Source organism: Melospiza georgiana, chromosome 19 (assembly GCF_028018845.1).
Source record: "Melospiza georgiana isolate bMelGeo1 chromosome 19, bMelGeo1.pri, whole genome shotgun sequence".
NCBI classification, from domain to species: Eukaryota; Metazoa; Chordata; class Aves; order Passeriformes; family Passerellidae; genus Melospiza; species Melospiza georgiana.
Genome location: NC_080448.1, coordinates 8,295,792 through 8,353,781, shown reverse-complemented (window position 1 = coordinate 8,353,781; position 57,990 = coordinate 8,295,792). Strand labels below are relative to the sequence as shown.

General features: G+C 45.7%; 3 protein-coding genes and 1 non-coding gene across 4 annotated transcripts; 2 read left to right on the top strand and 2 right to left on the bottom strand.

Annotated features, from left to right (window-relative positions):
- Positions 1-10,181: 10,181 nt before the first annotated feature.
- Positions 10,182-35,866, bottom strand: CRCP (CGRP receptor component). Its single transcript, XM_058037483.1, has 6 exons — positions 35,722-35,866; positions 32,726-32,762; positions 30,658-30,756; positions 28,392-28,486; positions 18,291-18,348; positions 10,182-11,198 (listed from the first exon to the last, which is right to left on the bottom strand). The coding sequence occupies exons 1-6, from the start codon at positions 35,727-35,729 to the stop codon at positions 11,055-11,057; spliced, it is 441 nt and encodes a 146-aa protein (XP_057893466.1). The 5' UTR covers positions 35,730-35,866; the 3' UTR covers positions 10,182-11,054.
- A 67-nt stretch (positions 35,867-35,933) lies between these two features.
- TRNAG-GCC (transfer RNA glycine (anticodon GCC)) lies at positions 35,934-36,004 on the bottom strand. Its single transcript has one exon. It is a non-coding gene; the product is annotated as a tRNA-Gly (tRNA).
- A 5,013-nt stretch (positions 36,005-41,017) lies between these two features.
- LOC131091413 (argininosuccinate lyase) lies at positions 41,018-48,644 on the top strand. The gene is made up of 17 exons (XM_058037482.1): positions 41,018-41,058; positions 41,481-41,543; positions 42,772-42,966; positions 43,517-43,600; positions 43,898-43,954; positions 44,190-44,287; positions 44,889-44,966; positions 45,154-45,231; positions 45,375-45,427; positions 45,744-45,806; positions 45,969-46,083; positions 46,711-46,795; positions 46,944-47,003; positions 47,252-47,335; positions 47,533-47,613; positions 47,953-48,059; positions 48,437-48,644. The coding sequence occupies exons 2-17, from the start codon at positions 41,532-41,534 to the stop codon at positions 48,585-48,587; spliced, it is 1,401 nt and encodes a 466-aa protein (XP_057893465.1). The 5' UTR covers positions 41,018-41,058; positions 41,481-41,531; the 3' UTR covers positions 48,588-48,644.
- A 2,150-nt stretch (positions 48,645-50,794) lies between these two features.
- LOC131091460 (argininosuccinate lyase-like) lies at positions 50,795-57,638 on the top strand. Its single transcript, XM_058037550.1, has 16 exons — positions 50,795-50,903; positions 51,961-52,155; positions 52,254-52,337; positions 52,639-52,695; positions 53,253-53,350; positions 53,983-54,060; positions 54,305-54,382; positions 54,767-54,819; positions 55,042-55,104; positions 55,273-55,387; positions 55,989-56,073; positions 56,223-56,282; positions 56,417-56,500; positions 56,734-56,814; positions 56,907-57,013; positions 57,428-57,638. Exons 1-16 carry the CDS (start codon positions 50,889-50,891, stop codon positions 57,576-57,578), a joined length of 1,404 nt encoding a protein of 467 aa, XP_057893533.1. The 5' UTR covers positions 50,795-50,888; the 3' UTR covers positions 57,579-57,638.
- Positions 57,639-57,990: the final 352 nt, after the last annotated feature.

The window sequence follows — 57,990 nt, the reverse complement described above, 5'->3', positions numbered from 1 at the left end:
TTTCCCTGGTTTTCCTTGCTTCCCCCAGTTTCTTTCCCTGTTTCCCCCTGGTTTTCCCATTTTTTCCTTGGTTTTCCCTGTTTCCCCCTGGTTTTCCCTGGTTTTCCTTGCTTCCCCCTGTTTCTTTCCCTGTTTCCCCCATTTTTTCCTTGGTTTTCCCTGTTTCCCCCTGGTTTTCCTTGCTTTCCTCTGTTTCTTTCCCTGTTTCCCCCTGGTTTTCTCATTTTTTCCTTGGTTTTCCCTGTTTCCCCCTGGTTTTCCTTGCTTCCCCCAGTTTCTTTCCCTGTTTCCCCCTGGTTTTCCCATTTTTTCCTTGGTTTTCCCTGTTTCCCCCTGGTTTTCCTTGCTTCCCCCTGTTTCTTTCCCCGTTTCCCCCTGGTTTTCCCATTTTTTCCTTGGTTTTCCCTGTTTCCCCCTGGTTTTCCCCTGTTTCCCCCCAGTTTCCCCCTATTTTTCCCTATTTTCCCCATCACTGCCACAGCTCCTGCCTGTTCCCATTCTCTCACCCCCAGCTGTGCCTGGGGTTCCTGCTGGCAGGAGGAGGAAGGAGGAGCATCCCTGAGTTCTGGTGCTATCCAGGAGCTCTAATTATGCTTTTTTTCTCCATCTCATCTCCAGATGTGACCCACGGCACCCACCAGACTTTTCCCCCACATGGCAGAGCCCAGCTGGGCACTGCAGGAGCCAGGCCAGCTCAGACTGTCCCAGCACCACAATTAGGGACACATTTTGCTGCCTGGGGAGCAGCATCTGCTGCCCTGACCTCTGCTAGCTGGGGTCTGGCTCATTCACAGCCCAAAATGAGGATTTTCCCCCTCCCTAGACTCCCAACCCAACACTCTTCCTGCCACCAACTCCACTCCAAAATTATTCCAGAATTCAAGTCCAATGTGAGATTTAACAGCTTGCTGCTCCAGATAGCCTGGCCCTCATCCAGGAGTATTTTATCTTAATTCCACCTCCCAATCCCAAGAATGCAAAGAATTTCCCCCCTGGCTCTGTCCAGCTCATTCCAGGAGCCCTGAGCAGGGTGAGCTGTTCTGACCAGAACTGTTAAATATGATTTTTTTTTCCCTCAAATCCCTCAGCAGCAGTGGCAGGACCCCATTCTGTGTCTCACACGAGAAGGATCTCTGAGCTCTCCTTCAGGGAGAAGCAGCTGGAGGAGGTTCAGTGCTTGTGGTTTTCATGTCTGAGGTCACTAAAGGGAGTTTGGAAAGGCAGGGAGGGGTGAGGGGCTCAAAAAAAAATCCCTGTTAGCTCTGTTGTAGAGGTTTGGAACTGAAGGAAGGGATTTGGAGGATGTGATAAAGCACACACAAAGGAGCAGGGGTGCATTTCAGCTTGTCCTGTGGAAATTAATTTGGTTTTGGGGTAAAGTTCCAAAATCCCAAGCCCTGTGTGCCCTGTGCTGGGCATCCTGCCCTGTCCCTTGGCTCAGGGATGTGCTGAGCCCACCCTGGGACCTGGGCATTTATGGATGGGAACAAAACCATGGGGAAATGATGGGATTGGCACTTTCCTGCCAAAGGGAACTGCCAATCACTCCACAGCAGAGCCCTCAGTGTGCCCTGGAGGATGCCAGGGCAGGATCCCTGCCCACAAGAGATGCCCCTGGGCTGGGGGGGATCCCAGAGCCCTGAAGCAGGGACAGGGAATGGGATTTACCCACAGCTGGCACCCAGCACCACAGATGGAGCCCAGCAGTGTCTGCAAGGGCACAAGCACTGAACAGAGCCAAAAAACCCAACCTGGACATTCAGGAATAACTTAAAATTCCCAAAGGAGGAGAAAACCCAAGAACTGTGTCCACAAGCCTTTGAGTTCAGGGAAAACCCACAAGACAGGAAGCCGATGACATTTTGCTGCGCCCCAGGAGAATGAGATGTTCCTGCACCCAGATCCTGCCTGGAGCCTCACCTGCCTGCCTTGAGATCATTTTAGGAGCAGAGCAGACCTGTCAGCCACACAGGCAGCCAGGACAGAGCTTAACTTGGAAGGATTTTGGTGTCTGGCTCAGCTTTCCCCAGAGGAACACTCATTTTTATTGCTTTTCCCTGCAGTGCCCTTGGCAGGACAAGGTTTGGCCAAAGCCACCCAAAGCAAGCCTGGGAACCCCTGGGGGAGCAGAAATTCCATTCCCAGGGTTTGCCAGCAAAACCCCTCAGCTGCCAGCACGGGGATCCCCCAAAACTGCAGATCTGCATCACCCCTGTGCAAACCTGAGTGCAGCTGCACCTCCAGATTTCCCTGGATTGCCTGGCAGGGATCCCTGGCTCCTGCAGGCTTTGGACTCATCCTGATCCAGCACCAAGCAGGGTTTTCCTGCTCCAGCACCATTTCAGGAGGATTTAAACAGGTTATCCAAGTCAGGAGAACACAGATTTCATTTTTACAACTTTTCACCTGCTCATGGCTCAGAGAGGATCAAGGTGATTTTTGCTCCAACCCCAAAAAACAGCTGAGCTATTTATTTTCTGATAAACAGCTCCATATTCCCCAGGTCTGCCTGATCCCTGCTGGTTTCTACATGGGACAGCTGTGAACTGACCTCGCCACACGTCTGGAGAAACAATTCTGGGGGCAGCAACATCTCCATGCTCCCTCATCACAGGATCATTTTAGGATCACAGAGATTTATTTCACAGGAAAACTTTTTCCCCCAGCTGCAGGAGCCCCTGGAGGTGCAGATCTTTGGGATTTTCCAGCTGCTAGGAAGCCCAATAAATACAGAAGGAGCTGTTTTTCCAGCCATAGGCATCTCCCCAGGCCTTGGCTTGCAGACAGCTGCTGATGTGGCACGAGGACGTGTGCGGGAGGAGAGCTCATCTCCGGCACGGGGACATCCCAGAATAACCCACTGCCTAATTCCTTCCCCTTCTTAGGCTTTCCTGAGGGAAAAAAAACCCTAAAAAAATCCCTAAATCAGTATTACAGAGCCTGGCTAGGCTGGAGTTTTTATAAAGTCTCTGCTGAAGGTTTTGTGTGATGTGTGATGCTCTCAGTTGACCCTTTAAGAGAAGAGAGATTTCTTATTTATTTTTCTTATTTATCTCTTATTTATTTTCTTATTTATTTCTTGTTTATTTCCTATTTATTTCCTATTTCTTATTTCTTGTCCCATGAGGTTTAAATGGCTGAAAATTCCTAATGTCAAGATCAAAACTGAGTTTGTAAAGCTTTAGCACACCGCCCTCCTCATGAGATAAATCTCCATCAGCTTGTTAATAAAGAGCTCAAAAGCAATGATCTCATCTGCACCTGGAAAATGGCACAAGGAAGTGAAAGCAGCTCACAAACCCCCCAAAAGTAAAATAAAAAACTCCACTGCCAAAGATACAAGATCAAAACTCTGAAGGTTGGTCACTAATGCTGCTGATGGGATGGTGCAGCCCTTTTCTGTGAGGTTCTTAGGAGGGAAATTCAAATTCTCACAGTTAAAGATGAGACAAGGCAGGATTTAAATCCCATCCCCACCGTGGTTCCTGGTTCCAGATGTGTTTTCACCATTCCCTGCCTCCTGCAGGGCTGAGCTTCATGCGCCAGCTGCAAGGAACTGAATTAAACCTGAATTCTTCAGTCAGAGACTCATCCTGTTTTGTCTAAAATGCATTTTTTAAATTAAAAATATCCACATGAAATGCTCTGGAAAAGGTTCCTCAGGGAAGGGAACCCAGAGTTCATGGGCATCTGGATTCTCCTGCTCACATGGTTCACTTGAGGGAGGAGTGAAGAGCAGGGAGTTGGACTCAATGATCTTTGGAGGTCCTTTTCAACTCAATCTACTCCAAGATTTTATAAACCATCTATAAACACTCACATAAATATAAACATAGTGATAAATCTAAATATAATTCTGCCCCAGCCTGTGGTTGGTGCCCACCCAGCCTCCCTCACTCCTCAACAGGACAGCAAGGAAGAGAAACTGAAAATAAAGTTCAAGGGTCAAGAGAAACTCAGGAACCACCCAGAGCCACCAAAGCTGCTGGAGGAGGAGGAGGCACAGCCTTTCCTCCAATTAAAACTCCAAAATTGTCCCAAAACTGCAACATTGTCCCAAAAGCACCTTTTGGAGCCTGGGCCAGGACACAGCTCCTGCAGGGACTGAGAAAATGGGATCAACCCTCATGAAAGCATTTGGGGAACCCTGCCAGTGCCTGCATCTGATTTTTTGCCTCAACTCCAGCCAGCTTTAATGCAACATCAGCTTGGAAGCTGTAAAACATCAGACAAACAATGTAAACCAATGCAAGCAGCAAGATTTAACAGGAAACAGGCTGTGCTCTTGGTTTGCTGGATGGGAGAGCAGCTGGCTGGGGCAGGGGTGATCCCATCCAAAACTCCTCACACCCATTTGCTCATTTGCAAGGAGAAAAAAGGGGGCTGAAGGCTGATTTCATGGGGGGGTTGGTGTAAATCATGTTTGTGGGTTCAATTGGGACAAAAGGCAGAAAAGTCACAAAAAGAGACAGATAAAAAAAATAAAATAATAGCAGCAGGAATGGGATGCCCGGAGATGTTGGGATTTCCTGCTTTTCGAAGGATTGGCAGTGGCATCGAGAGGAATAAATGTCTGTGCCCTGGAGCTGGAAATAGCTGCACTTAACACCTCTTTGGGGGATTTGAAGGCTGGCAGAAAGCTCCAGCAGGAATTTTCTCCTGCCAGCTGCGGCCAGGGCTGAGCTATCCAATGGCCCCGGATCCAATGAGGCTCCAAACAACACCAGGGACAGAGCCAAAAGCTGCTGGGAGGGCTGGGAGCCAAGGGATGGGACAGGCCCTGAGATGGTTAATGGGGTCAGCCCAGCTGATCTAATCCCTAAATCCACCACAATCCATTCCCATCCCTTTCCTCACCTCCCTGTTCCTGCTGCAAGGCCCTGGCAGGGGCTCCTGCTCCAGGGATACCCCACAGGGTAACACTGCTGAACCTCACTGCTCCCAAAATTCAGCCTCACCTGGGCTTCCACTTCCATGGATCCCACCCAGCTCCTGGAAAAGCATCCAAATCTCCCCCAAAATCTGACCCAAACTCACAGCACTGCAGGATTTCATCTTTTGATGCTCCACGAGGTGATTCCAGAAAGATCCAGCCCTTCTCACCACATCCATTGATCCCACAGATGCTGGAGAAGGGCTCAGCCTGATTTCCAGCAGCTCAGAATGATCTCTGCCCAAGCAAAGGCAGTTCAGGACACGCTTTGGGATTTTGGGGATCTCTTCCCACAAGCTGCTCCTTCCATGGATCCCACCCAGCTCCTGAAAGCGCATCAACATTTTCCCCAAAATCTGACCCAAACTCACAGCACTGCAGGATTTCATCTTTGGAGGCTCCACCAGGTGATTTCAGGCAGATCCAGCCCTTCCCACTGACCCTCAGGGATCAGCTGTGCTGGAGAAGGGCTCAGCCTGATTTCCAGCAGCTCAGGATGATCTCTGCCCAAGCAAAGGCAGCTCAGGACATGCTTTGGGATTTTGGGGATCTCTTCCCACCAGCTGCTTTTCCTTCCCCACCCGCTTTTATAGGAGCCTGCTGGCTCCCATTGGCTCAGGACACCCTTTTTACAGCAACCACTCTGCCCCATTTCAATTGCATTCAGTAATTCCTCAGCTCATTGTCCTGCAGAGATTAGTTACACATAAGCATATTTGAATGATTAACTCCTGGGCTCTGCTGAGGCCCCAGCAGAAAATGCTGAATCCAAAGGCTCCCTGTGACTCTCCCTGCCTCATCAAAATATTGTGGTTTTCCTTGGAGCCTTTGCTCCTGGCCTGCTCCAACCAGCTCAGCTGGCATTGGAGGGAAGATTTCAGCAGGGAAAAGGAAGGGAAAACTCAAAACCCAAAGAGGAAGAAGCAGTGTTTGAAGAGTCAGTCAAGAGTTTGGGGTTGAAAAGCTGCAGATCCCATCTCATCCCACTAAAGCTGGTGGCTTCCAAGGGTGACAAGAGGGCAGCACAGGGATGGGTGACCCATGGCAACCCTCCAGCAGGTTTTGGGGAGCATGAGGAGCATTTGGGGCCATTTCCAGTGGTCTGAGCTGCTTTTCCCTGTGCTGAGTCTCACCTGAGGTGGTGACACAGGCCAGAGGGTCCTGTCCCACTTGGAGCAGCCCATGGGGATGGGAAAGAAGCAAATTCCTGCTGAGCCCATAGCTGGAGGCAGGGTGCTGAAGAGGGAAAGGGACAAGGTTTAAATTGGCCTGGATTAGCCCATTTTCATCCCCCAGCCTGCTCACCCAGCTGGGCACAGGGAATCAGCAGCTTTTGGGGGGGTTTCTGGGTGATGAACACCAAACCTGCAGGGAGGAAGAGCTGGATCCCATTTGGAGGAGGTGATGAAGAGCAAACCTGCAGGGAGGAAGAGCTGGATCCCATTTGGAGGAGGTGATGAAGAGAAAACCTGCAGGAAGGAAGAGCTGGATCCCATCCTGAGGGGGTGATGAAGAGCACACGTGCAGGATGAGCTGGATCCCACCAGGTTCTGTGTGGGTGTTTCCAGTCCTTCCTTTTCCCTCCCTCCCTCACGGCTGCTGCACCCCTGAGCCAGGGCTTTGTGTCAGGAAATGCAGGAACCACACAGAAGGGAAAATGCAGATAATTTTGAAGGATATTAAAACCCAGCAGATGATGGAGGGGATGGAGATTGGACATTGCAGCTGGTGAGGCTGGAAGGGCTCCAGAGCTCAGCCAAGCCCAGGAAGGTGAATCCTGTCCCACCTTCCCCACAGGATAAGGGACACCAGTGCACCCAGATGGGGACTGGGATGGTGCAGAGCACCCAAGGTGCCTGTCCTGCACATTTCTCCAAATCTCACCTGCTTTTTGTCCACCCCAGACATTTCAGAGCTCAGCGTGTGTTGCTCATCCCTGTCCTGGTCTGGAGCACTCAGAAAACTGAAAACATCAAATTAATAAAAATCCAGGAATTTTTAGAACCCTCTCAGCCCTGTACAATGGCCCACACATTGCCATAAAAGCCCTCAGGTTACTCTCCCTCCTTCACAAACAACAAAAACTTTGGAGACTCTTTTAGACCTGGCAAAATCTCTCCAGTCCATGTTTAATGCCTTCACACATCCCCAGGAGTTAAATTCCACTCTGGTTAAGGGCAGCAATAAAAGAAAAAAATAGGAAAAGCCTGAAACTGGCCAGGCTGAGGTGCACAAAGCCTTTCCTGAGTCCCCTCTGCCAAAAGCCAAAGTGTGTCACAAGTTCAGCTCCCAGCTGAGGCTGCTGCTTCCAAAGGAAGTGGATGTGGTGCCAAGCAAGGCAGCAATCTCTGGGATGCAGAAGGTGCTGTCTGCACACTGCCCTGGCACAGCTGCCACCCCAGGGCAGGCAGAGGCAATGAAAAGTTTCATCAGAGAAAATGCAGCACGGAAAAATATCTCTGTGTGTGTGCATGGAAAGAGAAAAATATCTGTGTGTGTGTGCATGGAAAGAGAAAAATATCTGTGTGTGTGTGCATGGTTCAGGAGCAGGATCCAGAATAATCCCAGCTTGGGCTGGGGTGGATTGAGCTGGAGGGGCCCAGCACAGCCAGGGGAAGGGAATGGTTCTGGACAGGGTCAAATTTAAGGCAGTGGAGTAATTTTTGACCAAATGAAGAAAAATTCAAGAGAAAACTGTGGTTAAGATAATCCTGAAAGGATTTTAGATTTTCTGTGCTGACAGGCACTGACCCCCCAAGAGAAAACTGCATTTCACCTGAGGCTGTGGAGAAAAATTAAATTTAAACAAAATTAAATTCTAAAATTAAATGATAGAACTGGGATTATAAGTGTGTAGTTTGAATAGAAGTGTGTAATACCACATGGTAGAAAATTTAAAGGTTTAGAATATAGTAATATATATTTTACTATATATAACATATAGTAAAATATATATAATGTAATATAACATAAAGTTTGGTAAGATAGAAGTATCATATAATATATAGAAGCATAATATATATAATACATAATATATAGTGTAATATGTAATATATAGCATATAATATACAATATACAATATGTAATAGATATGATATAGAATATATAATACATTATACATTATATATGTTATATATTATATATTATATATGTTATATTATATATGTTATATGTTATATGTAATATACACAACACATATTATATAATATATAAAATAGAATATATACAATAGAAGTATTATATAAATATATAGTTTGATAAAATAGAAGTTTTAGGCCAGAGACTGGTCCTTCTTCTTTATGAGTTTAGGTAGTTTTGTGTAATTAGATGAAAAAATCTGCATTGCAGGCCATGAGTGGTTAGTTATTAAATTAGAAGTAAAAATAATTTAAATATAATTTCTTAATTAGACAGTTTATCCTTAAAAAGCCTTGTAAAGAGAAATACAGCTCCATTTTTAGTTTGTTAGAATGAAGTAGTGTAGAACTCACAGGCTGTAAGACTATAATACAGATAAGAACTAATAACATCTAAGTCAAACAAGAAATGCCATCTCACACACTTAATTCCCATCTTAACCAAAAAAAAAAAAAAAAAAAAAAAAAACCAAAAAATGTCCAGGCCCAGCCTCACACACAGCCCTGAGCCCCCCCAAAGCTCTCAGCTCTGCAGGAGGGATTTCCTGCACCTTCCTCAGCACCCCCTGAGCACATCTGGCTCCAGCAGATCCACTCCCCTTGCCCAGCTCCAGAGCACAGGCAGGAGCAGCAGCTCCTTCTCCTCCCATAAAATAAATCCTCTTCTCATAAAATCCTCCAGCAGGGACTGCCAAAGAATCCCCAAGAAGTGTGAATTGATGGGAGAGAAAGCCCAGGTGTTTTCAAGTATCAGATCAGGGATTCTGGCAGCTCATTCCACTTTCTCAGCCCTGAGCAGAGCCAAACACACACAACAGGGGAAAATAGTGAGGGAGAGATAAGAAATGAGAAAATTAAAAGTAATATCCACTTCTTAAATATTCAGGAAGTGCTGAGTTTCTTCTCAGAAAACACATTTACCTTTCTTGCAGCCCCAGAGCCACTCAGTGCCACCTTCTCTGCTCCAAGATTAGGAGGGTCCATCTCCTGTGGTTAATTAGGGGGATAATTAAGGGAATCAAAAGCAATGTGGGAGACTGGCAGATCTTCTGTGTGATATTCAGGACATTGGGAAATCACATCAGCAAGGTGATACCTGCATAAATCATTTCTGATCTGGGGGTTCTGACCCAGAAAAGATCAAACAACACAACTCAAACCTGTGCTCAGATCAAATCCTCACCTGAATTTACAGCTTTAAAACTCATTTCTTGATGCAGTGCACAAGCCACAAGCCCAGAGCCTTTCAAATGTTGTTCAGCATTGGATTTTTAGGGGAATTATTGTTTACAAGCCATGGATGGGTTCACAGAGGGCTACCAGCTGTTAACATCTGGAACTGATACACTGAAAGGTTCAGTGCAGCAGCAAGTGAGGAGTTCTGCATCCTGCACAGCACCCCACAAGCACCCAGCTGCTGGCAGAAACTCAGCCCAGCCACAAATCAATTCCCAAGATGGAACACCCAGCTTCAGGGATCTGCTGAGCTGTTCTTGTTGGCTGAAGATATTTACAGGCTGCTCCAGCTGCTTTTGATATGTTCAGAACAAATCTCAATAACTTCATTTTAGATCAAAATGTAAACACTTGCAGCCCAAGGCTGCAGCCTGTCAAACAAAATCAGGGGCTGCTGTGAATAAAAATGTTAATTTTAAAATTAATTGTGTGTCTTTCCATGCTATGATCCACTTATCTCTCGTTTTCTTTCCCTTTTGGAGAGAAAAATATACATTGAGGTATCACAAACCCATCAAAAACTTTGCCCCTCCAACACCAAACAAACCCAGTCCAAATGTACCTTGAGTCTCCAGCCTTGGAAGGCATTTAATGTATGATAAATGATCTTTTAAAAGGCAACAAATATATTTTTCCAATAATTTTCTTTCCTCTCCAAACATCAAAGAAGCTTAAATACCATGGAAACAAATATGACAAATCCCCCAGACAGTGGAATTTATCAGTCCCTTTCATACACTGCACAACTGAAGCTCAGAGAGCACAAATTCTCTGCATAAAAACACAAAATAAACCCATGACAGAGCTGAGGGGGGGGGAAAGCCAGATATTGTGATTTGATCTCGTCTGTAAGTCACAAAACTCCCAGGATGTACTTAAAATTTTATTTCTATTTCCAGTACATCATAATAATTATAAAAGAATGGTCTGCAGCCACAATTTAAACCAGTGGCTGGTGTGTGGATATTCACACACAGATGATTTATTATAATCACAAAGGCTTTCAACATGAAATACTTGATGCTGAAATCCTTCATCACACAAAAAAGCTCAGGAAATTCTGCTTCATCCAGGCCTGACTCTCATATTCCCAAACCAGATCAAGAGCTCAGTGTTGCCTCATTTATTCCTCCATCTCAGGAGTGCCTTGTGTGTGTGTGAATATTGCAATAAATGTTCAGAGGGCAGAGAGACACCCCAATATTCTGCTGGTTGGGCACTCCCAGCTTTGATTTCACAGCTTCAACCCCCCCCAGCTCCCTGGTTTCAGTGCAGTTTGCTGAATCTGGATCTCTTTTATTTAGAAGGGGCTCCCAGACATCCTTGAGTTGCCCTCCCACAGATCCTCTCAATTCCATGATGCCCAGATTTGGGAGCTCCTGCTGTGCAAACAGCCCCAAAATTGGTTTTGCACTGCTCTGGAAGCCACTTGGGCAGCTGCAAAGCTGAAAGGAATTCTCATTGCAGCACTGCTGTGCTGATTCTGTGGGGAAAGGAAAAATCCCCAAAGATGCAGAGCCCCAGCACTCCTGAGGCTGCTCCACTGCAAACCCTGGCACTGCCACCCCCTGTTCATGACAAAACCCCCAAACAATAGTGTCCTTTTCCCTGCTTCCTTGTGAACAATTGGTTCCCTCATCACCTCCAAATCATAAAAATCTGAATCTATTTTACAGTTATAATACAGGATTGAACTGGTATCAAAGCCAGAGTAAGAGCAGCTGGTTCTCTTCTGGAAGTGCTGCCTGCTATGCCTGGTCACCTTTGTGTTCTGCTGCCACTGCTGAGTCCCTGTGCTGCTCCTCTGGGTCCCCTGGCAGGATGTTGGTGACTGTCTGCAGGAGGGACTCGATCTGCTCCTCTGTCAGCCTCTCCTCGCTTTCCTCCACCATCTGCAGGTCAAAAAAAAACCCCAAAAAAACCCCATTGGCATCATCAAATCCACACTTCCTCCCTCAGGGAGAAGGACTCAGCTCAGCAGGGAAGACTTTGTCAAGACACAGCCTGAGCTCATCACAAAAGCATTTTACAAAGCAGAACTCTTGGAATATTTTGAAAAAAGAAAGAAAGAAAGAAAGAACTCCATTGTTCAGCACGACAATTGGCACTGTGTAATGAGATCCTGATTTCCTTACAGCAAGGCAAACACCACCCTGGGAACAGCCTGGCTTCCCCTAAAGCCTCCCTCAACCTCCACATCCTTGTCCTGAGCCAGGCTTTTCCTTTAGCTCAGATGCAGCCTCACTTTCCTGACCTTTCTCCCAAGTTTTTGTGTTTTCATGGGATATCCTGAGAGGAATTCCCTGGACCTTGGCATCTCATGCAGTACCTGCAGGAAATAATCAGCCCATCAAAGAAACCACCCCATCCTACAGCAGCTGTACCCCACTGGAATTTGCTTGGATTGGGAGACTCCTGGATATAAAGACATTTAAAAGCTCTGAGCAACATCAAAAACACTGTCATGACTCAACTCCATGATTCCAGGAGATTAATTAGGGACCTACTCCCACTGTGGAGCTGTGGCAGCTTTTCCATCACTGCTACCAGTAAAACAACTGCCCTAATTTATAGGCAGCTGTTAAAAGGGAAAAAAGCTTGTCAGAGGACTGGAAAAGCAAGTCAGAAGAACTCTTCAAACACAAATGAAACCAATTAGGATTGTGGGGTTTGAGTTGTCTTTTTTTTTACAGCAAGTCCTTGAGAATGGCCTTTGAAGAGGAGTGATTTATAGTAATGATGGTTCCAAGTCAATGCAGGTTTAATCAGCTCTAGCTGCAACTGCCAGCTCTTCAGATGCCTCCTGAAAAGCAGAGTGGGACTTCAACTCATTTTTGTGCAAAGAGGACTCTGAAGAAAAACAATCTGATCATCTTTCATCAGGATCATCCACAGATCTGCACACACACAGAGAATCCACTCCTCAGCAAAAGGCAGACACTGAATTTCCATTTGTTAATGACTTTCTGGGGACTATCCCCATCAAAGGATGAAATCCCTGTGGAGTGGCTTTCCAGGCTCAGCAACTACTGTAGGACTCAGGCTTGAACAGCAGCCCTGGCTCTGCTCCCCAGCAGCTGCTCCTCTGCATTCCCTGTGCTCACACACACTCACATCCTCCTGCCCTGGCTGGGAGAGCCCCTGCAGCTGATTCCTGCCAGCAATTTACAGGGAATCATCTCAGCTCACCTTGGAGCACCAGCACCACTCCAGGAATTGTGGAAGTAGAAGGTATTCCTGGAACTAAATGTTCTTTCAGGTCTCTCCCAGCCCAAACTATTCTGGGATTGGGATTCCATGATCAAATCTGCTCCAGCCCCTCCTTGGTGCCAGTGCTGCTGACAAATCCCTCCTCTGCAATGAGCTCTGCTGTTCAATCTCACAGAGGATGATCAGCCTGCCTTTCAGATTGGATTATGGGGTTATTCTTTTCTGGAATTGGGGTTAATAATTTCTGGATATGGGGTTAATAATTTCATTTCTGTTACACTCCATTCCAAGGTGGGGTAGGTGCTGTGGGAGCAGGAGCTGCACAAAGAACCAGCCCAGGAGCTTTGGGCACCTGGATCACTCCAGACTGAACCAATGTCTCCCAGATTTGTTACCATCCCTCAGAAAACAGCACTTGGCCTTGTTCAGATTTGATTTATTGTATCCATAAAGTCCAACTCTCTTCCCATTTTAATTTTATCCAAATCTGTATCTCCTCTCCCTTTTCCCCTCCACTCTCTCCTTTAGGTGCTTGCTCTGATGACATCAGAACTCAAACAAAAAGAGGGAACAGAGCTCCTAAATTCCCTTCTGCTGACACATCCAGAGGGAAGTGGGAATTCCTTCAATTCCTGCAGGGATTTCTGATCAGCTCCTACCAACTCCTGACTTTAAGCAGAACATGTGAATTCTAATCCTGTTTTCTTCCCTGCTCCCCAGTGACTCCAGATGAGTAATGCCCCAGTCCCAGCATGAACAAGCCCTGGGATGTGATTTTTGTGGCCCAGCACGAGGCTGACAGACTGCAGGGACAGACACAGCAGCTCTGGGGGTTGCTCTGCAGCCCCAGAAATCCCAGCTGAGCACGAAGCTGATGAAAGAAAACCATCTCTGCTGTTTCAGATGCTCTGGTGCTCTAAGTGATTTCATTAAAATGTTGTTTTAGAGATGTCAGATCCTGCACTGATGAGGGGATGGAGCTCCCAAATTCCCTTCTGCTGACACATCCAGAGGGAAGTGGGAATTCCTTCAATTCCTGCAGCAAAATTCACCTCTTGGTGCCTCTCCAGCAGCTCTCAGGAATCACCCACAGACACAAATCAACACAGAGCAGGATGGACAGACAGCTTCTTAGTCAAATTGATATTTCAGCCTTATTTTGTAGTGATATTATTTGAGATTTCAAAGGCTCAAAAGCACAAACTGTGAAAATAAATTAATAAATTTTTTTTCACTCTTTCAGGAAGTGAAAAAACCAGCCTGAGATGATTTATGACAACATAAGCAGTGAGGAAGCAGCAAAGCAACAAAAATTCAAAAATTAAGCCCAGACAGCATGTAGATAAAGAGGCAAATGAAACTGTCCTAAAGGAAAACAGATCTCAGGGGAACAGGAGGTCACTCATCCTACATTCAGCAGATGTTCTCAGCCCTCAGATTTACAGCTGCAAGACAAAATACCTCTGATGCTGAGAGCACCAAGAAATACGGTGCTGAGGAGAGAAATGAGATGTAAAAAGCAGCCCAAGAGGCAAAAAAACCCCCAAATGGATTCAGGTGCCTCCTTTTCCAGGAGCAATTCCACCAATCCTGGAGGAAATGTCCAGCCAAAAGCCCTGCACTGGCTGAAACTGCTCCAGAGCCAGACTGAGTCCATAAGCAGCCAGGAATGCAAAGTTTATAGTAAAGAAAACAAAAATGCAAATGTTTGGAGGGAGGGGATGAGCTCAGATGTTGATGTTGGCAGTGCCACCCAGCCCTAATGGGAACAGTTCCCCTCTCAGAGGATGCCATGGGAAAAGTCTGGGGTGTTTCTGAACCAAGTTGGGGTATTTCTGACAAAAGATTGGGGTATTTCTGAGCAAAATTTGGACTATTTCTGACCTGAATTTGGGGTATTTCTGACCAAAGATTGGGGTGTTTCTGAGCAAAGTTTGGGGTGTTTCTGACCAAAGATTGGGGTACTTCTCTCCCAAGTTTGGGGTATTTCTCACCCAAGTTTGGGGTACTTCTGACCCAAGTTTGGGGTACTTCTGACCCAAGTTTGGGGTATTTCTGACCCAAGTTTGGGGCATTTCTGACCAAAGTTTTGGGTGTTTCTGACCCAAGTTTGGGGCATTTCTGACCAAAGTTTTGGATGTTTCTGACCCAAGTTTGGGGTGTTTCTCACCCAAGTTTGAGGTGTTTCTCACCCAAGTTTGGGGTACTTCTGACCCAAGTTTGGGGTATTTCTGACCCAAACTGGGCTATTTCTGACCAAAGCTTGGGGCATTTCTGACCAAAATTTGAGGTGTTTCTGACCAAAGTCTGAGGTGTTTCTGACCGAAGTTTGGGGTATTTCTGACCAAATTTTGGGCTATTTCTGATCAAAGTTTGGGCTATTTCTGACCAAAGTGCTGCTGGCCTCAATATCTGCAGATTTGGGTGAGGAGCAGAAGTGGGGAGTGTGACAGAAATGTAATTTCTGCATTAAAAGAGAATTTGCTGCAGCACATCAATGTCATCCATCACCACACCCAGAGCGTGCTACCTGTGAAATAGGATTATTCACTCACCTCAGGACTCATCATCTCTATTTCACCCAAATTAGAGCAGTTTGATACTCAATTTCCATTGCAATATATTCATAAAATCAGCAATGCTCCCATTTAGTTTCCAAAATGCTCCACATCGAATCAAAGAGGAAAACTTTATAAATTAATTGGTGTAAAATTCTCCCAGCTCAAACAAAAAGCAGCACGTTCCCCCTGCAGCTCCAATTGAATTCTCAGAAATTCACAGGCAGCCCATGAAGATAATCCCAGGGATTAAAGTGTTTATTCATAAATTAAGGTGTAAATAAATGTCACAGGCAAATGGAAGCACAAAATCACTCAGGACTGTCTAAATTCCTTTTTTTTACTCAGTGAAACAAGGACAAACATCCCTAATTCAAACCATACCTATCTTTTGTGCTTACCCAAATAAAAACAGAATTTAAGAGACTTCATCCTCCTCCTTGTGCTGCTTTCAGTGCTAATGTTTATTTGGTTTAGTCTCCTGAGCCATAACAATAAATCAAGAATGAAGAATAAATAAAGCCACACTGAAGAACCCCAAAAAGTCCTGAAGGAACTGAGAAATTCTCTCAGCATTTGATCCACAAACCTCAGCATCAAAGAACAACCTGTGGGTTAAAAGCTATTGTTCATTGGAATAATAAGCTAAGAATTAGATTTTTAAATAATCAGTGAAGTGCAGCAATAAAGGAAATAGGGGCTCTGATCATTTCCAAAGCAATCAAGCACATAATTTACCTCCAGTGGGGGAGGGAGATGTTTGATGAGAAAATCACTGTGATTTCCTCCTTTGAGCAGTGATTTGAAACTGCTCAGCACCACATCAATAGCAAAAAACACATTAAAAAAAGAAATAAAGTAAAAGAATGAATGATTGAATTAATGTCCCTCAGAGATAATTAACCAAAGGCAAGGCAAAACACATGGTTGAGAAAATAAACTGTTTAAACCCCGTTAAGATCTTTCATTTTCCAAAATATTTTCCAGTATAAAAGACAATGTGCCAGCCTGTAAGTATAAAATTCTCCAAGGTGGAAATACATTTTTAAAAAGCACAAAATCAAAATCTGCTTTTCCATTCTGAGAGAATTTTATTTTATATGTTTATATATAATGATATGTTTAATATATTTCTTTAAATAGATATAAATATATATTTAAATATATATTTAATATAATATATTATAGCTAATATTTATATTTTAAAATCTATTATATAAATATGTAAATATTTATATAAAATAGTTTACGTTTAATATATTTCTTTAAATATATTTAAATATATATTTAAATATATATTTAAAATAATATTATAGTTAATATTTTATATTTTAAAATCTATTATATAAATATGTAAATATTTATATAAAATAGTTTACATTTAATATATTTCTTTAAATATATTTAAATATATATTTAAATATATATTTAAAATAATATATTATAGTTAATATTTTATATTTTAAAATCTATTATATAAACATATAAATATTTATATAAAATAGTTTATATTTAATATTTCTTTAAATATATAATATCTATTATATCTATTATATATTAATATATTATATCTATTATATTATACATACAATAATATATAATATATATTTAAATATATAAATATAAAAATATTTATATAAAATATTTTTATTTAATATATTTCTTTAAAAATATGTATCTATTATATATTATATATAATATATTAATATATTACATATTATATATTAATATTATATATATTATACACCTAATATTATATATTATTATATATAAATAGAATAAGTATTAAATATATTAAAAATATATATATATACTTAAATATATATATATATTTATATTATTTTTGTATCATATTTTCTGTGTAGGCAGGATAACAATGAAAGTAGGACAGAGGAGAAGAGACAGCCAAAGCCATGCAGTGACCTGTGAGCCCCAAAAGGTGACTGCATTTAAAGAAGGGAAGAAAAGGCTGCAGATGGCAATTACATAAATCTGTTTAAGCACATGAAGCCAACAAAGGTGTGAGAAAGGCTCTAATTGTGGTTTCTGACTGAATAAAGCTCCTGCTTGGGCTGCTGTGGACACTGATCTCCTCTGAGAGGCCTCCAGCTTTTCCACCTCTGCTCCTTGGTGACACAAGGAAAATGCTCCTCTGGTCCCTCTTTAGTCCTTCCCCTTTTCTTTCCAGTAAATCTGATCCTGTTCCTCCTCAGCTTGCTTCCAGGGCAAGATTGCAAACAGATGTTCTTAATGCAAGAGATCTTTATTGAAATAATATCCTGAGTGTAACAAGCTCTTTATTACCACAGGGGTTTGTAGTCCTGAGGAGATGTTTGAGAGAACAGCAGCATCTATTTCCATTTAGTTACAATTCCTCTGTGCAGCTGAATTATTCTTACACTGACAATGGCTACTTTATATCCACTTCTCATCCTGCATTATTGCTCATTTCTGTTTAGAATTTTGGATTTTAGTGTAACAAAAAACCATTTAAAACAGGGAAGATGTAAAAAAAATCAAGTATTCCATCACAGAGTGGCACAGCAAAAATATTAAATATATTCTTATTTAAAATACTTTTATAAGTCACCTTTAATGACTGAATCGGGCATTTTAAATTTAAAAAAGAGAGGTGAAGAATTGGTCATTTTAAATTAAAAAAAGAGAGGTGGAGAATTGGTCTGAGAGGGCTCTGAGAGGAAGCTGAGTGGATTTAAAACAGGGAAGATGTAAAAAATAAAGTATTCCATCACACAGCTGCACAGCAAAAATAGTGAATATATTATTATTTACAATACTTTAATAAATCACCTTTAATGACTTCATTGGGCATTTTAAGTGAAAAGAGAGGTGGAGAATTGGTCTGAGAGGAAGGTGAGTGGATTTGAAGCAGGGAAGATGTAATAAAATAAAGTATTTAAAACAGAGAAGATGTAAAAAAATAAAGTATTCCATCACAGAGTTGCACAGCAAAAATATTAATTATATTCTTATTTACAACACTTTGATAAATCACCTTTAATGACTCCATTGGGCATTTTAAATGAAACAAAGAGAGGTGGAGAATCTGAGGGGAAGCTGAGTGGATTTGAAGCCGTGGATGTAAAATGTGCATAAAATGAAGGGATCCATTCAATCCCTGGCCCATGAGGAAGCAATTATTGAATTATCTCCAAGGTTCAGGCTGCTTGGACAGGCCCAGGCATTGGTACTCACCAGCTGGATCTCCACTGCACTCACAGGCCTGTGGTTGAGCAGCTGCAGCTTTTCTGCCCTGGTAAAAGCACAGTGAGGAAAATGCACATTACTGGGGGTTTGAGGGTGAAAAGCACAGTGAGGAAAATGCACATTACTGGGGGTTTGAGGGTGAAAAGCACAATGAGGAAAATGCACATTCCTGGGGGTTTGAGGATGAAATGCACAGTGAGGAAAATGCACATTACTGGGGGTTTGAGGGTGAAAAGCAAAATGCACATTACTGGGGGTTTGAGGGTGAAAAGCACAATGAGGAAAATGCACATTACTGGGGGTTTGAGTGTGAAAAGCACAGTGAGGAAAATGCACATTACTGGGGGGGTTTGAGGGTGAAATGCACAGTGAGGAAAATGCACATTACTGGGAGTTTGAGGGTGAAAAGCACAATGAGGAAAATGCACATTACTGGGGGTTTGAGGGTGAAATGCACAGTGAGGAAAATGCACATTACTGGGGGTTTGAGGGTGAAATGCACAATGAAGAAAATGCACATTACTGGGGGTTTGAGGGTGAAAAGCACAGTGAGGAAAATGCAAATTCTTGGGGTTTTGAGGATGAAATGCACAATGAGGAAAATGCACATTACTGGGGGTTTGAGGGTGAAATGCACATTACTGGGGTTTTGAGGATGAAATGCACAAAACGGAAAATGCACATTACTGGGGGTTTGAGGGTGAAATGCACAGTGAGGAAAATGCACATTACTGGGGGGTTTGAGGGTGAAATGCACAGTGAGGAAAATGCACATTACTGGGGGTTTGAGGGTGAAAAGCACAGTGAGGAAAATGCAAATTCTTGGGGTTTTGAGGATGAAATGCACAATGAGGAAAATGCACATTACTGGGGGTTTGAGGGTGAAAAGCAAAATGCACATTACTGGGGGTTTGAGGGTGAAAAGCACAGTGAGGAAAATGCACATTACTGGGGGTTTGAGGGTGCCAAGCAAAATGCACATTACTGGGGGTTTGAGGGTGAAATGCACAGTGAGGAAAATGCACATTACTGGGGGTTTGAGGATGAAATGCACAATGAAGAAAATGCACATTACTGGGGGTTTGAGGGTGAAATGCACAGTGAGGAAAATGCACATTACTGGGGGTTTGAGGGTGCCCTCAGTGGCTGCAGTGATGCAAACACTGCTGATAACTCAGGGATGAAATGTCACTGCCAGGAATGGTCCTGCCTGGCTCTGCAGTGTGGCTGAAGGGCCATAATTTGGATTTTTGAATGATTTGGGGAATTTCCTGTGCTCAGCCATGCTGCTGTTGGCCCAAGGTGGCAAGCAGAGACCCTGAGATCATTACTGTGCAAGCATTAATTATTAATTAACTGCTGCTTTGTTAAAGTCTGCAGAAATGTTAAACAACTCAGCAGACACCCAAAACTTCTGCCATGAACACACAACCACAAGAACAATTTTCATACCTAAGGGGTTCCAATCCCATCAAACAGCAGCAATTTGGTTTTTTCTTTTAGCTCATTGCAAATACAAACTTCTAGCAGGGAACTACAAATTGGAAAAATCTAAATCTTGGCATTTATTACCTTCTCCAAGGTAGAAATACATTTTTAAAAAGCACAAAATTAAAATCTGCTTTTCCATTCAGAGAGAAAAACGTGGAGAAATTTGTTCCTTAAAAAAAAATGTTTCATCTTCAGCATTAAGTAAAGCTGAACCATTCTCATGGTGAGCTGAACATCCCTGACTTTTTATTCTAGGGCATTTTAAAGCATTTTTAAATGGATTCTGGAGAGTTTAAAGCATATTTAAACTGATTCTGGAGGGTTTAAATAAAGCATTTTTAAACTCATTCTGAAGAGTTTAAATAAAGCATATTTAAAATTATTCTGGAGGGTTTAAAGCATATTTAAACTGATTCAGGAAGGTTTAAAATAAAGCATATTTAAACTGATTCTGAAAGGTTTAAATAAAGTATATTTACACTGATTCTGGATGGTTTAAAGCATATTTAATCTGGTTCTGGAGGCTTTAAAGCATATTTGCACTGATTCTGGAGCGTTTAAAGCCTATTTAAACTGATTCTGGATGGTTTAAAGCATATTTAAATTTATTCTGGAGAGTTTTCCCCTGGGGGATTTTAGAAGGAAACCTCACGGCTTTTAAGAGAACATAGAATCACTCCATGTTTGCAACCACCAATTTCTGTGTGTCTGGAGATACCTCAGAAATATAATTTCATTTCAAAAGGTCTCTGCCACTGGCTGCTGGATGATCCAGCTAAAATTTCCATTTTCACCATCACTTTCAGCTTCAGAAGAAAAAGCTTGTGAATTTTCAATCCAGCATTTGTGACATATTAACAATCCCTATCAGAAAGATCCAGGAAAATTATTTATTATTAATTTGCTTTGCTTTTGGAGAAATAAAATATGTTTCCACTGGTGATGGGAAGCAGGGAATCAACCTCCTTTGTTTTCCCTGTTAATTTGGTGTTTCCAACATGAGGCCATGGAGAGCAAGGCTGGATTTTGCTCTGAACTCAGGCAGACAGATGAGGTGTTTACAACTGCTGCCATCTACCAGAGTCATAAAAATCAGGAATAAAACCCAATAATGGCAGGAGATGAGCACTCAAATCCTTGACATGGAAAGCAGGTGATTTAAGGAATCAATGAGAGATAAAACTCACTTGTGTAAAAGCAAAGCTGATGGCAGCACTGCCATGCAGAGCTGGGCAAAGAATATTAAATAATAATTTTATCCTATAAAAATCTGGCTAATTCAACTGGAGTTTTGAAAGATTTTTCCTCCAGAGCTGGGAATTCCCTGCTTTGGTGCCTGATGGAGGCAGAGTTGGTGCTTTCAGTGCTCTCTGCTTTGCTCCCTGGCCAAGCAAATGTTGGTGCTCAATTTCCAGAGGTTTCCAACAACTCCTCCCTGTAAAATCCTCCCTCCTCCTCCTCCTCCTCCTCCTCACAAGGACAGCCTGTGATGAATTCATATTTTACCCAAGTTTCTCTCACATGACACTTCAGAGCCTTCTCAAACAACTCTTTCTTCTCTTCTGCAGCAAAACACATCCCAATCCCCCAGCTCCACACAAAGCACATTACCTGACTTTTATTAAATCAATTTCCTCATCCTCTTCTTTTCAAAGTAACATCCTTGAAATATAAACCCCAGAGCCAAATAAAGAGGATCAAATGGCAAAAGCCATTTTATGGCTCAGCTGAAGAATGCAAACCTGATTTATCCAGAGTTCTTTTCAAGCAGGTGGGGCTGTGTTTATCACAGGAAGATTACTGGCACAGCAGCAGCAAGCAGAAATAAATTAACACCAATTACACATTGTGACTAAAACAATCAATTAGTGCAACTGCTGGTGTTTCCTGAAGAAATAGAGGGCACAACAAAAAAGGTCACCTCTCCAAGAGATTTTTGCTCATAAGCACTCCAACTCATTAGGGGCAGACAGAAATTTTACACTCAGGCCAAACAGATCCTAAAAGCATCATTTCAGGGGATTTGCAGTTTTTGTAAATGTGAACAGAAGAATGAGAGAGAACTGACAGTGATTAACACATTCAGATGTGGCAGCTGAAGGATTTCATGGCTGGTTTTGATCAGCAAAGCTCCCTACTGGAAAATGATGCAGAACAACACAAAGGAACGAGCAGCAGGGAGCAAAAAAAAGCCCCAAAAGCTGCATAAAAAATGCCATATTTCATCTGGAACTGCTTGTGCAGCACAGGCACTAATTAACACCCCGACACAAGGATCTTTAGGCATGGTAATGTGTAATTATGAGGGAAGCAATGAAACAAACACTCCCAAAATGTCTCTAAAATGCATTTTAGAGGAAACTGGATTGCTCAGCCCTCAGCAGAAGGCAGAGGTTTGAGTGGGAGCTCAGTACCCACTGCACCTTTTTAATATTGATCCCAAAAATTCACTGCTGGGATCAGGATCTGGGTCTGATTCCAAAAACTGAATGCTGGCGTCAGGTTGTGTACCTGGAATTTCCTGATCCCAAAAAAAACTGACTGCTGGGATGAAGCTCTGGGTCTGATCCCAAAATCTGACTGCTGGGACCAGGCTCTCTGCGTACCTGGAATTTCCTGACAGCACACACACAAATTAAAACCTGAATAACCACAATTTCATCAGAGATTAGCTTTAAGTAAAGCAACCATGCATTAGGATCAGCCCTGATTGCAGTGTTTGGCTTGGGCACAGAGCTAAGCTTGAATTTAGTTCATGCTCCATTAAATCTAAAAAGTAAAATTAACTTTTTTCAGCTCCCATGAATTCATCTTTACACTTCCTACAGCACTCAGGGCACGCTGGTGCTTGTTAAATAAAAGGGGAAATGTCCCACTCATCCAAACAGAAGGTGAAGAACATTTTCAGCCTCATTGCCCCCAAACTTCAGCATCTGCATTTTCCCTGCCCTGCCTGGATTTTAGCACCAGTTTGGAACATGAAAGCTGCTCACTCAAATTCATATCCATACAAAAGATGAGTGACAGAGAAAGCAATTTTCTCACATAAAAGCAAGATCCCACTAATCAGAGTTAATGGGCCGTGCTGCAGACTTGTACAGGACCTGCCTGCTGAGAAATCCCAATATGGCAATTCCTGCAGAGAAATCCCACCATGGCAATTCCTGATGAAATCCCACCATGGCAATTCCTGATGAAATGCCAAGATGGAAATCCCTGCTGAGAAATCCCACCATGGCAAATCCTGCTGAGAAATCCCAATGGCAATCCCTGCTGAGAAATCCCAATGGCAATTCCTGATGAAATCCCACCATGGCAATCCCTGCTGAGAAATCCCAATGGGGCAATTCCTGCAGAGAAATCCCAATGGGGCAATTCCTGATGAAATCCCACCATGGCAATCCCTGCTGAGAAATCCCAAGATGGAAATCCCTGCTGAGAAATCCCAATGGCAATTCCTGATGAAATCCCACCATGGCAATTCCTGCTGAGAAATCCCAATATGGCAATTCCTGCTGAGAAATCCCAATATGGCAATTCCTGATGAAATCCCAAGATGGCAATCCCTGCTGAGAAATCCCAATGGCAATTCCTGCTGAGAAATCCCAATGGGGCAATCCCTGCTGAGAAATCCCCCCATGGCAATTCCTGATGAAATCCCACCATGGCAATTCCTGCTGAGAAATCCCAATGGCAATCCCTGCTGAGAAATCCCACATCCTGCAGCCCTGGGGCTCGGCTTGTCCAGGATGGAAAAATGCTCTGGAGTGGCTTTGGGGACACACACAAAGCTCAGGCTGCAGGGGACAAAAACCTGTGCAATTATAGGGAGGAAAAGGGATCTGAGGTCTGTGTGAGGGAAGAGTGCTGGAGGAGGTGAAAATGTTGAGTTCCAACCTAAAAATCCTAAAAAACATTTCTACAGGACAAAAACCACCTCTGGGTCATGTTCAAGATCACAGAACAGAACAGACAGCACAATCCTACATTGATATATCCATTCTAGAAAATAATACAAATACTTGCATGTCACAGACATGTTTTATGAAAAATCCTTTCCTTAAGATTTTTTATCCTGAGAAGTTGAGAAGCCTCAAAAACAGAATGTAAACAATGATTATCTGCTGCTGTAAAATGCAACAAGTAGATCTTTAATTGGTCCATGTTGGTTGCTTCTAATTAATGGCCAATCACAGTCCACCTGTCCAGACTGTCTGCCAGTCACAAGCCTTTGTTATAACTATTTTTCTATTCTTAGCCAGCCTTCTGATTAAATCCCTTATTCTATTCTTTTAGTATAGTTTTAATATAATATATATCATAAAATAATAAATCAAGGCTTCTAAAACATGGAGTCAACATTCTCATCTCTTCCCTCATCCTAAGATCCCTGCAAACTCCACCACACTTGCATGCTCTTGTGGAAATTCACACAAAATGCACCATTTTCTGTCAGCACTAAGCAAATTTTTGCAGTTTATATTTTAACCAAAATCTCCTCTGTGTGTTGGTATTGCCCCTTTTTTAATCTGCTGAACTCCCAGAGTGTTTTTCCAGCAAGAGGTCTGGGTAAGGAGAGAAGAGTGCCAAGATCCAGCACAGAGAGCTAAAAACCCCTTCAAACATCTGTGCCTGAGCAGAAGCAAATTTATCCTGAGGAAGGGAGGTTTGAGGGTTACTGGGAAAACCATGAAGGAACAGCTGGACACACAAGCAGGGCTTTGATTCCTGCTGGAAATATAAATCCCATGCTCCTCAATCACCCATGGCAGCTTTTAGTGCCTGAGTCCTGAGCACAGGGTCTGGCTGAGGGAGGATTCCCCCAAAATGGGAAATCACAGCCCCAGTGGGTGCTGTGAATCTCCACAAGGATTCCCACTGGAAAAGCTGAGAAAAATCTCAAAATCACTTAAATGATGCTGTTGTTCAATGAGCACAATGCTGACTGGCTGCTGAATATTCATTTTGAAAGCTCTGGAGGAGACAAAAATTACAAAGCAAATCCTTCAGCCTTTCATATTGCAGAGGTTTGTATCTGTTGTAGTTTTTGGCAGTCATGAGGGAAAATATTTTCTAGAAGTACTGAAGATTTTCAGCTCAACACTTCCTCAGCTTTGTTGATTTAAAGACATAAAGGGCAATGTTCCTGACCAGTTCTTTTAAAATTATAAAAATATGCAGTGATTGGAAATTTGGTTATCCCAAAATTAGATACAAGATAGGATATCAGTGGCAGGAAGAAGCAAAAGCAGAGCCAGTTTTCATTGAACCATAATTACAGAACTCCAGTTTAATAAATGTTCTTTTCATGAAATGCAATTCACTATAAGTTACAAATATGAAGCCATTCCAGCACTAAGACTGGAAAATGAGCTGCTAGTGGCAAATTCTATTTCCAAGTACAACATGGCTCACTGAACTGGAGCTTCAGCCAAAGCCTGAGGCCTCAACAAGGTAATAATAAAATTCATTATGTGGGTTCAGAGCTGTAGTTTTAAAAATATCTCAGTCCTACACTTTGAATTTTAGCAAAGTAATGATTAAAAACTATGGGAAAAACTGGTTTACCACACCTTAACTGTGTCAGGGAAATATCTGGCTTTGAATTTGCTCCATTTAGCAAGGCAGCTTTCTGAAATGACTCTGGAATACTTGTTTGCACACACTGATGTTTTGAAAATCTTTAAAATTGATTTTTTAAAATCTGCCTTTTAGGAAGGGTTTTTTTTTGTGTCTGTAACAAGAAAGAGACAAATCCATTACAAAATGGATGGTAGTGTGCTAACTTGATTTTTTGAGTGGCAAAAATCAGTGATAACAGAAGGATTTGAGATGATTTTCAGAATTTGCCAGAATTATGTTACCAATTCTCTCACAGGAGCACAGACATCACGTGCAACCTGACATCCTGCAGGGCTGTGGAAGGAAAAATAAGAATTCCCTTGGTTGAAAACTCTGTTCCTCATTTCCTGGTGTTTCCCTGGCTGCTGTCTCCTCCCAGCTGGGGATTCTCCCATCCACGAGCACAGCCTAGTGCTGAGGGCAGCAATCACAGCCTGGGCAGGGCTGCAAATCCTGGGCTTCTGCTATTAGGAAATAGGCTAAGCCTAATTAACAGCATAAACATGCTGGTTAATTGTTTCCTCTCTGATTAGAGGTGGAGTCATGAGAAGAATGGGGAAGTAAAGGGCAGGGAAGCAGTTTGGGGTGATGGGGTGCTGCTGACCCTTAACCAGACTGAATTGTGTGAGGACAGACCCCAATTAACACAAATTAAATCTAATCAGTCACGGCAGAGAGCTGCTAGCAGCACTGACAGTGTCAGAGCAGCTCAGAGAGCACATTCTGGGGTGCCTTAACCAGAAAGGAAGCAGCAAAGAGAGTCTGGAGCTCATTACTCTTGGTGGGAGGAGAGGTCATTGCAGGGATCACACAAGCAAGGTCCTGGAAGAGCAAACACTGCAAATCTTTCCTCTCTGAGGGAAGGAAGCTCTCTGCACACAGCTGGAATGAAATCCCTCAGCACCACCTGCATCCCACAGGATGGAAACCACCAAAGCCTTTTTATTTAACAAGAGGAGCAGTGTTGAAATGACCTTGGGTAGGAACCAAAAGCAGCTCCAAACTGCCTTGGAGGCATCACTGCTTTAAGTGGTTTAACATAAAATGCCCTAAAGAGAATTCACCCCTTGTGCCCTCTGTGCTTTGGGGTGAAGGGGCTGCCAGGTGAGCCCTGACAATGGAAGAGATCAGAAAAAAAGAAGTGCCAGGATCACACAAAACAATTCTGGGTTTTATTCTAGCACGTGGCAGAGTTGGGAAGTTCTTTACCAGATAAAAGTTGTACAGGATGCTCACAAACCAAATGTGAATTTGCCACCTACACCACTGGCTGCTCTTCATTCTCATCCTGCTGCCACCATGCAAAAGAAATGATCTGGGAATAATTCCTTTGCTTCAGTGCCTCAGGAAAAGGACACACAGGATGATCCCCAGCCCCAAAGGCACCTCAGAGCGTCCACAAAAAATGGAACAGTCCAAAAGCTCATTTAAAACTTGTAACTGTTCCAACCTTCCCAGTTCACTGAACAAGCAGCTGTGGGAAGGTGAATATTTGGGTAGAACTTCTACAAAAGTGCTCAGCACTGTGGGACACAGAGAATCTGTAGCTGGAAGTTTCTCTATCATAATTTAGATTGTTTAGGATTTCACTCCAGGAGATCTCCTAGACTGAAATAATGAACTGCTGTACCTTGGCAGCAGCTGCAGTGAAGGTACCTGAAGTGATAACACTAAGAGTTAACCCTCAGAAAGTGATAACACTAAGAGTTAACCCTCAGAAAGTGATAACACTAAGAGTTAACCCTCAGAAAGTGATAACACTAAAGAGTTAATCCTCAGGTTCTGGTCAAATTCTACCTGAAAAAGTTTAGAAATGAGCTTTAAATAAGAATAAGCCTGTTGATTTTTAATGGGAGTTTTACACCAATATTATTCAGTTGTTTAACTATAAAAAATCCTGCTCTGCTGCTTCTTCCTAAACTGCTGCCCTGCACTGCCAGCAAAGGTTATTTCTCTTCAGAAAGGGCTGGTTTACACCCAGAAGAAAAGGATGCTCACTACTACTCAAAAAATGTTTGCTGCCAATTTTAAGACCTCTCAGTGTCATATTACCACCTCTTTACACCTCTGGTATTTTTATTGCAGAGTATTTTCTTTACTCCATGCTTCAATACCTCCAGAAAATAATGAGGATACATAAATGAGTATCCTGCTGGATAAAATGAGGGTTAAACACTGATTTACTGAGCTGGCAAAGAAGGCAGAATTCTCCAAGCACAGTTCCAGGCCAGGATTCCCAAGGAGCAGCAGAGCTTGGTGTGCCTGGCTGTAGAGAGGGGGCACTGAAAGTCCAACAAAAAGCTGCCAATCTGCTCTCCCTGCTCTGGACAGCCTAAAAACCTCCCTGCAGCACTGCAGGGCCCTCAGTGTGCATTCTGTGGCACAGCCAAATGAGGGAAAAGCCTTTTTCTCAGAGGATGAACTCCTTGGGACTAAAAACACACTCAGTGAATGAAAAACTCCTCCTCTAAGTGAAGGAGTCGTTTAGAAGCACTAAATATTGGGTTTATTCTGCTTTAGGAGTCAGGAGTGATCAGAACTCTCCAAAATTGGCCAGCTGATTCCATTTCTGTTTACATCAGGCTTCAGTCCCACTCTGCAGAGCTCCAGGAGGATTATGTGCCTCAAGACAAGCACTCACAGAGGGGAAAAAAGCCCTTGGAGTCTTGGAACTGCAATGGAAATCTTTCCCAAAATGACAACTGGGTGTTCAGCTCCACAGGAAACTGCTGGGGAGGACAGGGGGGGTGGTTGATACAATATTTAAAGAACTGAAGTGTAGATCTCAGAGATCCTGCACAAACAGCACATAAAGATGGAAATAGCCACAAGTGAAGGAAAATATGTTTGGCTGAGCATTTAAAGAATGGCAGAAATTCCTTAAAATCCATGAATCAGATCCTCACACTGCCCACAGGATCAGTTTGTCAGCATTAATTGAGTTTTTACTCCTGTCCAATGCACAGCTCCACTTACTTGGTTAATTTATGGTCTTTCATTGCTACCAGGAACTCCCTGACAGTCTCAGGGCTCTGGTACCTGCAGGGTGTTTTTGAGATGTACTTCAGTGTCTGCAAGGGACAGAAAGAAAAGATGTATTATTTAATTATGAATTAATTTATTATTAATCATTTAATTAATACTTGTTTTACCAGTTGTGTATGGAACAAGCACTCTGAAAAGTCTCAAGTAAACCTAGACAACCAATTCAGGTTTGGAAATCAACTTTATCTGAGCTGTTCAAAGCACAAAACTGCAAGCTGAGGAATACAGGAAAGGGCTGAGTTTTAGCTCTGCCTGCTAAAAAATCCCTCTTGTGTTTGTGAGACATTTGCTTGGTTTGCTCCTTGTTTGGATTTTGTCTTTTAAAAGCACACAGGAAAAGCTGAATTCATCCTAAACCCGTTTTCATGTTCCCAGTGCCAGGAATATTCTCACTGCCAGCCCAGAAATCCCTCTTTAAGATGTCAAATCTATCCTTGTTTTTACCCTTTACCTGCATTTTTGGCAATTTTAAGTTGCTAGAAGCAGATTAAGAGGCTTGTTATGAAATCTACAAGGGTATTTTGCTATTCAAAATTAATTGAGACAATTAAACTTTGATCAGTTTTTTCCATGTAACACCTACCAACCTTAACTTTGACAGCAAATGTTCCATTTATTTGCTTTATTTACAATAACAACATTGAGCAGGTGGATAAAAGAATTACATTACACAAAGTAATCTGAACTGAGTAAAAAAACAATTTGTTGATAAAAACTCCACAAAAATTCCAGTTCATAGCTGACCTTTCACTGGAAGTGACTTAAATTCTTCCTAAATGTTTATTGTTGATTGAATTAAACAGTATAATGTTTATTGTTGATTGAATTAAACAATATAATTTATTTTTCTATTCTTTAAGCCCTGTCTGACCTTTCCAGATAAAACGAAGCTGTTATTCACCAGCAGTGATTGAAATTAAATTATATTGTCATGTAAATTAATTATTTCACAGGAGTAATTTCTCTTCCAGGTTCATCTTTTTTTTGGCAATTTCAAATCAATGAAAAAGCCAAAACACAGAAAAACAAAACTCCTTTTATGGAGTTACTTCAGTACCAATGGATCCAAATCTGCAGGGAGCTTGTGAGGAAATCCAAAGACAACCCTATAAAATCAAATTCTGCTTTTCTTTCAGTCCAACACAGAAAATCCACCCAGAATTGACACCAAGCACCCTCGAGGTATTTAACCCATAAAATAACAAAGCAATTCAAGATTTCAGGTGCATCCTGATCAAATTTACTTACAGAATCTCCCTCAGCTGTTTCCCAGAGGTGCAGGAGGAGACTGTCAGTCTCCAGGAAGATTTAATTCCCATTTTTGGTAAGCCCCTATTTTGTTGAACACAAGGCTCAGGAATTACAACCTCTGTACCTTTTTCAAACAAAGCCAGAACTAAAACAAAACCAAAGCCTAGGCCAGATCTTATCCACATGAGTGGGTTCAGGGCTGAACAGAATTACTCATGCAAGCAAAGGCAAAGAGCTTTCAGCTGCCTGCCAGGCACTGCTGCTCATGCAATTCTGCAGCACACACACAATGGCTCCCTCTGCAAGGCTCTGGGAAGTTGCTAATTTATTTTAAATAAATTTGGATTTGTATTGTAAGATTTGTATTATAAGATGCTAGAATTCCTTCCCAGCAAGGGTTGAAATGTTTATTCCCCACCTGGCATCCAAGTGATGTTATGTGCATGTGGGGTTTGGCTTTTCCTTGGGTCAAAAATCAATTTAGATGATCTGTTTTGGCTGGGAATGATTGATTTAGTTCTGTTAATTAAAAAATATCACGTCATCTGTGCCTCAGCTTTGAAATCATCATCTTAATTATCACATTAGGTGATATCACAAATTCATCAGATGAAGGCAAGTTCTGCCCTGTGTCTTAAAAGGATGGAATTTTTAGAATTAAAAAAATCCTAACAAAACTAAACAGCTGAAAACCAGGGGGTTTGAAATGTTGAAATTCTTGAAATGTTGAAATTCTTTTATAGATTTTAAGAACAGCAACTGCCTAACTCTGCCCTGACAGCACAGTGACCCTACAACCACAGAAAAGTGCAGATAAAACATTTTATTATGGTTTGAATGAGGGGAAATTTGATACCAAATTATCAATACACAGCATTGCAGCTTGAATTATTGAATTATTGCAGCTTGAGCCAACTGGTAAATGGATTTTCCCAGTGCTTCTCACCTCATACATGATTGTGTTCAGGTTCTGCTGCCCAGAGCTCTGCTTGGTTTTGCCACTCTCCTTACGCTGCTGCTTGAGATCAGTAAGTAACTGGTACACCTAAAATTAAAAATAAAAATAAAAATAAAAATAAAAATAAAGTGGTTTAGAGCATCTGAGAGCATTTTACCTATAAATATTCCAGCAAGAAATCATAAATGAAGAGGAAATTCCTATCAGCCAAACAACAAAATTGTGTGGTTGTTCTGGTGGATGGATCCACAGCTGGAATGAGAAATGTTTTGGCCCCAGAGTGGTGAATAAGGATGTAAATTGCTTTTTAAAGCTGTGACTATTTTAAAGAGATGGTGTGGGATCTCAGCACCTCAGGACTGATGTGCAGAGTGACCGAGACCACCCTTGGGGGGCTCGGGAGTCCTGGGATGTTGCCAGAAGTGTCTGGTGGCTGGACTTTGATCCTACACAGGAGACGACACCTGTATGAGGATGGGGGGATTTCACTGGGTAAATGGTGAAGGGATAAGTTAATTAGAGTGTGAAACACAGGGTTTAGGATTTCTGTACAGGGGGGTCTAAAGAAGTAAGATGGAGGAATTGGGGCGTGTCCTGTCCTTCTTCTTCTTCTTGGCCTCCATCTTCTGTGGTGATGGTGGCACTTTGGGATTGGTTATTACTAAAAGTGCACTGGTTAATAAGGGTAAAAGGTATTGGGGAAAAATGATAAATATTGTATACACAATTTTGAGTATAAAGATAGGTGACCGCCCCGGGGGCTCGCAGTGTGCTCATGGCTGGCTGCTGTGCAGACCTCTGTTGGGCTGAGAGAAAATCTTTTAGATAAACAATTAATAAACACTGGAGACCAAGAGAAAACCTGAAGCCTCTTCTGGTCCTTTGAAGCGCCGGCTGTCCAAGGCCACCCCGGGCCTTTCCAGGTCACCCAAACAGCCGAGAAACCGACAAGATGGATGGACTTTTTCAGATGTTTTGCTTCAGGCTTTGCAGTACATCCAGAGTCAATACCCAGAGTAAATCAACAGAGCCCTTCTCACTGTTCATCCCCTCATTTGTACCTGGCTTCACTCAAGATCCAGCCCAGGGAATCACAAACTGACAGTTCCAGAGAAATAACACCAAACATTTCCAGACAGTGAGAAACATGAACACAACCAGCTACAAACCCTCCATTACTGCACACCTCCGTGGAAGAGGAACCTGGCAATGCTGCAATCACTCAGGCTGTGAGCTTTGAGAACACAGAAGGACAAGAAGCTCACAGGGATGTGCAGTTTTGGTGGAACCTGGTGTGCAAAGCATCCCCTGGATTTACACAACTTTGGCTCTGCAGTGGAACTGCCACTGGGGAGAGGAGCAAATGGAAAGGGATCAGCAGCTGGAGTGAATCAGTACTTTAAAAAATCATATTTGTTAGTTTTTTTTGACATCATTTTAACAGCCAGACATTGAATACCAGTTGGGTGCCAGGGTCTCCTCTTTCTCAGAGGAAATTCAGCAGAGCTCATCCCAAATGCCTCCTTACCACTCACCAGGTGCTGCTCTGCTGGTTGCAGGATAAAGCACCTCAAGATTAACTTCAGAACAGAATGAAACAGCTGCAATAAAAAGCAGCTTCAGCAATACAATAACACAGACAAAACCACCTGGGTTATTAAAACTGCTCCAAAAATTAAATTAATCAGCAAAGGAAAATATTTCCATTACCTGGCTTAAATTAAACCAGGTAAATTAAACATTTCTTTCTACTCCCCTTAAAATGAGAGAGGAAAATACTCTCTCATTATATTTTTCAGAATAATCTCAAGACCAAGCAAACAATACTACAGTACCCATTACTAGCAAAACCTCTTCCAAATCTTCTTTAAAAAGAAGATTTTTTTTTTCTTGTTTTTCTTTTTTTTTTTCTTGAAACCAAACCAAATGCAAGGAAGAGGAAATCCCCTGCAGGTTTTGCTGATTGCCACTGCCAGTTTCAGCTTCCAAAGATTATACAAGGGACTGATGACAGCTTGGAATTGCTGCTTTAAAAGCAGAATGAAGAGAAACTTACCTCAAAGTTACTCAGCAATGCAGCATTTGCATCTTTTCTAAAGGGAAAAATGAAAATAGTTAATTATTATCCAAATGGAACTGTTTGAAGCTTTTCTTTGCCCACTCACAGACACTAAAAGAAGTTAAAGAAAAAAAGCCCCAAGACATCTTATTTTGGTGATTCTACAATTGCTATCTCTGGGAAATATTTTCCATGCTGTCAGTAAAATTGTGAATAAATATTGAGGATATTTTGCACAGTCTGCCCCATAAATCATAACACACTTGTACAACACACTCCTTTCACTCAGTCACCCTATTTTATTCTCAGCCAATTTCACACACTCAAACCAAATTGCTTTGCTTCTTCCTTAGGAAAAAATGCCTCAGATTTTATTAAAATAAAAACTGATGGAAAAAAGAATTCAGGTTACAAGCACTATTGTCTTTATCAGTCAGGAGCAACCTGAGTATTTTAGTACCATGGACACGTGTGTGTGTATAGACATAAACAGGGTTTAATTTTTATGTGTTGTACTGAATGAAAAAAAAAAATTATTGCATTTCCTCTTTATTTATTCTTCCCATCTTTATGTGCCTGTTCCTATATTAAGGGTGAGTTTCCCATTTTCCACTTCCTCAGTGCCCATTAAGCAAGAATCCTTATCCAAGGCTGGCAGAGCCAAGCACATCATGCCTTTATTCCTCCTGGATATTGTAAATTTATACATTTAAAGTATAAAAAGGGAGAAAACCTGCCCCAGAACATCCTCTATTCCCTGAACAACACATTCTGCTGAGCAGTCAGCAGCCACAACAACAGAAAGTTTCCATACAAAAGGAAAAAAAAAGCTTTTCTCAGGTCTGTGCAGCAGCTTAGGAAAAAGCAAATTAAAAAAAAACCAACAAAAAAAAAGGTACAATGTGATGTTAAGCACCGAGAACGGCCTGAATAGAACTGTCACGTTCATCACTTTCAAATGGTAAATGCATCCACAAACTTCCACAGGTTCTAGCATTGTTTTTAAATGAAAAGGACCTTCTAAAATACGCTGAGATGAACTTCAACTTCCATTTCGCTGACCCGAGTGAAACTTCAGCAAGTGAGCTCAGGCACGCATTAGTTTTTCATTCATGTTCCCCAAACCATATATAGCTTTTGTCGGGAGGGAAATGCGAGTCTTCAGAATGTTTGCATTCAGCAGGGCCCTACAGAAATCCCCGCGGATCAAAGACATTCTATAGGGACAATTACGTATGGAATTCTTCGGCTGAAAGGGGGTGAAACCCACACGCGGCCACGCAAATGAGGCTGCGGAATCAAGGGTTGAGAATGAAATTATTTAAGATAATTCCTTTCCTTCTTTCCTTTTTCGCTCCAATCAGCTTTGTCCGTTCAGAAAAAAAATTTTTTTTTTTTGCGCTTCTGCCAACGAGTCAGTCTCAAATCTTCAACAGCTCTGAAATATCAGAATTATAAACTGATCAATTTTTGCAATAGAAATAAAATTTCCTTCAGTCCTGACTCACAGCTACCAATTTTACAGTCGGGAAACAAGGAATTCTGAATAATGGAGTCTAATGTGTATTTTTAAGCAGTCAGCTCAACACTTCGCTTAATTTTTATGTGATTAAGACTTAAGCAGAAAGTTAAAAATTTGCATAGTAACCCCAAAAACATAAACACTTTGTAGGGTCTTTAAATTGCTCATATTTGCCCAAATTTTAGTCTAAACCAAAATACTCTTGAGTAGGGCTGCATATATAAAAAATATCTTAGTACAGGGCATCACACATTTACAAATATCACTGACACTTCATATTTTTAAGTCTGTTGCTTCACACGTGTTGTATATTTAAACCACACAGTTTTCTGAGAGTTCTTTTCTCTAATAACAGATAATTCTGGTGAGAAATACAGAATAATTCTGGTAAGAAAAATCCACAGTAAGAACTTTGAGAGTTGCAAAGTTTCCCTTCCAAATCAGGCAGGAGGCAAAAGAAGATTAATAAAAACTCAGTGGATGTGTAAGAAGCATCACAGATTTTTTTATTAATGCTATCAAAAGCATTTTTCTCAGTGTATAACAGCCAGAACAGCTCATTTCTCTGCAGGCTGCTATTCATATTAAGACTGTCATACAAACTTGTACTTCAGCAAATGTTTCATATTTTTTACCAACTTCTGATTTTCATGCTTATAGTAGAGAAGATTTAATGATAATGAAGCATCCATGGACTACAGGGCTGCAGGAGCTCAGTGACTTTGAGGGATACATCCTATGAGCGTCCCCACGCACTAGAGAAATTAAAATTAAATGAAAACTAGAAATTTAACCAGCTCCACAGAACTCGTGAGATTTTAAGCTTCAAAACAGGTCAAATCTTATTGTTTTGTGCCCAAAACACATGGTACGAAGGCCTGAAAGAGCCACCAGCCAAAATTCTGCCTCTCTTACTGTGTTTGCAATGCTGGCACAAACTCCTCAGGTTTTTTCCTTCTCCAGCATTTCCAGCTCCTACACAAAGCTCACAGGAATAATGAAAAATTCCCATTTTGCCTCTCACAGGGCAGAGGGGACAGGAGGGGACAGGAGGGGACAAGAGTGAGATTCAGGCAGAGCCACGCTGCCTTTCACCCCAACACCCTATTTGACAGGAGTTTTAATAAAACAAACCCTTCTGACATAGACCAGAACTCACTGCTGGGTGCAATAAACCCCTCAAGGATTTATTGTACACTCACACCCCGCACGGATCCACTGTACCCTCACACCCTCATGGATTCACTGGACTCTCACACCCGTCACGGATCCATTGCACCCTCCCACCCCTCACGCACAGACCGACATGGATGTACCCCCTCCCACGCCACATACAGATGCACCCACACACCCCATAGAGATTTTCCCCACACAAACCCCGCTGAGATGCCCCGCAGCCCCGCTGTGGTCACGGCAGGGCGGCTCCGAGGCCCGGCCGTGCCCTGTGCTCCCCCCTCAGGCCCTTCCTTACACCTCCATCTTGTCCTCCCCGGCGCGGCCTCCCCGAGGATCCTCCCGCTATCCCCGGGCAGCCGCAGCCCGGCGGGGCACGGCGGGGGAGCAGCGAGCCGAGACCCGGTGGAGCTGAAGGAGGATCTGGCGGCCGCGACGGAAGCGGAAAAGGAAGGAGAAAGAAGGAACTCGAAAAAAAAAAAAAAAAGAGTGAGGCGCAAAAAGATCAACTGCATTGGCCGGGAATCGAACCCGGGCCTCCCGCGTGGCAGGCGAGAATTCTACCACTGAACCACCAATGCCGGCGATGGAGAAGGTTGCTTTTATCGCAGGTTTTGTTCGTATGCCACACGGAAAATTGTTTAATTTTTCTCCGAAATCACCCAGATTGGCAATTAGCCGCTGTTAACTGTGACAAAGGCAAAACAGCATCGCGAAAGTACTTTCAAATCAAATCTTTAACCACGTGCGGAGTGCTGCAGGGCTGAGGTAGTTGTGTAATACTCCTGTTGCCTTTTAAAGCACCCATACATCAAATTCATCAGCACCGTGTCTCCCCCAGCTGTCACCGTGACTCTTTCCCATCTAAACCATGTGCTATTAAAATTTCCAACTGCTCTTTACATCCTCAGTAAAACCAGTGAAACTTCAACGGGTGGAAACAGCTAAAAATCGTAATGGAAACAGCAAGGAAAATTACCTGGCCAGGGAAATATTAATTCCTTAATTTTGACATTATCTCTCGGGGGAAATTTCATATGCAGACACAGCACCTCTAACTCCCTAAGGAGTGTCACACAGATGGATTTGCTTGCTTGCATCTGGGATTTAAGATCTTTTAGGGATTTGGGGAACTGAATGGGTCAGACTTGGGCTCACAACCTCTGCCTTGCAATTCCAGCACAAAACCCACCAGCCACTGTTTTCTCCTGACCAAACCAGACAAAATTAAGTCTTTTCTTCTCCTTGGGGTGCTGCAAGTCCTAAATAAATTCAGAGTAACACGAGCAAACTGCTTTAGGAACAGTCTCCAGTACCAGGACTGCAGGCAAGGAGCATCTCCCAGTTTTCCAGAAACTTCCATCACCAGATATAGAAGTGCTGGGCAAAATTTAAAAGCCAACTGCAAAGGCTTTTCAGCCCTTTTAATTTGAAAACCCCTAAAAAAAAGTTTTGGTGGGGCATGTGCACCCATCACAGACAGATAGAAATTTATTTATACATCAGAATAATTTATTGTGGAATAAAAAAAGAGCCAGGAGAGAGCTCTGCGAGCTGCTGGTGTGACTCAGAGCACAGGATGTGATGGATGCTGCCCTTTTTCATGTCAGGATTAACTGGCCTTGTAAATTGGCCAAGAGTGGCACAGCAAAAGCTCTGTGAGTGCTCTGCCATGTCCCAAACCCTCCTCATGCAGCTGCCTGAAAGAAGGGAAAGGTTTCATGTGAAAATACTGCATTTCCAGACAATCAAATTTCAGGGTTTCACTCCAGAAATCTGCTAATCCTTGTCTGCCCCTCACCACTTCCTTCAGCCAAGGGTTCAGAACCTTCAGCACAATAATCCCAATCCTTTATATCTCTTTATATCTCTCCCCTAGCAACAAACTATTATATTTATTTCCACCATTTTGCCAAAAGTTTCACTTTCCTGACACATTTTTTTCTATCCTTTCCCCAAAATTTCACTTTCCTGACACGTTTTTTCCACCATTTCCCCAAAATTTTGATTTCCTGACACATTTTCCCCATCTTTTCCACAAAATTCCACTTTCCTGACACATTCTTTCTATCCTTTCCCAAAAATTTCACTTTTCCGACACGTTTTTCCCACCCTCTCTGCAAAATTTCACCTTCCTGACACATATTATCTATCCTTACCCAAAAATTTCACTTTCCTGACACATTTTTTCCACCCCTTCCCCAAAATTTCAATTTTCTGACATGTTTTTCCCACCCTTTCCTAAAATTTCACTTTCCTGACACGTTTTTTCCACCATTTCCCCAAAATTTCCCTCTCCTGACACGTTCCTTCTATTCTTTTCGTCAAATTTCACTTTCCTGACATGTATTTTCCACCCCTTCCCTAAAATTTCAATTCCCTGACACGTTTTTTCCACCCCTTCCCTAAAATTTCAATTTCCTGACACATTTTTTCCACCCCTTCCCTAAAATTTCAATTCCCTGACACGTTTTTTCCACCCCTTCCCTAAAATTTCAATTCCCTGACACATTTTTTTTCCACCTTTTCCTCAAAATTTCACATTCCTGACATTTTTCAACCCACAACGAAGACTCAGCTGGGGATGAAGGACGACAACACAAACATCTCTTTTTTTCCCAACAGCTTTTTTTCCCCCCAAATAAAGATTTCCTAAACATTTCCCAGTGCAGACAGGAACCCAAATATGGCTCAGCCCCCCATGAAAGGGAATATCAAGAGAGAAGCCACGAGGTGAGAAGGTCACTTTGGCTGGAACTGCTGCTCTTTAGGTGGTAGACAGTGATGCTACACCATCCATAGGGAATGCAGACATGGGTTTTTTCCAAATGTGCTTAGCATGTCAACATTTTAACACTGTGATTGTTGCTTGGGGAGAGAGGGGCCTCTATTAACTATTGAAAGCAGGGGGCCCAGCACTTGCTATTGACAGCAGATCTGCAGGGTATTTGTGTTCTTTGTCATGAAAGATGTTTACTGTGTTCAGCATTTCCCTCAGCACCCTATGGTGGCTATTTTTTTCTTTTTTTCCCCCTTTTTTTTTTTTTTTTTGGTCTTTTACATTTAAAAATTAGTTAAAAGCAAAGTTGGGGTTTTTTGAATAAAAATATGTCAGCAGGGCTCCGTGTCAGCCGAGCTGACGGTGCACGTTCAGCTCATGGAGCTGTTTTCTTTCTCCAAAGCAAAAAGACAGCTAAAAAAAGGATGTTTTTAAAAGAAGGTGCACTGTAGCTGTTTCTGCCATCCTTTTCCTTCACAGTCCTGTGGTGAAAATTGGAGTTCCAGAGCCACCAAAGCTCCTTTGGAGCTGCACTCCCTCTGCATTGCACTCTTCCAGCAAAAAAGTGAAACAGTAGAGAGACACTGATTGCTTACAGAAGTACAATATTTGAGATATTTGAGATAATATTTGAGATAAAAGTTCAGATATTTGAGAATATCTGAACTTTTCCTTCACAGTCCTGTTGTGAAAATTGGAGTTCTGGAACCACCAAAGCTCCTCTGGAGCTGCACACCCTCTGCATTGCACTCTTCCAGCTAAAAAAGGAAAATAGTAGAGAGAGACTGATTGATTAAAGAAGTAGAAATAAAGTTCAGATATTTGAGAATACCTGAACTTTTTCTTCACATTTCTGTTGTGAAAATTGGAATTCCAGAGCCACCAAAGCTTCTTTGGAGCTGCACTCCCTCTGCATTGCACTCTTCTAGCAAAAAATAGTAGAGAAAGACTGATTACAGTAGTACAAATAAAGTTCAGATATTTGAGAATATTCAAATGTATTTAATTTTAACTTCTCTGTGCTGCAGAATTGGCAATTTACTCTCCAGTACTTATTTTCACCTCAAAAAGGGAAAATATTGGGAATATTGATGTGGGAATCATTTGTCATTCCCTGTGCTAGAATGGGAAATAAGTGTGACACTTTTCCTTCACAACTTCCTCAGTATTAACTGCGGGATGAGGATTTTGAAGTTAATCTTTCTGGTTCAAATAAATCACACAATGATGGGAAATTTGGATGGATGAAATGATGGATTTGTTCTGTTTCCAAACCAGAACAAATGGAGAAGACAGTAATGAGAATGCAATTCAGTTTATATTAGAGAGTATATTTTGCATTGCTGTTTTACTGTTTTCCCCTCAAAAAAGTTCAACTCTCCAGCTCCAAGCATCCTTAAGAAATCCTATTTCTTCAATGTTCATTTTTAGTTTGAGGAATTCTGCTTGTATTTTGTTTTACTTCCACTCTCATGATGAAAATATTAATCTACATCCTACATTGATTATTATAGAGAAAACATAGTTATTGCCTGTTTGAGCTAAAAATAAAGAGAGAATTCATAATTTCCTGGACACACACTGGGGCAGGAGCTGAGCAGAGCACTCCAAGCCAGCTAATCCCTGGGAAGTTTGTTAAATCCACAGAGGCATTGCTGACAGATCCCATGTGGATGGAATATCCCCTGTCACATGTAATATCAGACACAGGCTAGCAAAATCTTATTTACACCCACTCACTCTAGTTATAAACACAGTGCTTAATGTTTTCACAACACATTGGCAATCTCCTGACAAAGCCCAGAGTGAGGACAAGGACAATTTGAAAAGGTGGAGAAGACAAGAAAGGTGGTAAAAATGATGGATTTCACAAGAGGAAACAGGACTGCAAAAGGAGTGAGAACTTTTTCAGTTTCCCAATGGAAAAAGGAAAAAGGGATAAGTTGTAGAACTGAGAGAACAGTAGAAAAAGAAGAGGGTCAGTTTAAGGGAGGAAAATCCAACAAAAACATGGATGAGAAAGCTGGAATATCTTTCCTGAGCTCTGTGAGAGGTTTGGACAATGTGCATGGAAAAATATTGCACTGCAGGAGCTCACTTGGAGACAGCAGCAAATACTCAGCTTTCTGTGGAGGGGCTGCAGAAAATGCTCTGAGTTAATGAGAAATTCGTGCTGAGCTCCAGCTTTGCTGCTCTAAAAGGTCCCTTGTGCTTTCCATCAGTCACTTCATTCCATGACATTCAGGAATTTAATTCAGGGTGTGATGGGTTTAATATAGAGGTTATTGCCACAAGTACAACTCCGAGCCCCACAGCCACTGTCTGAGGCTCTCAGGTGACCCCACAACCTGGGGACAGCAGGGGAGCCCCAGATCTGGGGCTGCAGCATCTTTCCAGGTGGGGTGAACACTTTCATCCATGCAGAGATGGGAAACAAGAGGCTCCCGTCTGTTTTTTGAGTTTGCTGGGTGTCCATGGGCACAGAGCACTGGACCAGTTCTGTTTATATTAAAGACTGCTCGTTAGAGGAGTGTGACAGAGAGATGGATACTGCCAGAAAATCATTCCAAGGATGTTCCTGACCTGTTCGCATCTCAGCAGCTACACCGGGTGAGAAGCACCACTCGAGCATCCCTCCCAAGCCTCGCTGTCCAAAGCACCCCCTGAGGCCGAGCAGCGCAGGGGTGGGAAGGGACACGGCGGACACGGGGGGGACCCGAGCGGGGCCGGCCCCGGGCACACCCCGCCCAGGCGGGGCGGGCCGAGCCGCCAGCCCCGAGCCGAGGGCTGTAAAAGCGGGGCAGCGGGCCCGGGGAGCAGCGAGCCACAGAGCGGCCGGGGCTGCGTGCGGAGCAGGTGAGCGGTGCCCGGGGAACCGGGAGCGCACCGGGAGCGGGGCAGGGACCGACGCCCGGGGAACCGGGAGCGCACTGGGAGCAGTGCCCGGGGAATTGGGAGCGCACCTGGAGCGGTGCCCAGAGAACCGGGAGCGCACCTGGAGCAGTGTCCGGGGAACCGGGAGCGGGGCAGGGAGCGATGCCCGGGGAATTGGGAGCGCACCGGGAACAGAGCAGGGAGTGATGCTCAGGAAACCGGGAGCGCACAGGGAGAGGTGTCCGAGGAACCGGGAACGCCCCGGGAGTGATGCCCGGAGAACCGGGAGTGATGCTCGGGGAACCGGGAGCGCACCGGGAGGGGTGTCCGGGGAACCGGGAGGGGTGTCCGGGGAACCGGGAGCGCACACGGCGGCAGCTGAGCATCTCCGCGCTGTCCCGCAGGTTGCACCAAGTGCCAGGATCGCTGCACAAACGAGCAAAACGTCGTCCGAAATGGCAGCCGAGGTGAGGGGGATTTGCTCCGTTTGAAACGGGCGGGATCAGCATCCCTGGGAGGGTTCAGGAAAGGTGTCCCTGTGGGTTAGGGGTGGTCCTGGCAGTGTTGGACTGGCTGATCTTGGAGGTCTTTTCCAACCTTCATGATTCTCTGAGTGGTTTTCCCGGGTTTTCAGTGGAGAAGGGCACAGCGAAGGTCTTTGCTGCAATAGCGCACACTCCCAGCTCTGATCCCGGCAGTGAAGATGTTCCTGGACACCTCTTCCCACCCCAACCCTTCCCTCCAACAGCACCATTCACACCCTGTCCCCTCTGCCCATCACGGCGTGTCCAGCCAGGAGCTGCCAAACTTTGGGTTTTTTCCCCCATTTCCCTCCTGCGGACAAACTCAGAGCTGCAGCACTCCGAACCCTCATGCTGCCCCCCAGGCTCCCTCCTGCCCTTTTCTGCGCCCATCCTTGGGGACAGGAGCCGCTGCTGCCGCTCCCTGCCCGCTGTCCATGGTAGCTCCGCCGCCCGCCCGGCGCCGCGCACCTGCCCAGCCCTTCTGGGGCTGCTTTGGGCTTTTCTCTTCCCTTTGCATCTCATTCGAACATTTGTAACGCCGAAAGGCACCCAGGCCTCCCGTTCTGAAACCTGCTCCTTTGCGGGTTTTATCCTCATTTTACATGGCAATGTCGTGGCTCTGGAGCTGCTTCAAACGGTGACTTCAGACACTCTGCAGTTACAGGGGTGGCTTAGGGCGTGTGCCTTGTGCTGGCCCACAGCTCCTTGCCAGCTGAATATTTCCTTCCAGTCTCCCTAAAAGAGTGGGATTTTTTTAGTATTTCAAAGATCAGAGAATAGTTTTCACTATATCCTTGACTCCTTTACCTTTTTATTGGGTTTTTTGGTTTTTTTTTTTTTTTTTTTTGGTCAGAGTCCATCAAAGGCTCAGAGATCAACAGCTGCCTTAAACGACAGTTCCATGCTGGTCTTGCACCCCACACCCTGATGTTTATTTTCAGAGAATCCTGCAGAATTCAAATATCTTGGAAGATCCCCAAACCATACCTGTAACCTCAAGGGATAAATTCTAGTGACAGTGACATGCTTCAAGTCCAGGGTTTTGCTGGTATAGACTGAATAAAACCATTCCTGAGATGTTCCTCAGTTTTACTCTGATAAGGATGACATGAAGAGATTTTTAGGGGGGGTCTATCCATAAATCTGTGTCTCTTCCCTTCATTTCTTGCAGGGGGACAAAATGATGGCAGGAAGGTTTGTGGGGAGCACAGATCCCATCATGGAGATGCTCAGCGCTTCCATTACGGTTGATCAGAGACTGTCTGAGGTGGACATCCAGGGCAGCATGGCTTATGCCAAAGCCTTGGAGAAGGCTGGAATCCTGTCCAAAACTGAGCTGGAGAAAATCCTGAGTGGCCTGGAAAAGGTATTTCTTCCCTTCACAACCTCTTTCCTTACCTGACAGCATTTTGCTGTTTTAAAGAGTGCCTTTAAATGTCCTCGTGTTCTCTTCAGACTGAGCAGGCACTAGGAATCATTTCAGTGGGAAGTAAGAACATCCTTTTCCTGCTGGCACGTGGAATTTTGAGTCTGGCTGCTCAGCTTGGCAGGAAGCAATGCATAGCAGGTGTAGAGGGGAAGAGGAGGCAGCAGAGAAGTGATTTTATAAAATACCCATTGGTTTTTCTCACCCACTCTGGACAACAGTGAGTCTGTGCAATATTCTACAGGGACAACTTTGTGGATGATGATAAAGAAATCACTGATATTTAAGCTCAATTTTTCCTTGCAATGCTTAAATCCTCCATGGTTATCATGGATAGAGAGGTGAATCCCACCAACAGTGTGGAATATCAGGATGCAGTGAGCAGCCTGAATGCCAGAGTTTGCATGAGACTTCTGGGAATGCCAGGAGCTGGGATTTGCTGGGGACACTCACAACCCCAGGGTAACTGTGATGATTGTGCTGTTTGCAGATCTCTGAGGAATGGTCCAAGGGAGTGTTTGCTGTGATCCAGACTGATGAGGACATCCACACTGCCAACGAGCGCAGGCTGAAGGTTTGGCTCCTCCAGCCTCTTCTTCCTCATCCTCTGCCTGACATTCAGGCCTTGTCCCTCTGTCCCTCTGGAAAATCCCTTTAGAGCTGCATGCACTGAACAAGGGCACAGCCAAGGGTCTCCAAGCCCCCTTTTGTGGCACTGTACAAGTACCCAAAGCTGCCCTTCCCCAGAGCACATCCCAGGGTTCCTCACAGGCTCCTGGAGCTGAGTCCCTTGCAGGCAGGGGATGTGCTCCTGTGCATTGTCCTGTTCAGAGCACAGAGATGCTGACAGGAACCCTGCTCTTGTCCTCAGGAGCTGATTGGAGACGTAGCTGGGAAGTTGCACACTGGCAGAAGCAGGAATGATCAGGTATGGACAGAATCTTTTTGTTTCTCCTTTTGTATTCCTCCTCTACCTCACTTCAGGAGTCCTCAGCCCAGAGTGACCTCTGGAAATCTTCCTGGAGAGCCAGAAATGCTAACATGACCACAGAAATACAACCAAATGACGAGAAGAAGACACACATTGCCATCACACAGGACAAGGAGGGGTTTGCCTTGCTGTCACTGCATTTGTGACATTCTCTGTGGCCAATCCCCCACAGGTTGTGACTGACCTGAAGCTGTTAATGAAGAATTCCCTCTCCATCATCTCCACACACCTCCTGCAGCTCATTAAGACCCTGGTGGAACGTGCTGCCATGTGAGTCCTTTCCCTTAGTCCCTGTTTTCCATAACTTTGGCTTTTTTGGGGGCAGGAGACTCTTTGGTTTGTCCTTTGCCTGACCCCACTGGGCAGCAGCAGGGTGTCCTGTGCAGGGACTTACAGCCAGGCACGTTGGGGTAGCCCAGGGGACACAGCAGCCCCATTTTCTCTAGAGTTCACCTCACAGAAACTTTCCTCATCCCTCAGAGAAACTTTCCTTCATGCCTGGCAAAGGAGTTGAGGTGGGAGGTCCACACAAGATTCTGGAAGGTATCAAACCCATCTGAAGGAGTGGAAAAAAGGTTTCTGTAGGAGAAAAAGCTCAGCTGTGTTAGCTCCCTGTCTGGCTCTGCTCCTCACACTCCAGACCTGGGGTGGGCTGGGGAATCCTTGCCCAAAGGGGTTGCTGCTCCAGGCAACTTTCCAGGAGGCCCAGGGTGGATTAACCATTCTGGAATAGCTAAACACAGCGTGCTTGGTTTGAAGGAAGATGGAAGAGCTTCAGCAAACACAGGCTAAAGATGCTGTTTGTGACCTTGCCAGGAGCCCTGGTGTGTCCCTGTCCCTGCTGCTCACCTCTCTGTCCTTCCCCTCCCAGAGAAATCGATGTGATCCTGCCTGGCTACACCCACCTGCAGAAAGCTCAGCCCATCCGATGGAGCCAGTTCCTGCTCAGGTGAGCCCCTCCCACCCTGAGGGCTGCAGACAACCCAGAGGGAGCCCTGCAGGCTGCAACAGGAGCTCCCTGTGTCCCCTGGCTCCTCATGAGGGGGATCCCAGGCTCCAGGCATGGCAGGACAATGACTGGAAAGGACAGAGCCATTCCCTGCCTCACGTGCTCTCTCCCCCTTGTCCTTCCCCAGCCATGCTGTTGCTCTGACCCGTGATTCTGAGCGCCTGGGAGAGATAAAAAAGAGGATCAATGTCTTGCCTTTGGGAAGGTAAGATCTACTGTTTGTGTGATCATTTGGCCTTGCTTTGCTCTGCAAAGACTTCAGGGGTGCCTTCCCTGCTTCCCAGAGCTCAGCTTTGGATGGATATGAAAGGAGAATTGCTTGATTTCTGGTTCTTTCTCCCCTTGCAGTGGAGCTCTGGCTGGAAACCCCCTGGAAATCGACAGAGAGCTGCTGCGCAGTGGTAAATGTTATCCTGGGCCCGAGGGGCATGGGAGTGCCTGTCACAGCTGGGAGGGAGGGAATGGCACCACAGTGCCCCATCCTGGAGCCAGAGCCTTTCATTTGCCAGGATTTTTGCTGCCGAGACAGGCAGTGCCAGGGAGGTGGGAGGAAGAGCAGCCCCTGCTGCACTCTGCCTGTCTGGGATCGTAACAAAACCCCACTAAACATGTTTCTGTTGCTCAAGGGCTCACAGTCACCTCCTCTGGGGCAGCTTGGTGCATTCAGGCTCCTGCCAGGGCCAGTGTGAGCTCCTGTGTCCATCCCCTTCCTTGCAGAGCTGGACTTTGCTTCCATCAGCCTCAACAGCATGGATGCTGTCAGCGAGAGGGACTTTGTGGGTAAGCACAGCCAAAGCTTCCAGCACGGGGGGAGCAGCTCCTGACACCTTTCCTCTTCCCTTCCTTAACAAGGGACTGAAATGTAGCAACTGAAGCCCCAGTCAGGGCTCCCTGGCTTGTCCAAGCACCTTTTCCCCTCCTGATCTCCTGCCTTCCCTGCAGTGGAATTCCTCTCTGCTGCCACCCTGCTGATGATCCACCTCAGCAAGATGGCTGAGGATCTCATCATCTACAGCACCAGCGAGTTTGGCTTCCTGACCCTCTCTGATACCTACTGGTAGGTTTTTGGTCTCTGGTGAGGGATTCTCCTGAGCTGCCCACGCTGGGTGAGGCAGTGCTTGGGCTCTGTCTGTGCACAAGGCTGACCCAGCACCAAGAGTCTGGCACAAAGGCAGCCTCAGGGTGAATATTTCTCAGCAATGGGCACTTATTTCTGATTCTGGTAACTTAACCAAGTTTACATTCACCAGCAACTCCTGCCCAGGACCTGCTGGCAGAGAGAACTTCCTCCTGTGCTGGGAATGCTGCCAGAGCCCTTCCTTGAGTGGCTGTGTTTGCAATCCCAACAGACTCCTTGTCTGCAGGGTGGCACAGCCACAGCCCTCCCTCCCTGAGATCACTTAGCCTGGCCTGCTGACACCACCTTTACAGTGGCTTGGAGGGGGAGGCTCCTTCTCCTTTCTCTGTGAGAGGTGGGACAGTGTGGGAGCTGCAGACAAGGTGCAAACCCAAAGGCTTTGCTGTGGGAAACGTGAGAAACTCGGCACCCTCAGTTCACTGACTTCCTACACCCTAAACAGGAGTACTAGCAAAGGAGCTTTAGAGGTCCCATTTAGAGGGCAGGAACAGGGATTTCAGCCTGAGGGTTTTGCTCATCAGTGCACTCCCCACACCTTCCCTGCAGCTCTGGCAGCAGCCTGATGCCTCAGAAGAAGAACCCCGACAGTCTGGAGCTGATCCGCAGCAAAGCCGGGCGAGTGTTCGGCCGGGTGAGCCCCAAAGAGGAGGAGGAGGGAGAGGAAACTGCTCCTGTTGGGGCTGGACAATCTCCTTTTTCTTGTCTTTGTAAAGAGCTGTGGGTTCTGGGGCTGTGCTTTGCTCTGTGCTCACTCCCTGCCTCTCCTGTTCCCTCCGCAGTTGGCTGCAATTCTGATGGTCCTCAAAGGACTCCCGAGCACCTACAACAAGGACCTGCAGGTAGAGCCCTTGCTCCTCTCCACAGGATCTCTCCAAGCACATGCAGTGATCCCCTGCCCTTGAGCTGTCCCAGCACTCCATTTCTGTGTGCTGGGGAAGGGGCTGAGGGAGGGGATGCTGCAGGTGACCCCCTGAGTGCCATGGCAGGAGCCTCTGGGATCACATCCCTACTCTGCTGCCTGGGCTGCTCAGCCTGTTGTGCTGCTCCAGGCTGGCTCAGAGCCATTTCCATCCCTGTTCCACCACAGGAGGACAAGGAGGCTGTCTTTGATGTCATAGACACCCTGAATGCTGTGCTCCAGGTTGCCACTGGAGTGATTTCTACCCTCCAGGTAAAGCTTCATCTTTCAAGTATTGAACATGGAGCACATTCTGTGAGTAACACAGGGGACAGGGCTCCAGACTGGTCCTAAAGTGAAAATTCTTCAGTGCCTCACCCACACTGCTCATTTTGGTCCCTCTCAGAGCTCATGTGCCCCAGGATGAGCTGATGATAGATAACATCTCCCTCTGCCCCTCCTTTCTGCAGATCAACAAGGAGAACATGGAGAAGGCACTGAGCCCTGAGATCCTGTCATCTGACCTGGCTCTCTACTTGGTTCACAAAGGAGTAAGTGCCAGAGGGAGAGCTGGAGCTGGGAGTTCTGTGGATGCAGAACTGCTCAGTGAGGAGCTGGGATGAGCAGTCAACAACCATGAGAGCTGAAAACACATCCTTCACATGCATCTCAAGCAGTGCTACTGGGGGACTTCATAGTAATTTACATCCAAATTACTTGATCATAACTTATTCCTAAATCCTCCCCTCTTCCACCCCAGCACTGCCAGATTCAGCTTGCATTGCCCTAAGGGAAAACAGGCCAGCTGAGAAAGTAGCACATCCATTTTCCTCATGGAAAAGCAGCCCAGCTGCCTGGGCACTGAGTGCCACCTCTGCTTGCCCCTGCAGATGCCCTTCAGACAAGCCCACATTGCTGCTGGCAAGGCCGTCCACCTCGCCGAGACCAAGGGCCTCACCATCAACAACCTCAGCCTGGAGGACCTGAAGAGCATCAGGTTTGTGTCTCTGTTATTTCACTTCCCTGGGCTCAGCCTCCCTGGTCTGCCTTACCCAAAGTGCCTGGGCCGAGCAGCACCTCAACATCCTCCTGTCCTGAATAACCCAGGCTGAAACACTGGAGGGGGACAACTCCAGCAGGCTGGCATGGGCATGGGCATGGGCATGGGCTCTTGGGAGGGCTGGGAGACACCTCTGCCCTGAGCAGGAAGCCCACAGAGGGGTTTGGCTCTGGAGTTCCTCGGTGAGCTGGTATCAGCCAGCAAAGCTCAGGAGCGTTTCCCCTGGGGAAAAGGCTCCGTGCTCACTCCCTCAGCCTCTGCACAGGCTCTGGGCACGGGGAGCAGCCCCCTGAGAGCCCCCGCTGTGCCCCCAGCCCCCTGTTTGGCAGCGACGTGGCGCAGGTGTTCAGCGTGCTGAGCAGCGTGGAGCAGTACACGGCCGCGGGCGGCACCGCCAAGAGCAGCGTCTCCGCCCAGATCGAGCAGCTGCGGGAGCTGCTCAAGAGGCTCAAGGAGCAGGCTTAGAGTGTGGGGAGAGATCCCGTGCCTGCAGCAGAGTGCCCGTGCCACTGGTCTGGAGTTAATAAATAAACACTGGGGTGTCTGTAGTTCACTGAAATCCTGCTCTTGTGTCTTGGTTTTTCGGGGTGAGGATGGGCTGGGCTCAGCCCGGGTTTGGAAGGGTGTGGTCTCTCCTCCCTTCCTGCAGGGGAGGCTGGCAGATGGGGATTGTCCCTTTCTGCTCAGCAAAATTCCTTTCCCACCCCAGCCTTGCAAAGCTGGAGTTTTGCTCAGCCCCTTGTCCCCGTGCTGAGGCAGCACAGCGTTGTTGACTCAGAGCTGCAGGTCTGGAACACACAGGGAACAGAAATAACAAAGGTGTTGCCTCACCAAGTTTGGGGCAGGGGCTGCAGCACTGACAGGACAAACTGTCAGCAGCTAAATCTGCAGCCAAAGTACCCCAGGAGACACAGAGTGCTTGCACCTTTGAAGCATTTGTGCTTTTAACACGTGGAAGAAGGATCAGCAACAGCAAAATTCCCTTTTACCAACTTCTCATCTCTCCTTATTCTGGCCTTAAAACAAATCCATTCACTTGGCATTTAAACAGCACATTTCAATTACCTTTCCACAAACCTCCTTTGTGTTTGCTCCCTTCCTGCTGTGTTCCTGTCTTGGCCCATGTCTCACTCTCCACACTGGTCACCTGGCCAGGAAATCACTTTTGCACTCTCAGCTGCCAGGCTAAAGGAACAAGAAAGACACAGGTAACCAACACTCAACACCTGCAGTCAGAAGAACAGAGATTTCCCCCTCACAGTTCTTTTTCCTCCTAGAAACTTTCTTGATCCATGCCACTCCCCTTAGTTTTTCTGTTTGTATCTTCTAGTTCCTTCTCTTTAGATCCTCAGCTGGACAGATTTTCTCTTGCTCCCAGCAGCAACAGTCTGGCATTGTCTCTCATGAAAGGAAAGGGGAAGCAGCAGACTACCACATTTCAGTTTCTTACCTAATTAAGTAGTTTACAGTTACTGGTACTCCCCACCCATGCACCCTTTTCTTAAAATTGTGAAATATTTCAGATTGGAGGGGCCTGTGGAGCTCCACAGACATTACAGAGTGCAGTCCATGGTGTCTTCAGACTTTCACCATCACCCTCCTCTGACTCGTTGGGATTTGGGTTTTGGTTTCAACCCCCTGCACATTACAGGCCACAGGAAGGTGCTTGAGTCAGGAATTCACTCAGGCTGATTATCAGCTGGGTAGTTCTGGATGTAAATCTCATGCTCACCATCATTCCAAACCCTCAGCAACCTCCCGTCAAAGCTGGGGTGGGGACATCCATAAAGGATGAACATGAAAAAAAAAAAATTAAAAGTGAGGGACTCCAGAAGAAGAAGGAACCTGGCAACAAAATGGTTCAGAGTTTTTCTCAGTGCAGACAGTGTGATGGTGTGTGCATCCTCAAGCCTGCAAGTCTGAAAAAGAAATAATTAATGGGTGGAAATGTTTGAGAAGCAGTGAATTAATTGGTGGCTACATAGAGAGTCTGTGCCTTGCTCCGGATGGATACTGAGGGCACTACACGGAAAATGCAGCTGGGAAAGGACCTTGTGGGGCCGCCAGAGGCAGCTGGGTGTCGCCGGCAGTGTCCTGCTGCTCCAGACAAGGACCCGAGGACCTGGATTAGGCTCCTTCCCAGGTGAATTACGGCACAGGGGCTGGTTAAAGGCCAGCAAACCCCGAGAGGGGACAGGAAAGCGGGGATGCCATTCCTGAGTGCGCTGTGAGGCACAGGGACAAACCGCGCCCCTGCACAGCAGGACCGGGAGCGGGGCTGGCCCGGGGACTCCCCGCCCCGGCGGGCGGGACCAGCCGGGAGCGCCGGGAGCGGAGCTGGGACCGGGACCGGGACAGGGACCGGGACTGCAGCTGGGACCGGGGCTGGGATCGGGACCAGGAGTCCAGCTGGGATCGGGAACAGGGTTGCAGCTGGGATCGGCACCGAGAATGGAGCTGGGATAGGGATTGGAGCTGAAATCAAGATCGGGGCAGAACTGGGAGCGGAACCGGAGCTGGGACTGGGACCGGAGCTGGGATCCTGACTGTGACCAGGATCGGGACCGGAGCTGGGGCTGGGATCGTGACTGTGAGCAAGACCGGGATCGGGACCGGAGCTGGGACGGGGACCGGGATTGGAGCTGGGATCAGAACCGTGAGTGGATCTGGTATCGAAGTCGTGACTGCGACCAGGACCGGGACCGGGACCCTGGCCGGAGCCGCCCCGCAGTGTCCCCGGCCCGCAGTGTCCCCGGCCCGGCCGCGATGGCAGCAGCCGAGGTGAGCGAACTTTGCTTCCCGGGGGTGTCGGGGGTGCTCAGCCGAGCGGAGCCGTCCCGGGGCCGCCGCGTTCTTGCCTCTGTCTCCTGGCAAAGGCCGATCCTTGTGCCTGGGGCTCAGGCACTTCCCAGCAGCCTGTGTAAACAAACGCTGCTCGGCACAAAAGCTGCGTTTTCAGTTTCCTTCCCTGCCCAGACGTGACCCGGCATCCTGGCGAGTTCTCTTTCTGCTCTCCACATCGATGCTCCATGTTCCAGGCAGTGTTTGTCATTGCCAGGCTGCACAGCCACTGCTCCAAAGAGTCCTGGAGATGCCCAAAATGAACCTTTCAGCTTTGATTTCTGGATTGTAAATGTGTACATTGCAATGTTTCTGCTGACACCCTTCCTGCTTGGATAGGAAGCTTTAAATACCTGGATACTCCTGATCCCCAGTCAAGTGCTGAGCCTCTGGAATGGCCTCTAATTTAGCATTCACTTTGCTCCTGGGTGCACCAAATGAGTGTTGAAGAGCTCTAACACTTCTTTTTCAATTCTGATTCCCCTCTCTGCCTTCCCTCAGCTTTCTAACAAAGCTGCATTTTACACTTTTGTTTCTGTGAAAAAAGAGCCCACAGCTCTTTGTCAATCAAAGAAGAATCTGTTAGTTAAACAGCACCAAAAGGATTTAAAGGATATTAATTTCCCTTTAATCCTACGGACTGCTTCATTTTCCCCTCCCTTTACAAGGCCTCAAAACAGAAATCTGTGCTGGTCTTGCATCTTTCCCTGATACCAATTTCAAGGACTCCCAGCAGAGTAAAATATCTTGGAGGGTTCCTGGGCCAGACCTCGGAGCTCAGGGGTAGATAACATTGACAATGATGTGTTCTCCAGCTCTTCAACCACTTCCAGAGGTCCTGAAGTCCAGAGGACTTTCTGGTCAGTGCTGTCACACTGAGGGAGCTGAGCAGGGGCTCTGTATCAGATAAATGTTATTTAAATAACAGGATGTTATTTACTGCACAGGATTTATCTGGAGTCATTAGGCCTCTTTAATTGGCTATTTTCTCTCTCAGGGGAGTAAACTTTGGGGTGGAAGATTCAGTGGAAGCACAGATCCCATCATGGAGATGCTCAATGCTTCCATCAGCTATGACCAGAGGCTGGCTGAGGTGGACATCCAGGGCAGCATGGCTTATGCCAAAGCCTTGGAGAAGTCTGGGATCCTGTCTAATGCTGAGCTGGAGAAGATCCTGGGTGGCCTGGAAAAGGTATTTGTTTCTTTCAAAAACTGTCAGGTGAATGAATGAGAGCAGCCTCCCTGGATTGAATAACTCCTGTGGCTGACTGGTGTTTGTGCTGTTTGCAGATCTCTGAGGAATGGTCCAAGGGAGTGTTTGCTGTGATCCAGACTGATGAGGACATCCACACTGCCAACGAGCGCAGGCTGAAGGTTTGGCTCCTCCAGCCTCTTCTTCCTCATCCTCTGCCTGACATTCAGGCCTTGTCCCTCTGTCCCTCTGGGAAATCCCTTTAGAGCTGCAGGCACTGAACCCCTGGGGCACAGCCAAGGGTCTCCAAGCCCCCTTTTGTGGCACTGTACAAGTACCCAAAGCTGCCCTTCCCCAGAGCACACCCCAGGGTTCCTCACAGGATCCTGGAGCTGAGTCCCTGGCAGGCAGGGAGATGTGCTCCTGTGCATTGTCCTGCTCAGAGCACAGAGATGCTGACAGAAACCCTGCTCTTGTCCTCAGGAGCTGATTGGAGACGTAGCTGGGAAGTTGCACACTGGCAGAAGCAGGAATGATCAGGTATGGACAGAATCTTTTTGTTTCTCCTTTGGTATTCCTCCTCCTCAGTTCTTTAATTGAATGTTTTTATGCCATCTCTCTCATCCCTGACACACTCCAGCCTGTATTCCCTTTAAATTAATGATGGCTTTAAACTAATGATGCTGCAGTGACTCATCCACCCAGGGGAATGGGATCTGCAGGGCTGCATCCTGCTGGTAAAAGGCCACAAAATTCCACTGGAATCTCTGAAAACCTCCAGGAGCCCTGACTCTGCTGGCTGGGTGTGCACATCTTTCAGGATCACAATGATCAGCTTGTGTTGGTTTGGGAATTTTCTGCTTCAAATGTGACAATATCTGACTAGTCCACTGAAAGTCACAGATTTTGGTTCTGTCCATGGAAAGCAACAGCAGCTTTCAGAAATCAGTGACCAGGGATGCATCCCACAGGAAGATTTCCCTTCCCCTCACACAGAACCAGGAGGGGATAATGGTGCCAGGGGGTTCTGCTGAGCAATATTTGGTCACCAAATCTGTCCTCTTGTGCTTGGCCTGGCTGTGGCCAATCCCCCACAGGTTGTGACTGACCTGAAGCTGTTCATGAAGAATTCCCTCTCCATCATCTCCACGCACCTCCTGAGGCTCACTGAGACCCTGGTGGAACGTGCTGCCATGTGAGTCCTTTCCCTTAGTCCCTGTTTTCCATAACTTTGGCCTTTTGGGGGCAGGACAGTCCTAGGCTTGTGTGACTGTGCAGCTGCAGGGTGTCCTGTGCAGGGAGTTCCAGACCTGTCCCTGCCCTCCCTGCTGCTCACCTCTCTGTCCTTCTCTGTGGAGAGTCTGGTTCTAGCATGGCTTAAAGAAAGAGGCCATAAAGGTATACAGCAGAGGGAAAAGTAAAAGGTAGCTGTAAAGCAGTTCCCAAGCTTGATTTTATAAACAATTAGGCTCTCTCCAGCATCGCTTTATAAAGAATAAGGTTCTCAGACAGTCTTCCCATAACAAGCAAGAACTCTGTCCCTGAGCTCTCTGGGAAAAGATAGCTCTGGGAACAGATATGGAAGTTTTGGGAACCTTTCATATCACAGTGGGAATGCTAGTTGTGTTATTAATAAACAATCATAGGTATTGTAAAACAAAAGGAGGGGTTAGAGTTTTCTCTGTTAGCCTATCGTGAGCTTGGATTTTGCAATATGCACGAAGTTAATTAACACTGTTATATAAAGTGGCTGATGGATCAATAAATTGGAGTTCGATGCATCAATCGATGGTCGTCTCCCCTTCACTTCAATACTTCCCCTCCCAGAGAAATCGATGTGATCCTGCCTGGCTACACCCACCTGCAGAAAGCTCAGCCCATCCGATGGAGCCAGTTCCTGCTCAGGTGAGCCCCTCCCACCCTCCCCAGCCTCGGGGCCCTGCTCTGCTGAGGGGACACCCAGGGGTAGTGACAGACCAGAGGGCGCCCTGCAAACTGGAACAGGAACTCCCTGTGTGCCTCTGACCAGCTGGGAATCCAAACATGCATTGGACAACTCCCTGTTCTCCATCCTTTGGCCATTCTCACTTCCTGCACTTTCCATTTTCCAGCTTCATCTCTCTGTTTTATCTCTCTTGTCCTTCCCCAGCCATGCTGTTGCCCTGACCCGTGATTCTGAGCGCCTGGGAGAGGTGAAGAGGAGGATCAATGTCTTGCCTTTAGGGAGGTAAAGTTTATTTTTTATTGTGATCCTCAGCCATCACTTTGCTCTGAGATAAAGACAAGAGGGAGATCTGCCCATCCCCTGAGCCATTGGGGATTCCATAGACACTGCAGCCCAGTTTGCCTCTGCAAAGACTCTCAACATAGAAATATTTTTCTATTTCTTGAAAATCAAGGATTACAAGGCTTTCCTTAAGCAAATCTTCCTGTTTGGGAGAGAAAATCTCGTTTAGTCCAGAGTTCAGGGTTTGATGAGCCTCAGACCACACTGTGAAATCCAAGTGAACTGGGGGAGAGAAATCTTCAGAGGTGTCATCACTAGAGCTCAGTTTGGTCAGATATCAGTTTGGATATCATGGGTGACTTCTGGTTCTTTCTCCCCTGGCAGTGGAGCTCTGGCTGGAAATGCCCTGGGAATCGACAGAGAGCTGCTGTGCAGTGGTAAATGTTATCCTTTTAATAAAAAATAATAATAAATGACTACTCATAATAGCTGGGATTTTGGGAAGCTTCACCACATTGTCCTAATATTATTTTGGATGTGTTGCAGCACTTGAACAAGGGGGTGGAGGGTAATGAATAGATAAAAAGTCACCTCCTCTGGTGCATTTAGGCTCCTGTCAGGGCCAGTGTGAGCTCCTGTGTCCATCCCCTTCCTTGCAGAGCTGGACTTTGCTTCCATCAGCCTGAACAGCATGGATGCTGTCAGCGAGAGGGACTTTGTGGGTAAGCACAGCCAAAGCTTCCAGCACGGGGGGAGCAGCTCCTGACACCTTTCCTGTTCCCTTCCTTAACAAGGGACTGAAATCCATCATTAGGAAGTAAAGCCCCAATTAGAGTTCTCTGGCTTGTCCAAGCACCTTTTCCCCTCCTGATCTCCTGCCTTCCCTGCAGTGGAATTCCTCTCTGCTGCCACCCTGCTGATGATCCACCTCAGCAAGATGGCTGAGGATCTCATCATCTACAGCACCAGCGAGTTTGGCTTCCTGACCCTCTCTGATGCCTACAGGTGGGTCCCAGCTCTGGGCAGGGAGCTCCTCCCTCAGCCTCTCCTCCTCAGCTGCCCACGCTGGGTGAGGCAGTGCCTGGGCTCTGTCTGTGCACGAGGCTGACCCAGCACCAAGAGCCTCAGGGTGAATATTCCTCAGCAATGGGCACTTATTTCTGATTCCCTTCACTCAGCCAAGTCTCTGTTCAGCCCAACTCCTGCCCAGGACCTGCTGGCAGAGAGAACTTCCTCCTGTACTGGGAATGCTGCCAGAGCCCTTTCTTGTGTGGTTGGGTTTGCAGTCCCAACAGACTCCTTGTCTGCAGGCTGGCACAGCCACAGCCCTCCCTCCATGAAGTCACACTGACACTTAGTCTGACCTGCTGATACGACCCTGTAGGGGGAGCCTCCTTTTAAGCTTCTCTGTGACAGGTGGGACTGTGTGGGAGCTCCAAACAAGGTGCAAAACCAAAGAGAACTCAGTCAGCTCACTGATTTCCTACACCCTAAACACGGATACAGAGAAGAGGGTCCTACACATTGCTTCTGTCGGGCTGGGCCAGTGATGATGAGTGTGTATGGATGAGGGTTTTGCTCACCAGTGCACTCCTGTCCCTCCCAGCACTGGCAGCAGCCTGATGCCTCAGAAGAAGAACCCCGACAGTCTGGAGCTGATCCGCAGCAAAGCCGGGCGAGTGTTTGGCCGGGTGAGCCCCAAAGAGGAGGAGGAGGGAGAGGAAACTGCTCCTGTTGGGGCTGGACAATCTCCTTTTTCTTGTCTTTGTAAAGAGCTGTGGGTTCTGGGGCTGTGCTTTGCTCTGTACCTCACTCTCTGCCTCTCCTGTTCCCTCTGCAGTTGGCTGCAATTCTGATGGTCCTCAAAGGACTCCCGAGCACCTACAACAAGGACCTGCAGGTAGAGCCCTTGCTCCTCTCCACACCCTCTCTCCTGCTGGCTGGAGGAGCCAGCAGAGCTGGGCTGCTCAGCCTGGGGGGTTTTGGGCTGCTCCAGGCTGGCTCAGAGCCATTTCCATCCCTGTTCCACCACAGGAGGACAAGGAGGCTGTCTTTGATGTCGTAGACACCCTGAATGCTGTGCTCCAGGTTGCCACTGGAGTGATTTCCACCCTCAAGGTAAGGATTCTTCTCATCCTCTCACTATTCACATTATCACGGCTCATATTCTGTGAGTAGCACAGCTCCAGATTGTTCCTCTTCAGTGCCTCACCCACACTGCTCACTTTGGTCCCTCTGCCAGCTGCTCAGAGCATTCTTTCAGAGCTCCAGATGAATTCCCCTCACCCTGCCACTAACATGCCCCAAGGAGGGGCTGATGGTAACGTGTCCCTGGGATCCTCCTCCTGCAGATCAACAAGGAGAGCATGGAGAGGGCGCTGAGCCCGGAGATGTTGGCTACTGACCTGGCTCTGTACCTGGTTCGGAAGGGAGTAAGTGCCAGAGGGAGAGCTGGAGCTGGGATCCCTGTGGATGCAGAGGAACTGAGCTGAGTCCCCTCTGCTCTGTCCCCTTCGCCCTGCAGATGCCCTTCAGACAAGCCCACGTGGCCTCTGGCAAGGCCGTGCAGCTGGCTGAGACCAAAGGCATCACCATCAACAAACTCAGCCTGGAGGAGCTGCAGAACATCAGGTTTGTCCCTCTGTTATTTCACTTCCCTGGGCTCAGCCTCCCTGATCTGCCTTCCCCAAAGTGCCTGGGCCGAGCAGCACCTCAACATTCTGAGGTGACAAAATATCCCTGAATATCCCAGCTGAGGTGTCCTGAATATCCCAGCTGCTCCTGCTGGGGCTGAAACACTGGAGTGGGACAACTCCAGCAGGCTGGGATGGGCAGGAGCTCTTGGGAGGGCTGGGAGACACCTCTGCCCTGAGCAGGAAGCCCACAGAGGGGTTTGGCTCTGGAGTTCCTCGGTGAGCTGGTATCAGCCAGCAGAAGCTCAGGAGCGTTTCCCCTGGGGAAAAGGCTCCGTGCTCACTCCCTCAGCCTCTGCACAGGCTCTGGGCACGGGGAGCAGCCCCCTGAGAGCCCCCGCTGTGCCCCCAGCCCCCTGTTTGGCAGCGACGTGGCGCAGGTGTTCAGCGTGCTGAGCAGCGTGGAGCAGTACACGGCCGCGGGCGGCACCGCCAAGAGCAGCGTCTCCGCCCAGATCGAGCAGCTGCGGGAGCTGCTCAAGAGGCTCAAGGAGCAGGCTTAGAGTGTGGGGAGAGATCCCGTGCCACTGGTCTGGAGTTAATAAACACTGAAGTGTCTATAATTCACTGAGATTCTGCTCTTGTGTCTTGCTTCTTCAAGAGTTCATCCTCCCTCTTCTCCCCATGAAGCCACCAGTGCTCCTTTTGCCATTTCAAATAACTTATAACCTCCACACTTCTATTTATATTCAGAGTCACTTTTTGAAGTAAGCAAGCAGGCATTAAAGAAATAACCAAGAGTAAGCAAGCAACAATAATAAACATAAGCTGCGCTTAAGGGGAGGTTTAGGTTGGACATCAGGAGGAATCCTTCCCAGAAAGGGTCACCAAACATCAGAACGGGTTGTGCAGGGAGGTGGGATCTCCATCCCCGGAGGTGTTTAAGGAAGAGTTTGTTTGGCACTCAGTGGCCTG

Excerpts from the sequence above, each read along its gene's own strand:
- CRCP (XM_058037483.1), bottom strand. Across the intron at positions 28,487-30,657 it reads TGAACACAATCATGTATGAG|ACACTGAAGTACATCTCAAA; the intron begins GTGAGAAGCACT and ends TGTCCCTTGCAG. Across the intron at positions 11,199-18,290 it reads GTGCAGTGGAGATCCAGCTG|ATGGTGGAGGAAAGCGAGGA; the intron begins GTGAGTACCAAT and ends TTTGACCTGCAG.
- LOC131091413 (XM_058037482.1), top strand. Across the intron at positions 44,967-45,153 it reads TGGAGCCAGTTCCTGCTCAG|CCATGCTGTTGCTCTGACCC; the intron begins GTGAGCCCCTCC and ends GTCCTTCCCCAG. Across the intron at positions 45,428-45,743 it reads CAGAGAGCTGCTGCGCAGTG|AGCTGGACTTTGCTTCCATC; the intron begins GTAAATGTTATC and ends CCTTCCTTGCAG.
- LOC131091460 (XM_058037550.1), top strand. Across the intron at positions 52,156-52,253 it reads TCCTGGGTGGCCTGGAAAAG|ATCTCTGAGGAATGGTCCAA; the intron begins GTATTTGTTTCT and ends TGCTGTTTGCAG. Across the intron at positions 52,338-52,638 it reads CCAACGAGCGCAGGCTGAAG|GAGCTGATTGGAGACGTAGC; the intron begins GTTTGGCTCCTC and ends TCTTGTCCTCAG.